The sequence below is a fragment of the Sus scrofa genome, chromosome 7 (assembly GCF_000003025.6).
Source record: "Sus scrofa isolate TJ Tabasco breed Duroc chromosome 7, Sscrofa11.1, whole genome shotgun sequence".
NCBI classification, from domain to species: domain Eukaryota; kingdom Metazoa; phylum Chordata; class Mammalia; order Artiodactyla; family Suidae; genus Sus; species Sus scrofa.
In genome coordinates, this window is record NC_010449.5 from 84,289,510 (window position 1) to 84,361,598 (window position 72,089).

The 72,089-nt window shown below is 35.8% G+C and overlaps 1 long non-coding RNA gene across 1 annotated transcript; it reads left to right on the plus strand.

Annotated features, from left to right (window-relative positions):
* On the plus strand, nucleotides 3,247–44,865 carry LOC110261725. The gene is made up of 3 exons (XR_002346191.1): nucleotides 3,247–3,442; nucleotides 23,837–24,062; nucleotides 44,053–44,865. It is a non-coding gene; the product is annotated as an uncharacterized LOC110261725 (long non-coding RNA).

Here is a 72,089-nt window from a genome sequence, read left to right on the forward strand (position 1 = left end):
TCAGGGAAAAACAATGAACCAAGACCAAATTGGATAAAAGAAAACAAAGAAAGAAAGCTCATAAAACCATATCAATTATTGCATTAAATGAAAATGGATTCATTCCTCCAATTAAAGGCAGGGATTTTCAGATTGGATTTTTTTTTTTTTAAGCAAGACCAACCTATTTGCTTTGTACAAGAAACATACTTTAAATATAAAAACATACAGGTTGAAAATAAAAGAGTACAGGTAAAAGATATACTATTCACTCAACAAGCAAAAGAAATCTAATGCAGCTGATATGTCTATATATATATATATATATATATAGCCAATATATCAGACAAAGTAGACTTCAAAACAGAGAGGAGGTATTTCATAGCAGTAAAAGAATCATTTTACTAAGGAAAACTAACAATCCCAAATGCATACGTAAAAACAAGAAAATATATGAGAGAGAGAGAAAGTGTGTATGTGTGTGTGTGTGTGTGTGTGTGTGTGTGTGTGTTTGTATAAAAGGCCTCCTTGTTTGAATTTTTTTGTTTTTAATGCAATCCCCTTTTTCATTCCATTTCATTTTCTTTTCTACTATGGCTCCTTTGATCCCATTCTTTGCCTTTCAAAATTATGGGATTTTCTTCCTTTTCTTACCTCAGGATATCCAGCTGTCAATCTGAAGAATGATAGATATGCAAAGAAAGCAGTTAGGTCCAGGAGAATTTATCTGCTGCAATTCCTCAGACCCATTTCCTGTTCTCTGTAGGTGATTGGTTCCAGTATCAGTGGTCCCTCTGCATCCCAATGGTTAATTCACTCAACTGTCTTACCACTGGCTTGAGACTTCATGCAGGAGGGCCTGTCACTGTGCCCTTCCCTACCCTGGGGTCTCTTCATGGCAAGATAGCAGTACACGTAAAGCAAGACTGTAGCTAAAATAAAGCCATCAATCCTGGGACAAACTGAAGTAAATCATTTGAGAATAGCCATGTAATGAACTTTACCAACCAACTTTAATACACATATATGCTCACTTTTCTTTCAGAATCCATGTCCCTGGAAATGTTCATTAACACAAGAAAAAAAGTAATAACAGATCTTTTGGGGCAGGTGAATTAATTTGTCATATAGCCTTTAATTTTAATATTAATTTAGGTTTCCACTAAGAATATCATACAGCATTTTCACAGGAATTTCTGCTTACAAGGTATTTTTGGGTTGTTAATGAATGAATCCCAATGCTCTTTCTAAAAAGAATGCCAGAACTGTACACTCTTTCAAAAAGAGAGGAAACTAAGCCATAGAGGCTTTGACTGGTCCAGGTTAGAATTTAGATTTCCTAGCTGCCTACCTTGTACTCAGGATGGAGCTGTCAGCATTCGTGAACTTCAGCCCAGAAATATCTGGAGCTATCTCACTGAGGACAGTGTCTAGGTATTGTGATGTATTAATTTAGGAATTTGCACTGAAGTCACCCATCTCATTAAATGCCCTTCGGTGCATTCACAGGGCAATTACGGTGCTTTTTTTGGTAGGGAAAAAATGGCTCTGTGTATGTGTGTGTGTGTGTGTGTGTGTGTGTCTGTGCATGCATGCATGCACTATTATGAATAGTTGGGGAAGGTGTACTGGGCAGAGACAAATATTCCAATTCATAGTATATTTTTTACCTTTATCTCAATAAAATGGAAGAAACCATAATCTAGTCGAATTGCGCCCTTGAGTTAGGGCTGAGTTCAAATTTGAGATAAATTACTTAAAAGCTATGTGACTTCAGACAATCTATGGAACCTCTTTGAACATCAATTTCTTCAGCAATAAAATGGAGATTTAAAAACATATCTCTATCTTGGTCTGCATGTTCTGTGGATTACAGATAATAAATGTGAAGTGTCTTGTACTTCATGGTTTGTGTGTTCAACAAATAGAGTCATTCAGTATTATTCACAGCTCAAATTATGGTGGAGCCGTTCATTGTAGAACATATAAGTTGACCGACCCTCCTTGCAAAACCAGAAGGCATAGGTATGTTTAACTCATTACTCCTGTGAAATGTCAGAATGATCTGCTTGAAATAAACAAATTCAATTATTCTGTAATGTAATGATCTGTAGTGATTCATTTGATGCCCAGAGGTGTCCAGAGAACACATTAGAATAGTTTGCACAGCCAAAGACACAGTTGGGGTGAGAGATGGAAAATGCACAACAAACTCCACAGATTTTATCAGTTTATCAGGTCTGAGAGCAAACCACAGAACTGGCCTGAAAGCACCAGGGTGGGGGTGGGGAAGGAAAGTCCTAAGATTCTCCTGCAGACTCCAGAGGTCACGTGGCCCTGACACATAACTTTTACTGAGTTGACTATATCTCACTTCCTGTAAGTGCCTGTCCCTCAAGCTCACTTTCAAGGACTTGGCCAATCTCCTTTTGTAAATAGAACAATGCTTTATATTTCTCTATTACTCTGGAGTGACTCTATCAATAATGCAGGAAACGCATCTGTCCAGAACAATGAGATTATTTTTCTGATTTCGGTTGACAGTTATGGTAATAGTTTGGCAAACAATCTACTCCACCATCAATGACCGCAGATTACAGCTGTTTTTAAAAATCTCAGCCTCTTCTGGAAACTTGGAAGATGGATTGCACAATGAGAGGGAGACGGAAAGACATGCCATGAGCCTTTATGCTAGAAAAAGTCTTAACTCTTTCCGTACTTAAAAAGCTAAAGGTATTAGAGAAAAGATGACACAATGTGTTATCTATGGATGCACTATAATGAGAGCAAGGTAAGAACTGATAATATTCTGAGATAGTGTTAGGGTCATCTAACATTGCCAGAGGGGCCACAAGGCAGTAGTAAGAGCTTGAAATATTTCAGGCACCTGCTTTTTCTATTGATAAATTTCCCAGATCCCCCAGGAGTTATTGCAAATATTTACAGGGAAGAAAATAGAGAAAGAATATGATCACCTCTATGATATTGGTCTTGATGAATAGAGCCACTACCTAGGCAAAAATGACCCAAGCCTAGGATTTTCTTGTTTGGTTAAAAAAAAAAAAAAAAAAAAGACAAAATCATGATTTAATTCTACTTCTGCAGAGGTGATAAAGAGAAGCTGATTTTGTTTTCACTGGAACTTCCAACTCACAAAAAACCATGTGCCTTTCCTTAAAGTTTATAACAGCTCTGAAGTAGGCTTCATTTTCTACATGAATTTTCCCCTTTGGGTTTTTTTTCTTTACTTCCATTTCATAGGAAACAGAGTGCTGATCTTGCTAGTGGCCTGTGACCCTGGCATTTGGCCAGCCATTGTTACCCAGGGGCCAGAGGACAGAATGCTGCCTTCACAAGTCTCCCAAGGTGCACGATTTCTTCCCCCTGCATTCCAACGTGAAGCTGTCAGGAAGAGTAGTTGTAAAGAGGAGGCCACTGGCCTGTGCATCATCCTCATGTCCAGGTGAGTTCATTTTTTTTGTGACCTTTTCACCTACGCCCCAATTAGTATCCTATTAACCTCCTTAAATACGGAATTGCTAAGATCTTAGAATACTACAAAATGGACTATTAGCCAGCCCATTTCCTGGCTCCATCAGATGAAAATGCCAAAGTAGGTCATACAACAGAATTACCTTGATTAATTTCAGCTCTCTCTCATGGGGCATGATGGCATGCAAGTTTAAGGAGATTCAAATTTGATCTACCATTTCGATGACTGATTAACCATGAGGGGTTTTTTTTTTTGTTTTGTTTTGTTTTTTCAACATTTACAATTCCAGGTATATAAGGATTTTCCTTTATAAAATGACAAACACTTGAAACGTGCTAAATTGACCAATTATAAATGGTGACTTCCCTTGAATATAATATTTAATGTGCATGTTCTCCAAGGCCTAGTATGAAAAACAGGTTTATTTTCCCCAGTAACTACTATGTTAAATCAGAAGCTCTCAGCATCATACCCTATTCTCATCCATAGAGGCAGGCTGATTTTTAAACATACTATGAAGAGGCCACTTCCACTCCAGAGCCAACTCAGAATGGCATTTATAAAAATAAATGGCTTTGCTAAGGCTAAAAAAAAGCAATTTCACATTCTTTGTCATATATTCCTAAAGGCCTGCCTTAAGAAAGTACTTAAAAAGAAACATTGTATGTGTTAACATCTTAGATATTGGTGCAATTTCTTTACATTAGACAATTTCCTTACTTTTCATGTATAAAGCATCTTTAATGACATTAGTAATTTCACATATTACAGTACAATATGTGGAACAAATATGAGTTTTGTTTCAAGGAGTAGACTTAGGTGACATTTGTTTCTTTTCTTTCTTTCTTTTTTTTTTTTTTTTTTTTTTTTGTCTTTTTGTCTTTTGGGGGCCGCACCCGTGGCACATGGAGGTTCCCAAGCTAGGAGTCTAATCGGAGCTGTTGCCGACAGCCTATGCCACAGCCATAGAAACGCCAGATCCGAGCTACATCTGTATCCTACAGCACGGCTCACAGCAACGCTAGATCCCTAACCCACTGAGCAAGGCCAGGGATCAAACCCGCAACCTCATGGTTCCTAGTTGGATCCATTTCTTCTGTGCCACCATGGGAACTCCACATTTGTTTCTTGAAACGTAAAATGCAACTAGTTCTTTAAAAGGCTACATTTTTCCTGTTTAATTATCTTTCTTAGAAATAAAAAAAAAAAAAAAAAACCTTTGGATGGGGCAGTTATTGTGAAATCAGGGTGGTATCTCTTGTGTTTGTAAGTAACGTGGGCCTATGCTTCTTCTATAAATGCTAGAACTGTGTCAATACTCTCCAGGCCTTTTAGGACTAAAATGCAACTTAGTTTCCTAATTTCAGCTATTATACTTCTAAGTTACACTGTGTTTCAATACTGAGGCACTCCTTCTTTCAGTAACCTGTGAAGCTTAGTTTTTGCAATTTGTCTAGGAAGTGTTGGAATGTCTGATGGTTCTATGAAGCACCTCTAAACTTCCAAAGGTCCATTTTTCTGACTCAGGGCTTTAGGGGACCCACTTGACCCAAGCTGGGCTGTGACTGTGCCTATAGCAAGTGCCTGCTTGGAGGATCGTGGCCATTTCTTTTCCTTTCCTTCCTGAGCAGTCCACTAATCACTAAGAAAGCAGCACTGAACATCTACCTTTTAGAAACACTATCAGTAAATAGTTTGCCATCATCAAAGAGATTGAAAGCTGTAGACAGTATTTATGTTATTGAGCCCAATGTAACATTCAGAAGGAACAGAGCTTCAGAATCCCACTCTCCTACTTTCGGAGATTCAACTTCTATCTGAGATCTCCAACTGAGCAATTTAGCTTTATGGGATCCTGATGTCAAAATGGACTTATTTTTCACAAAAGAAATTCTGCCATTATATTCTAACAGCAGGTCCTCCCAATCCTGCTCTATCATCTTTCTATTGGTTGGCCCAGAAAATTAAATAGAAGTCCAGGATATTACTCTATGATCAGAAAAACAGTGTGGTTCAGTGACAGCAGTTAGAAAATATCATACTCTAAGACTTACATCTTTTCTCTTCTTTCTCCATATAGGCATTTATACAAGTTCCTTTAACTCATTACGGTATTCACAACTGCTTAATCTATGCATGCATTTCCAAGCAGTACTTCTAAAATGGGTGTGAATCTCTTAAATTCCTCAGCACATCTTACCTAGAAGTTCAGGGGTTGACTAAACTTACAATAACCCAAGGAGACCTCACAAAGGGCTGAATTAAGATGGTAGTTGGGCTAAAGACATGGAGAAGTGGGTACAAATCCACTGACCCATGGACCATCAACCCACAGAATCCTTTTACACATTAAATAAGGCACCCCCTTCTGTTAATTAATTTATCCTGTTGGGAAATTATTATAGACAAACTGTTATTTAATAGAAGACACCTTAAAGGAATATTACCTTAGTATACTTAGTATACTTAGTAAGTATACAAAGTTGAGCCTTCTACAACATAATAACTGCCCCTTAAGTTGTGACTGTTAAATAACAGCTCAGTATGTATGTCTGCACAGCCTCTTCCCTGACTCCTTCCATCCAGTCCAGGACAGAAGAATGCTTAAGTGTATAATTGAATATTCTTGTTTCCATTTGTACCCACTTCACCATGTCTTTGGCTCAAATACCATCTTACTTCAGTCCTTTGTGAGGTCTCCCCTGGATTATCATAAAAGGTAGCAAACCTACACCTCTGTCCTCCAACTCCTCCCTTGTTCCCATTTGCTACCACCCTGCACCCCTAAGGATGTACCTAAAATGCCAGCCCACCCATATCATTATGGCCCCACCTCGTGTGTGGTTCACAAAACTCTTTCTCAGCCCAAGTATCCACACCCATCACCACCCCGCCCCCCCCCCCACTATACCAAATACCATATGGTTTCCAGGAAGCACCCTATCTGCTCAGCCTGTTCCCTTTGTCTGATTAATGATCCACTGAAACCCCACTCCAGAATCCTGTTATCACAGAAAAATTTACCTGAACTCTCCCCCTGTTCTAGGAGGTCAGATGTCCTTTTCCCCTTTATCTTTCCTTACTCTGTACAAAGTCTGACATGACAATACACTCAATTACAATTTTTGGATATTTGAGTTAATTTCATTTCCTACCAGTCAATGAACCAAAGCATAGTGTCTACAATGCATTCCTTGATTGAGTAATAGTAGTAATTGCTACACAGTAGAACTGAAATGAATGGTTGCCGAATCAAACAGTTCTGAGACAAAGAATGTCCCATGTTCCCTGTTGACCAGGCCCAGAGGTGAGCCTATGGACTGTCTATACACCCTACACTACACACTGTCAAAAAATTTTCCCCAATCATCACTCCCCACCCACCGCCCACCCCTCCCCATCCACTATGAGTTTCTTACTTGTTTTCAGTGAGTATGACCCAACTGTAAAACATGACTCTTCTGGGCCTAGTGGGGAAATCTTAGATTATTTTACTCAGTTGCATCTCCAAGCTTGTTCATGCATATTTTCTGGGTTACTCTAAGCCCCTCCCCTGCAGGGTATCAGAGCTCACTTCTCATAGGTTAAGGCTGCCTCACCTTACTGTAACAACATTAAGAGAGATGAATTTTCCAAAATGAGACCAGCCAGCGAACTGTGTTGCCAGAGTAATCCCATTACTTTCAGAAGTGTCGAGTCTGTTATAATCACTCAAGTGTAGCAGTGCTGTACTTTTAAAGGGAAAGGAAATGGTATTTGCTGGTGAGAGGTTGTTTTCTTCATGAGAGAACTCCCAATCTTGGAAAGCTTGTGTGTCAACAGAGGCAAAGCCTTTAGGGAGCTCATTAAGATCATTACAACAATCTCAAAGTGTTTATTAAAATGGGTCAAAGAAGTTGATACCAGTTCCTTACTGCCTGGAATCAGGTTAAAATTAGTGTGGGCCTCTGTTTCTAGGCAAATGATTTCTCCAACTAAGATCCTTTCTATGCTAGCTCTGATCTGATGATGTTCATTCTTTTAAGAGTTAGGATTCTTAGGGAAGAGTGAAGGTGAAATTTTGCAAAAGCAAGGAAGATTAACCAATTGAAAGACTCTTTCAGAGAGGAGCCATAAAAACCCTTAAATTCTGCATATGCCTCACTCAATTCCATGTAACTCTATATTTTAGTACATTAAAAAGTAGGTGTGAGCTAAACAGATAAACAGAATGACACCGATTTTGTTGCATTTTTTGTACTCTAAAGAAGTTGTTCTCAAAACAAACTCTGGTCCACGGGTAGGCTATAAATGAACTCTGGAAAGCCCAAGAACTTACCCCCAAATTTGGGATTTATTCTGCACTGTTTATTTGCAAATGACATGAAATTCCACTGGATGTTGGTAGCTATTAAATGAGTTATGAAGAGTTTCTAACATGTGATATCGATGAACTAAAATTAGCATGCTATGGGAGTTCACTCTGGACCTTAATCTAGTATGGTGCCAGGAAGTCTGGCCACTCCAAAAAGCTTAGCAATGCTGCAAAGCTCCTATGCGTAGGTACACAGGCAGAGGGTTGGGATTCCTATGGTTTCCGGGAAGTAAGCTTTGTTGTCAGTGCACCATTACTGTCTTATTGACTTGTCCTTGGTTTTTAATTGCTACTAAGTTTGTATTAATATTTTACTTTTGTTGATTGTTAAGTTCTTGTGTAATTGTTCTACTTTACTTATTTTGATTGCTATTACTTGGGCCCTATTTGCCCAAGTATCTGGGGAATCTCTTACAGGCCTGACAAATTAGGGCCCATAGGTGTAGTATGGAGACACAAGCCAGCAGTTATTGACATGCCCTAGTGCTTGGGAATTTTCTCAGCACTTTAAGTGTTTGATTGCCAACACAACCTAAAGTTTAGGCAATTTTAGCTTCTAAAATTTTTATATTTTAATGTTTTTTAAATGTTTTTTATATTTCATTTCATTTCATTTCTACACTTGAAATGATTTGGTTTTTCTCTTAGCATTTATTTTGAAAAGGTTAACATAAGCAAATGAAATAGCAGTGTAATACTCACTTAGATAAACAGTCGTGAACATTTTGCCACGTTTAATTTTTTTTAATTTTTTAATGGATCATTTAAAAGTAAGTTTCAGACAAAGCAACACTTCACTTAAATATTTTGTTATGTTATCTCCTGGGAATAAGATCACACATAGCCATAACGCTTATGACATCTGATAATACTAAAAATAATTGTATTGTAGTACCGATTATTTCATATGTAGTACACATTCAAATTTCTCAGTTGCCTCCACAGTATATTTTATAGTTAGTTTTTTTGAATCAGGATCCAATTCAGGGTCACAAGTTGCCTGTGATCTGTGCCGCTTTGGTCTCTTTTAAACTAGGAGAATTCTATCCTACCTTTAATTTTTTTTTTTTTTTTTAATGATACTGATTTTTAAGGCTCCAGGCCAGTTATGCTTCATTTTAGATTTGTCTGATTGCTTTTTCAAGATAATATTTAACCTTTTCTCATATCCCTTTATTTCTTTTAAACTAGAAATTAGATATACAAGGTTGATTAGATACATCTTAAGCATTTTTTGGCAAGATTACTCTATGTGTGATGTGTATTTCCTTATGCATCACATCAGGCATCACACAATGTCAAGTGGTCTATTTATTGGTGAAGTTGATTTGTCAGTTTTGTTAATGTGATAACTGTTTGGATCTATCCATTGTAATGCCACATTTGTTTTTCCTTTTGTCATTAATAAGCACTCTTTAGGGTGCTTGAATGTGTTTTCTACTGTGGCTATAACAATTTACAAACATAGAACCATTAAAAAAAAACATAAATCCTTATCTTCAGTTCTATAGGTTAGAAGTTCAATTTATCTGGGACTTACAGGGCTAGAAAGCAATTCGTTACTAGAGTTTCCTTTACTGGAGGATCCAGAGGAGATCCGGGCATTTTGCAGCCTCTAGAAGCCATTTGCATTCTTTGGCTCATGGCTCTATCCCCCTACCTTCTTAGCCAGAAATGGCTGGGTAAGTCCTTTTTAAATCCTATCTTTCTTACCTTCTCTCTGCCTCCCTCTTTCATGTTTAAGAATCCTTGTGATCAAACTGGGCCAATTCAGATAATCCAGGATAATCCCTATAGTTTAAAGTCAGATGACCAGAAATTTTAATTCTGTCTGCAACCTTAATTCCTTTGGCTTTATAATCTAACATTTCACAAGTTCCAAGGATTAAGACATGGGCATCATTTGGGAGGGCAGTATTCTGCCTATAACAGTGACATTTTGGCATTGTGTAATTAACTATCTCCCCAACAGTCTTTCCACTTCAAGGCTTTAAGCTTCATTGATAATCCTTGGTCATATCAGCAGAGTATCATTATTCTAGGCAATGATAGATAGATAGATAGATAGATAGATAGATAGATAGATAGATAGACAGATAGATAGATATAAAAACAGAATCAAATATAATCTGTGAGTTCCTATTGAAATTATTAAAGCCCCTATGTCTTGTCTTTGAAGTAAAAGCCTTTTCCTTTCGTCTCCCATGCCTTTCGTCTCCCATGCCTCCTCTCAAGAGTTAATGATTAGAAAATGTGAAGACAGAGGAACAAAGAATAGCTGTTAGGCTGGAAAACTGATAACAGTTTAGACTATAAATCTGCCACATAGCAGAATCACTAAATTCAGTTCCCTGAAAGATATAGATAAAGGCCGGACACATATTCCTAAATTGTTTTTATAGGATGTAGACCCCCACCCAGGTAAAGCATGGCAATTTCAGGCTGAGCACAAGATTCCCGGAGCACCGCCCAGTTACCTCACCACCAACCAATCAAAAGAAAGCCACATACCCTATTCCTTGAGCTGTTACTATAAAACTCCACAGTACCCCCTCCAGGATTGGATACTTAGTCTTGAGAGCATTAACCTGCTGTGACCCCCTTTACCTGCAAAGCAATAAAGCTTTCTTCTCTTATTCACCCAAAACTCTCTCCAAGATTCAATTCAGCCCCTGGGTGCAGAGGCTGGGATTCAGCAACAATATCGATATTGCCAAAACAAATGTGATGTTACAAACTCTTACTATTTAAAAACAAATTCTAATATTTCCCTTGCAATGAAATTCTTGGTTCCTAATCCTATGATATGGGAAAAAAAAAAAAAGAGAGAGAGAGAGAGAAATTCGAAATGATAATAAATATTACTACCAAAAATAATCCTCCTGTGTAAATTTTAAATTCGTTTGCAGTTTTTTCCTTTCCCAAAACATATCCCATTAAAAATATATACTTAGAGTAGTATTCAAAGGCTATTTGAAATAATTATTTCCTCTGTGTTATGGTATCAACACTAAAAAATTAGGTTTATTTCCTTTAGTTTTATTCCATGTTAGGGTGAATATTTTTCTTTTTGACTTAATGTCATTATTTGAATATGTAAAAATATTCACATTATTCAGAAGTCAAATCTACAAAAAGACGTTCTTCTCATCAAGCCTCTCCCTCACCCCTATCATCTCCACCTTCTTCCCCACACATCCATATTGAGACCCTTCCTAATTTGTTTCTGATTATCCTTCCAATGATTCTTTTCAGAAAAATAACTACACACCTGTATGGCTTGTTATTTCTTATGATAAAAGAATACTTTGATTTTTTTCACCCCCAAAATATATTTTGAAATCATAAAATGGATTCTTTGTTCGAACATATCTATATTGCCTGTTCAAACACAGATGATGTAAAACCTTATGCAGTATTTGCTATTTCTCTAAGCATTTTATAGATGAGGAAACTGAAGGTACATATGAAAATGAGCAATCTGGTTAAAGTCACTCAGTTGGTAAGCAGCTGAGATTCAATATGGACCTAAGCATTCAGATTTCTGAATCCATCCTTTTAACTCCACTCTACAAGCATCCTGGCATACACATCCTTTTATCCTCATCTGAAGTCATGTCAATGATGCTGCCAGAGTTTCTTCTTTTTTCCTTTCCTTTCCTTTTCTTTTCTCCTCTCTTGCTTCTTTCTCATTTCTTTCCTCATTTATTTTTTGTGTTGTTCTAGCATTGTATTATAAGGAAAATTTATCTATAATACCTAATTATTATTATAAGTTCATGAATGTAATTCAATTATTTTATTTCATTAGCATATGTATTAAAAGGATAATCATTTATTGTCAGAGTTAGAAAGGGCCTTTGAAATGATCTAGGCTAACATTTCCATTTCACAGGTTAAAACTGTTAAATATAGGTGGAAAATATTGATCTATATCAAATAGTGACAAAGAGACACCTAGAGCTCTGGTTTCCTGAGTACCAATATAAAGATATTTTTTCACTATAATATAAGTGTTCACTGGCAAAAACATGGGAGGCACATAAAACTAAAGTTTACTATAATGCAGAACTCGAGAAAAAGAGTACCATTGCTTTCTGTTTAAAGCTGTGAATAATGAACCAATAATCCAACATACTATTGAAGTCTTCCTCCCATTCTTAATTCGGCATTGTAAACATTTGACAGTTTTCCATTGAGTGCAGTGAAATCCTGAAACCTCCTGATGGAATATATGCTCATCACCTGTAAAAAACTTAAGAACATTTAGTTGTCAGAAAGCATAGCACCAACCTGAATGAAGGCTAGCAGCTACATTTCAAAAATAGAGTCAAGCAAGGGATACACTCTGAAGGGCTAGCCTGAAATTATTGGGAATACTTTTACATGACTGTGGAGTGTGTGCATTATGTTGGCTGAGAGTGCATTAGTAGGTCTGTTTCTTAACTATTCAAGGGGAAGTTTTGACCACTCAGCCTCTCTTACCAATGTCCCAAGAGCAAGTGTTAACAGTGCAAGAACAGCATGTGGCTCTCTGGTAAGGTGTTTTACATCCCCAGGATGGAACCAAAGCAATTCCTGGGAGGGACAAATCAAGAATTTGACAGCTGTTGTGAGACTGCACTTTACTGTTACCACTGTGAGGTGAGAATAAATATCAGGTCAAGCATAATTGTGAGATGAAACTTCTGGCTCAGTTCTGGATTATTCACCCAGCGAGTGATTCTCCTTTGGAAGGGCTTTCCTGCCCTGATGGAAACTCTGGGTTTTGATCGGACTTTCTTTGTTTGTGTTCTTCTTATAATCAATTGTCTCCCTTTTCCCTCAATTTTTCATCTAACAAAAACAAAAACAAAACAAACAAACAAAACAATGAAGTGGATAGGTTCACAATGGTTGTTGTTTGAATGTACCTTTTGTTTATTTTGATGGTAGTATCTATTGATGCACTTTTCAACTGTTTATAATAGCATGACATTGTTCTGGATGTAGGAATATATGCTTGTTACAAAATGTAGATTAAGAAGATATTCTGATAAACTACACAAAAATCTCAAGGATGGCAATACTGAATGTGTTCTTTGCTTCTCTGCCTCTGTTCCTTTTTTTTTTTCTCTCTCTCTCTCTCTCCTGGTTTTTTTCCTGACTTTAAATAACCAAAGTGGGTCCCTAGTGGCTAGTGGTTCAAATCAGTGACCTGTGAGTTTCTACTTTTTTTTTTTTTTTCCTGGCACTCATGTAGATGTAGTCCTAGAATATAATAGGATTAGAAAGCCTGAGAAATAGCTCTTCAGGTCCAAGGTGAAATTTCTAAGAAATAGGAGCCAAGGAAAGATGAGAATGGTCTTGATTCCTTCATTGACTGATTGATTTGTAATGATTAATTTCTTTTTTTCCTTTAGAGCCATACATACACCATAAGGAAGTTCCTGGGCTAGGAGGTGAATCAGAGCTGCAGCTGCTGACCTACACAACAGCCACAGCAACACAGGATCCAGGTTGTGTCTATGAGCTACACCACAGCTCACAGCAATGCCAGATACTTAACCCACTAAGAAAGGCCAGGGATTAAACCCGCATCCTCATGGATACCAGTCGGTTCATAATCCACTGAGCTATAACTGGAACTTCTAAATGATTAATTTCTTTAAAAGGGATGCATAAAAAAAATGACAAAATAATGCCTTTGCAGCAACATGGATGGAACTAGAGATTCTCATACTAAGTGAAGTAAGTCAGAAAGAGAAAGAGAAATACCATATAATATCATTTTTATGTGGAATCTGATATATGGCTCAGATAATCCTACCTACAAAACAGAAAGAGACCAGGGACATGGAGGGAAGACTTGTGGTTACCAGGAGGAAAGGGGGAGAGAATGGTGGATACAAGCTGTACATTTGGGAGTTTGGGATTGGTGGCTGCAAGTTGTAACATTTGGAATGGATGGGCAATAGGCTCCTACAATACAACACAGGGAACTGTATGTGATCACATCACTTTGCTGTACAACAGAAATTGAAGAAACACTGTAAATCAACTACACTTTAATTTTAAAAAAAAAACTAATATTACTCCCGAAAAAAAAAATTTAAATCTAGATAAAAACCAAACTCAACTAGATTATAGTTTAGATTTCTGACAAAATTCAATTTACTACTTCTTTAACAGATATTTACTGGACATTCTCTAATATATACCTAAGTATATACATGTACGTATTTTTGTAAGAAAAAATGCAGTAATATACAAGAAAATTCTATTATCCTGCTTTATTCATTAATGTATTATTTAGCTTTTACTTTGTATCAGACACTGTACTGTTTTTTACAGAAATGGGCCCAAAGAATTCTTACAATTTGATGAATTAGATACAATTATTATCCCTACTTTAGACATGGGGAAGGCTTTGTCAAGTTCAGAGAGCTTCTAACATTTTTTTCCAAGAGTTTTGTCAAAATTTTATACAGAGAAAAAAAATACCTCAGTTCCTTCTATTTACCTAATTATACATACCCACATGATTTCTTCTGTCAACTCCCTCCCTCTAGATCTAGAGATGAGTATAGCACTTTCTATCAAGCTACCTTTATCTGGCTAGATGGACAGTGTTTATGTTCAATGTGTAGACTTGATTCCTCACTGTAAATATTCTCCCGAGTTTTCCAGGTATTTTAATAAACAAACAAGCAAACAATTAAGGCAGGAGGTGCAAAGTAGCAAAAAAAAAAAAAAAAAAAAAAAGGAACACAACTTGTTTATGGCAGGAAGGGAAAAGTAAAACAGGAATTTTTTGTAAGCAATTATCTCAGGGAGTAGACGTTCAAACAACTACCCATTCCCTTCATTCCCTTCTCTTTTTGACTCATAAGTTTTAGGAAATCATTGGGTACAATAACTCATTGGCTTTTTATTCTGGGGATCTCAACTCTCTTATCATCAAGTTAACCAATGTGTGGAGAGTGCTGAACTCTGGTCTCAGATTTGGAGCACACATGTATATACACACACACACCTATTCACACACACACACACACACACACGTCTTTAAATGTAGCATTAAATCAACTTGGTTATTTCAACACACAAAAAAAGCCTCCAGGTCATTCCATATGGAAGAATTATTGAAGAACTGGAGTTTTCATTCAATGATAGTGATCAGAATGGTAATACAACTGCCAGTTTATCAAATGCTTACTATGTTCCAGGCACTGTTTTTCAGTTATATTGATGACCTCATTTAATTACTACTGTAATTATATATCAAGTATTTTGATTGTATTTGACTAATGAGGAAACTGAAGATCAAAGAATTAAATGAGGTTTCCCAAGTACTACTAAGTGGTAGAGTTGTGTGCAGTTCCCCTGGTTACCAGGCTCTTATGTGTTTTACCAGAGTCCTCAGACATCATCAGCAAACCTTGATATAGTGTGTACCTCAAAGGGAGTGTAAGTGAGGGAGTGTAAGCGTGTTATCTGAGCACCTCAACTTAAGTCACTGGATCATCACATGCTTGTGCTCTTGTGGATATGTATTAAGGAAGAACAAATCTGACTCCAAATTAAATCTGTCCCTTTTCCTTTTTCCTGTGCTTAGTTTCATGCTGACTCTGCTTTTTTTTAAAAAAAAAAAAAAAAACTTTTTTAGGGCTGCACCTGTGGCATATGGAAGTCCCCAGGCCAGGGGTTGAATGGGAGCTCCAGCTGCCGGACTCCACCACAGCCACAGCCACATGGGATCCAAGCTGCATCTAGGACCTACACCATGGCTCATGGCAATGCCAGATCCTTAACCCACTGAGCAAGGCTAAGGATCAAACCTGCATCCTCATGGATACTAGTCAACTTTGTAACCTACTGAGCCACAATGGGAGCTCACTGTACCTGTTAAAGAATGTTGCCTATGGCCTGAAATATACAGGATAGCCTATTCTCAGGTCTCTGACTTAAGAGTCCATTCACATAGAGATAAAAATTACAGAACCAAGAATAACCTTTGTCTCGTTGGAGGTTTACAGGAATATTGGGATCTGACCCACATGGACAGCTACAAAAACAAAATATTCCATCACCAAGAAGTTTGCATCTACCAACTATACCCCTCCCTCATCTTGCCTTTAAAAGTACTTTGCTGAAACCCTTCAAGAAATTCAGGGCTTTGGGGGCATGAGCCACCAGCCATGCAATAAACCTTTCTCTGCTCCAAACCCTGATGGGTCAGTTTGTTTGGCTGCACAATAAATTGGGCACATGGACTTGTGTTCAGTAACAGAGAGTCTCTGATTTTTAACCTCGTCAATAAAAACTATAACTCATCAGAATCTACAAATCTAAGAACAAAGAACTACATTCTCATATTCTCAGGTTTCCCCTGATTCAGTATGTATATTTACCTCATTCCAGTCAGGAGCCAGATTTAAACATTGTGGTAAACCCAGTTGAATGTTCAGTTAGGGAGAAAATGTCAAGTCTTTTCTCTCTGAAATATTTTCTGCTTGACACCCTGATTTGCGCAAGTTATTTGTTGTTCTGAACCAATAGTAAGACAATGCAAAGAAAGAATGCGGTTATTATACAATAACTACTCTCCTGGGGATTAGAGACACTTGGCGATCTGCTATTCCTTCTGCTCTCCCAGAGGGATGATTATGTGTTTCTGATGATGTTGGAAACATACTGAGAGAACTCACACACCCCTTACCAAACTGGAACCACATGCTAATCGAGGAGGTTAATCTATGTGGCTTTCTAGCTAATCACTCTGGCATCTGCCTCCTTGCATGGTGCCTGGCACTTCTGGTAGAGTAGGTGAAGCTGTGAAAATAGACACTCACTCAGAGGTAAACAGATATGCAAAGAACTGACTCTAGAATGACCACCAAGAGCTCTTTGAAGGATCAAAATATGTCTTTTGTTTTATTTACTTGGAGCTGATTTCAAGAGGCAAGAGGAAAACAACATGGTACTGTCTCTAGTACACTTGGCAAGATTTATTGACAATTCAAACTAATGAAACATTCTGATATCCTGTGATTCACACCAACACCAGAATCAGTAACATTTACAAAGCACAAATCTTACCTGGCACATGGCTGATGTTACTACATAGAAATGAGCCATTATGTTCTGAGAGTTCTTTTTTTTTCTTTTCTTATCTAAGATTCAACACAATAATGCTAGATTCTTTAAAATGTGGAAACAACATATTATTTATGTTTGCAGATGAGCTTGTTCCATCTAAGAAGCATAAGAACTGCAAAGACACTGATGTACAGCAGTTTTGTTTTTTGTTTTTTTTAAGAAACTTTCCTTTGGAAAATTAAGCAAGGTGACTCTGTCCAGAGGTCTGAACCAATGCTAGTTCAGCATTTCACTTGATGGCCTATATATGAAATTCAGAAAGTATTCACTCCAGGAGACTGAGAAAATTCACCTTCAAAGAACATAGTTTAAACTATGTATCATTGAGTAAAATATATACAGACTCAATACTAACTCATAACTTCAGTATATAACACTAGATACTGATTTGGCTGAGGGAAGTCAAAAAGTACAAGCAGAGGATCAATAAAGTAAAATCAAAAACAGTGACAGAAGCATCTGCAACTTTTATCTGCATGGGGATTAAGTAACTACACTCTGCCAAACTTATCTTTCCTTCATGGCAAATGTCAGCATTGATTTATCACCATAAAATGTGCAAGTATGTCAGCTCCGGTATGTTTGCTGTGATCAGTTTCCCATCATCAATGTGAGACAATGGCCATAAAATTACAAACTACTTCCTAATTATGAGGCAAATTCCTGGCCCTAACGCCCAGGCATCAATGTCATCTGCAACCTATTACCTGGAACATTGGTCTCTTGATTCCATATCTACCACCATACTATAGAGGTCGCTCTCAATTTTGGAAATAATTAAAGAGGGATGATTGTTTCCAAGTTACTCTAAGCCAAACAAAACAAAACAAAACAAAACAAAAAACAATCAGGCTCCAGTGACATTTGTTAGGGAGGGGGGCAGATATGTATGTGAACAGGTTAATAGAGCAGTGTCAGTGGGACATTGGTTTTGCAGTGTTTTGGTAAAAAGTTACAAGATACTGAATTAAAAGTATGTAACACTCTCTAGTAGGCAAACTTTGAGAGAATACACTGGAATAGATGGAAATTTTCTTTAATTATGCCTGGCTATTCATGCTTTTAGTCCCAACAATTCTTTTTTCTCATCTAAATTGCTAAGAAGATTCTGTCTCCAGAACTGCAAATTTTCATACATCTAGGCATTAACAATATTTCCCTTCTAGGATAATATCTTCCTCTGATGCCCAGAGCTTAAGCCTTGAGCTTAAAAAGAAACATGTTAAGGTTTCAAGAGTGATGTAGCTAAAATGAATAGATCTGGACCTTGATCATGTTCTCTGGCTCAAGCTGTGGAAAGATGCCACCTTAATACTTACCTGGGCACAGTGCTTTCATCAGGACACAGACCCTGTCACTGAAGTTTATAAGCCGCAAAGAGAGACTGAATGTCCTTACGTTCCTCCAATACAACATCCAAATAAAGATGACTTTAATTTGGGACCGAACTGTAAGAATATCCAGAACTGCTCAGAGCCATCACTAATTGTTCCTATTTTTCATCTGGAGAGCTTGGCAAGTCCATGACATTATAGCAAAAGTCTTCCCACTAGGACCTTGCCAATTTCAGCTTTAATTCCATCAGTAAACAACTTTGACTGTGTTGGGAAAATTCCATTAATCATTCATGTTCTGTGAAGATGATACACAAAGGAGCTGTCAGCACCAGGCAGCAACTTTCCATTTGTTTGGTAATTAAGAACTCTAGGCCATCTAATGGTGCAGAGATGCAAATTCATTGCCCGGTTGGAGCCACCTGAATAAGCTGAAAAGAATTCACTTGCACTTAAACCCCTAATGTCTGATGATTTGATGGATCTTTCCCGCTCCTGTTAGGTGAACAGCAAGCCTATTGCTTCAAGCTGAAATTAAACGCTTTGAAAAAGCCTTGTGCTTCTTTCAAGAATATACCAGCTCTTTAGGATACTTACTTTTTAAACCTGTTTCTGAAATATGCTTTGATTATACAAATAGATAAATGCACATTTTCCCTGAATCAAACTTTTACATCACCAAATACAATGAATGGCAATTTGCTTAAAATTTGATTGGGATTTTATTTTACTCTACAAAACCCTATTATTTTGCAGAAAAGAGGTCCAGAAAAAAAAAATTAGCTTCCGAGAATCTTCTGTGTAACTTTTGTTGTTGTTGTTCTTTGTCATTCCAACCTAAGCTGTGCATTACTACATCTATTCTGAAATACCAGGGGGAATTGCATACTTAAAATTTACAGATATGGAGCCAGAGCCTTAGGAAGGGCTGTGAAACTGATCCTCTGATGGACAGATATTGCTAGGAAGTCCCTACTGTCTTACATAATCAGAAAAGTTTAACCACAGGTTGCACTTAGGAATCCAGATAGCATCAAAATGGCACAGCAAGTGTCACTATTTCTTACTCTCCTTGTCCTCCTCTCTGTCATCCATATGTTCACTAGAAATGTCTAACTATGCTTCACATGAATTTGACGGTAGAGAGTGCAGGGACAACCCATACGTTTACAGCAATAAAAGAGACATTCTTGTGGACCCTTTCTGTGCTCTTCCCCATTGGATACTTGGTCTTCCCATGGTGCATCTTAACCTCCTACCACTGAGAAAAAAATACTTCTTATAGAGATGGAGTCATTGTATAAGTTCCAATAAGGGACCATAGATAGCGAGGGAAACCTAAGAATCTTTGGGAGATCACTATAAGTTAATAATTACTCAAGAGAGCCATCAGAATGAGGCAGGCTTGCTTGACTAGTGCTGGCCCAAGATATGCCTCAGGTCATTGGGTGGGGGATAGGGTGAGGCCTGAATTCAAGTTCAGACCAAGGGCAGGAGTTAAAGGACCAACATTCTGCTCTTTTGAATAAGCACCAATGATAGTCCAAGTTTGATCTTATAGGGGTAAATACTCTCTTACTGGATACTGAGGAGGAGTTACTACTCTAAGAAAGAGGAAGAGGTAGTCTTTTCCTATCCCTACTCCCTATGGATTATAAAACCCATAGCCCACTTAATCCTCAGGGCAGAGCCTCCTTGCCTGCCTGCTTGCATCTCTCACAAGCATCCTATCTTAATAAATCTATTTCTTGCCTATCACTTTGTCTCTCACCGAATTCCTTCTTTGCTGAGGCATAAAGAACCTGAATCTCAGTAAGTCCAGACACTGGGTTAGTGATTCTAATTTAAAAACTGTGGGTTCGAGTCCCAATCTGGCTTTTCACTGAGTTTGAATCCCAGCACGTGATTCAAGTCCCATTCTGGGTTTAGGCTGGGTTTGAGTCCTGGCATGTGGGTTCAAGTCATAAACGCTGTCAGTTTCACTACCACTGAACCCCAATAATTGTTTTTAACAGATTTGTTTCAACTCTAAGCTTCTATGTATTTAGAGGTCTATGTATTTAGAGTTCAATTGGACTTCCCTTTAAGTAAAATGTTTTCATCTATAGATAAAATGTACTATAAAATGTAAACTCTAATTGAGACTTGATAGAGGGCATTGGTTTTAAAAAATGTAAAAAGATAAGGAAATCATAATTCCTTAATATCCATTTCTTTCCTATAGTTTTGTAGTAGTTTGCTTGGCACTTAGTACTTTGTCTCAGATACTTCTTACCAGCATTTTGCTAACTTTATGAACCTTGAAAATAAGAAAACATCCTGATAGAATCATTAGAAACTGTTTCTCAGTGGCCTCCTGTCAAGTGAGAGAAATTCGTACTATGTGGTGTTATCAATTATGCCTAAAACAAATTTAATACGAAACATAACAGGAGAAAATAATTTTGCCCTATGTTCTGGTCTCCCTTTCCACACAAAAGGTGTTTATATGAATGCATTATATTTTCCATTGTATGTGTTAAATATTTTAAAATATTTTTCTGTTTTCCTAAAATCACAGGTTACATTAGCTATGCATGTTTAAATTTCCATTTTGCCTTTAGAGACACCAAAAAAAATGTCACTCGAATAACACATAGTTGTGTTTATGTGTCTCCAATATCACATTTGCAATTTCTTTTTGGAGTAAAATAAAGCAGTTCTGTGATATTTTAACACAAGGGAAGTTTTCACGTGTTCAATTCACACACATTGATGGTTTGTGTATGTACATTTTGGGAGCCATAGGAGACAGTAGGAAATTAGTAATGCTATTAAGTTAAAACATTGTGATTTGGTTTTTCCCCTGACTTTCTCTAGAGGTCTCGGTAAATAAAAGAAGGATGGGTGTTGGTAGGGGAACAAGGAAAGGAAGAAGATGACAAGACTCCATTGACACACCTCCTTGTGGCTCCTTCCTTTCCACCAACAGAACTCTTCCTTTCCACCAACAGAACTCTTTGCTATTTTAGCCTCCTGCACCATGGCTAACAAAATGTCAGACTCTCACATTTCAATCTGAGATCACAATTTCCTATCTGAATTCACTGAAGTCCTAGTGCCTCATTTCTGTACTCCGTCTCTCAGAATATTTCTGGTACCCTTCCTCCCCCTCTCAGCATAGAACCCCATAGACAACTTCCCCTGGACACCAGACTCACATCTTCCACTGCCTCCCATCACTCCACCTGATGTATCAGCTTCAGCTGGCTTCCTGGGTATGGGATCAGTGCAGTCATATAAGGCTACACACTCAGAAGCCAGCCCCTGATGTGGGGTTTATTGTTTTTCACTCATCTTCTTGAAATTATTAGTAGTTTTACCTTCGCACTTGTATCTTGAAATTTGTCCAATGAGACAACAGAGCATATATATCAAGGACTTGGAGCCTCTGTTCCATCATGGACCTTCCTCAGCTCCATGGGATAGGTTCCTACCTGCCTCTTCTCCAATCCATGCCTAGCAACACTGCCACCCTTTACCCCAGGTGGGTCCTGAAAAAGAGATGGGGAAGGTCATGGCTGAAGTGCATGCTTCCTGTACCCCAAGTATGGATTGGGGCCTGAGGGCTTGTGGGTCCCACAGGTATCCTGGAGCCAGAGGGAGCAACGTGACATCAAATAGTCAATTAAAAAAAAAAAAAATACCATGGCAGGAGACGAGAGAGAAGAAAAGCAAAGGCTTTTTGCTGCTTTTTTGAACAAGGGACTCCATATCTTCTTTTTGCATGATGTCCTGCAAATTAGGCAGCCAGTTTTGATTCCAGGGGAAGGCCAGCATTTGCTTCAGTCTTACAGTCTTTCTGCTGAGTATCCCCAGCTGCTGATATTCTCAGGAAATACTATACACATAGCAGTCTCCAACTTTAACTGAGCCTCAGCATCATTCGTTAAATCTTTTTCATGTTGCCCTGAGCAAAAATTTTAAAATTCCATCTTCAAGAGGCCAACCTCTCACCACTGGTCTCTTTCTCAGTTCATATCCTAATTCTTTAAGAATATTGAAACTATGAATAGCAAGTAATTCTATTTACCAGACATTCCCCAAGGAATGGTCACTTCTCTACCCATCATTATCTGTTTTCATTTTACCTAAAAATTGTCAAAACTTCCTTGATCCCAGACATAGATTCCTCCAACTTTGCATTCACTCTCCTTACTTCCCAGTATGTATTTCTGCATCACACGTTTTGCAATCACCCGCTGCAATCTGGTTTCTGTTCCCTCTCCTCAGGTAGATCTCACCCTTAAGTTCCCAGAGTAAAGCCAGAAACCACATTTAAGTGTTTTATCTTCCCTGAATTCTCTATTCCGCTTGATGACTGTTATCAGTATTTTTTGACTTATTCCTCCATTCCCATAAAATAAGCTGGAGTTTTCAATCCCTAGAACCTGATTTTGTTTAGAAATAGGGTTTTTGGAGATATGATCAAGTTAAGACAAGAACATATTGGACTCAAGGGGATACTAATCAAATAACCTGTGTCATTAGAAGAGGGAATTTTGGACTCAGAGACACAGAGAGGAAGACCATGTAAAAACAGAGTCAGAGAATGGAGTGATGCACCAATAAGTCAAGGAAAGCCAAGATTTAGGCAAGTACCGAAAACTAGAAGAGAAAAGGAAAATTCCTCCCCTGGAGTCTTCAAAAAGAGCATGGTTGTGTCAACACCTTGATTTCAAATTCTCCACTACTCTGAAGGATTACATTTCTGTTGTTGTAAGCCACCCATTTAGGGGTACTTTACACAGCTTTAAGATACTAATATTAAACACTCATTCCTTCTTATTGTTTTTAACCTCTTTGGCTTCTGTGTTTTCCTCTGTTCTCTTCATGCCTCTCTAATCACTATTCTTATCCTCCTCCTTCCTTGCCCCCCTGGAGGAGTGTTTACTGAAGATTCTCACCATGGTCCACTGTTGCCCTCTCTGTCTCCAAACTCTTCTCTCTCCAGTCCCTTCTGAACTCATCCATGCCCACCCCAACCTATTTTTCCCACCTTAATCTTGCATATCTTCCAAGAGTCAAGTGACCTTATGTTCCCCAAGATTTCTTCTATCCTCAGACTCAGCAAAGGGGCCCTCCTCTGATCTCATGGCATCCTGAGTAGATAACTTCCCACACATACCATTTTAAAATGGTGCATTATCTAGTTATACACCTCTCTCTCTGGTATGAAGACAGAATTCTAAGATGACGCCCAGGATTCTTGATCCATCATTTACCCACTCAGCATTATTGCTTCCCTTTAAGTGTGGGTGAAGCCTTTGAATATGATGCATTTTCATTCCTGTGATTGTGTCACTTTACATAACAAGGGATATGGTGGATTTAATTTAGGTCAGTAATTAGTTTGCTTTGAGTTAATCCATAAGGAGATCACACACTGGGCTTATCTGAGTCCCTTGAACACCTAAAAGGGATAGGACCTTTCTGGGAGTGAGAGACTTGACAGGAGTATTGGAGATTCCACTCCATTTCTGATTTTGAAAACAGAGGTATCATCATGGCAAATTTTGAGAGTCTTCAGGGAGCTGAGAGGAACCCAGTCAACAGCCAGAAAGAAGCAGGACCTCAGTCCTACAGCCACAAGGAGATGAATTCTGCCAGCAGCAGTGAGATTGGAGGAGGCTCGAGGCCCTGGATGAGAACGACAGCCCCCTAGAGCCTCTGAGCAGAGAATCCACTTGATCACTAAACATCCAACCCAGAGAACTGTAAGGTAAGACCTTTATGTTGTTTTAAGCTGCTCCATTTGTGGTAATTTATTACACAGCAAGAGAAAACTAATACACAAGAAACTCATCAAAGTCAGGAACTAAGTGTGTCTCATTGTCATACCCTAGTTTCCTTCACAATCTCCAGTACCTTAGAGTTCAGTGCTTCCTTGTTTGTCCACTCTTTGACTCATTAATTTATTTAGGGAAGATAATATAGATTTATCATTTTTAAATGCCATTGTAAGTAGTCTAGTTGTTATATTGTTTTTATAAAATTTACCTCAAGAGACCAAAGGTAGGCATTCTCCTCCTCCTGTTCCCTCACATCTCACTCTCCAAACCTGCTCTTGCACATGGATAGGGTCCGTTTTCCATATTCTCCAACTACACCTTTCAAGATAATTCTCATGCTCTATTCTCAGGAGGAAAGAAAAAAAAAACAAAACTGATTGTGGTTTCCAGAAGCTTACATCTCAGGATATTATTGAAATCTTCAGCACAACAGTATACAAAAAGTAGAGTGTCAGCTGACGTACACATATTGAAAACATATGGCTATGATATAAACCTAAATATCTCAGACTTGCAAATTTTGCGCAAGTCAGCATTTAATTTCCTGGTGGAAAGGCTTTCCATTATTTTCTTCCTTGAATTTCCAGTTCCATCAAAGAAAGAAATAAACAGTTTTCTTAGACATGCAAAGTATAGAGAGCCAAAGACATTATTTTAGACCATTTGGGACCTCAGTGTATATAAATGTAAAAATGTACAGGACCTTATAATAATGGCCAACTATGGTTAATTAATGTTTCTGACCATTGGAAATGTATTTGGTGAAGGATTCAGCTCTTAGCAGATTCCCACAGTAAAGCTGGTGAAAACTTTTCACTTAATTTTTTTTTTAATTTTACTAAAATACACATAGCATAAAATTTTCATTTTAACTATTTGTAAAAGTATAGTTCATTAGTGTTAAGCATATTCATACTGCTGTGCAATCTCCAGCACTTTTTCATTCTGCAAAATGGAAACTACCATTAATCAGCAATTCCCCATTCCCACCCTCCTCTCAGCCCCTGGTACCCACCATTCTACTTCCTGTTTCTATGAATTTGACTATTCTAGATACTTCATGTAAGCAGAACTACACAGGATTCGTTTTTTTGCGACTGGCTGATTTCATCTAACATAAGGCCCCAAGTCTCATCTACATTATAACATATATAAGCACCACCTTTATCTTTAAGATTGAATAATAACACATATATGTTCACACCATATTTTTCTTATCCTTTCATCTGTTGATGGACATTTCAGTTGCTGTCATTTCTTGACTATTGTAAATAGTGCTGTTATGAACATGGTTCTACAAATATCTATCTGAGACCCTGTTTTCAATTAATTTGGGTATATCCCACAGTCGAACTACTGAATCATATGATAATTCTATTTCAAAATTTTTACATTTGAAGGGACTTCCATACTGTTTTTCACAGCAGCAGCACCATTTTATATTCCAACTGTATTAGTTAGCTTGGGCTGCTATAACAAATGCCATAGATAGGGTGGCTTAAAAAATAGAAATTTATTTTCTTACATTTCCAGGAGGTGGAAAGTCTAAAATCAAGGTATCAACCCATTTGGTTCCGGTGAAAGCTCTGTTCCTGGTTTGGACAGGTACTTTCTCTCTGTATCCTCATGTGATGGAGGTGGGGGAGAGAGAGAAGTGGAGGGAGAGATAAAAAGAGAGAAAGACAGATTTCCCTCATCTTAAAAAGTCACCAAGTCTATCAGATTAAGGCCCTACCTTTAATATCTCATTTAATCTAATTACCTCCTAAAAGTCTTGTCTCCAAACACAGTCTTACTGGGGGTTAGAACTTCAAACATATAAATGTGAGAGGAACATAGTTCAGTCCATAGCACCTAATATTTGTTCATTCTCTTCTTGATTTGACACACGTTTTGTAACAATCCCATGTTACATAGAGCACTAAGTCCCATCTGTACAAAGAGGGAAAAGTGTTGTTGGTATACGAGATGTTCATGTTATAAATGGCTATTTAGTGCTGATCACCAACTCTAGGTAAATACATAAAATAAAATGTATGTAAATCTATTTAGTAAGAATAATATGTAAAATATTACTCTCTCATGGGACCAAGAAAGAGAAGGAGAAAGAATTGTCCCTACGGAACTATGGAAAATATTTTAAAAACTATGGCTGGGAGTTCCCGTCGTGGCGCAGTGGTTAACGAATCCGACTAGGAACCATGAGGTTGTGGGTTTGGTCCCTGCCCTTGCTCAGTGGGTTAAGGATCCGGCGTTGCCGTGAGCTGTGGTGGAGGTTGCAGACGCGGCTCGGATCCCGCGTTGCTGTGGCTCTGGCGTAGGCCAGTGGCTACAGCTCCGATTCGACCGACCCCTAGCCTGGGAACCTCCATATGCCGCGGGAGCGACCCAAAGAAATAGCAAAAAGACAAAAAAAAAAAAAAAAAAAAAAAAACTATGGCTGGTTAAACTGTCATATTTGCTTATTGTTTTGTTTTTTCTCTTTTTATTAAATTATAAAATATTATTCACAAGTATAGATTCTCAGTAATGACAGCAAATGTTTGGTTGCATCTGTCAAATAATTCCGGATATTTATATTTAAAATGTTCCCCAAATTGTGAAGATATTCCTCACTGTGGGTTTCTTTTCATACACCATCAGATGCAATGTCCAACCTCACCTGACATTCAAAAGCTGAAATAATTGAAGGTGGAATTGAATTTTTAATCTTCTCTTAGTCACACTCAGCTCTGGAAATATTTCTTCATGTGTGACATAGAATTTGAAAACTTTTTCTTTGAATGTCCCCACTAACAGGCCTTCAGCTTATTTTTCTCAAAAGTGAAGAATATCGTTTCCTTAAGAAATTCTAATTTTTTATTTTTATTTTTAAATGAATAATCATGATATTAATACCCTATAATTAGATTCAGGCTATTCAACATAGTGAATAACTAAAATGTGTCATTTAAACAGAGTCTTTTTCTGGTTTTCTCAGTTTCATGAAAAAGTATTTTTACATAATTTCTCAATTAATGAAACCAAGTGAAAATTTTTCATTTGCACAGATAGAATATTTTTTCTTTGGAAAAATCAGTTTTGTGACCTCACTAAAAAGTACTTCTTTTAGCCTTTAGGGTATGTAAGAGGGCTTAAGTAGCTTCAATATTATTGTAGTAAGAGTTTTCTATAGGGTCTTTAACATTGAATTAGGGTAAAATTGTTGTTGGCTAGCTCTTTTCTCATAGAAAGGACGTTTATTGATGCATATGTAGCAGATGGGCTTTGTTCTGGCTCCAATGTGACTTTTCTAATCTTACTTTACTTCTTGCAAAATGATCAATAATTAATTAAATACTCATGTCTTCAGGAGCACAGATTTTCAATGATAAACAATTTTACCAAACCCTCCTCTTTCATATATGTACTGCGGGTAATGGGGTATTAAAATGGGGTTCCTTTCATCTCCATTTTTGCTATAACTCTCCCCAAAACTAACACAATAGCATCGACCAAACGTACATTAAAAAAATAAGATCTTTTCAGGATTTGCCAAGGATTTGTATAAAAACAGTTTTTCAACCTTCTCCCATCACTCCACCTCCAGATTTTAAAACCCTGGTCTAGGAAATCAAGTAAGTATTGGAAATTAGAAAAATATTTGGAGAAATTCTTAAAATTCTATAGACTTTTTTCCCTCATCTGTCTTCCTAAAGGATAAGAGGATCTCAAGCCAGGTGAGATCACCTGGACGTTTTAAGACGTGAGTCTCAGAGTTTAGGAGAAGAAGTAGGGTATAGTGAACTAGATGAGAAAATATGAGGTTGTGTAGTATATTAATCAAACAGGAAATCTAGGGAGGAAAATCTGTGATTACTGAGCAAAGGAGAAAGAATGAAGACCTATATTAGGAGCTGGCTGTGCTTATCCTCATGAAGGGGTAAGGATGAGTGAGGGAGTCTCATAGATTAGAAAGGGGCCAGACGAGGGAAAGAACCAGCCAGGAGACATTTCAATTCTTTCCAGAACTGCCTGGAGGAAGAAGTAAGTCAAACTAGGATGAAAGTCAGGACACCCACCAGGCACCTACATGACTATTTGAGTGAAAATAAATTGGAGCCATTGTGAGAAGTAGAGTCTAATGTGTCAGGTGGAGCTGGGGATGGGGGGTATGGAGGATAATAGCAGAATTTATCCTAGGCCCCGAAACAAAGCTTTGCCCACTCTCAGAAACCAGAGGGTGTTAGCCCTAGATACCCACCACACCAAGAGAAAACCAAAACGAAATCACTCTGACACCTGCCTCTAGAAAAGCACAAATTTAGCCAGCAGTTGTAGGGAGAAGAGGAAAAAAAATCAAGGCAAAGGAAAAAAGAAGGAATATATCCCCATATCTATCTCAGACCACCAAAGCTGTTTCACACTAAGGGAAGAGAAGCATCTGATATTTGAGATGTGTGTTTGCTCATTGCCTATACTAGGTGCATGAATTCTTGAACAAAGACTATTTTGAATATTAAACATTAGAGGATTTTATTTTAAGTCAGAAATGATAGGAGTCCAAATACCTTTCCATTCAGGGGGTAGGAAGTAACAAGCCCCACTGAGTGTGTTCGAAGATGATGAGGGATTGGGGGAAGGTGCTAGAGAATAAAGTTATTTTTTTATTGGCCCCTATAAGCTGTGTGGACATATTAGAGCTACAAACACATGGATGGGATAACACTGCAGGTCCCACATACAATCAGAGTGTCCTAACACACAACTATAATTCATTTGATGAATGAATTCAGCTGATTGTTAGCATTACATTTTTTCTCTCGGAATTTTTTTACTTGTGTTTAATTTCACAAGTCTCTTTTGTGACTAGTAGCCACTTAATGTAAAAGTTGTACAGCTCAATCTTTCCAGCCTGTTTTCCAGTTCTACTAGAAAACATTATTTTGTGCTTATTTGTAGAATTAACAAAACAAACATATCTAAATTGTTATCAGAAATGTGACTAGGTTGTTTTTAACAAGAGCACACAAACTTTTATATTTCCCATTACTCTTAGAGTAAATGGCATACTAGTTCGCACTAAGGACTAATAATGGTTAATTTGTGTAAAAAAAATCCAATTTTCAGATACTCGTCACACTTTGAATTACATTTTTCCTTTTTGGCTGCCAGACCAAATTCTTGCCTCAGTTCTTATAAGTTCACAACTTTTATTTATGCTGGATACCTAAGCACTGTTTCCATTTGTGATGCTATTCTAAGTTGTAATCTTTCACTGCATGGACATCTCAATGTACTAGCCATTTATGTATTTTGGTGATTTGAATATATAAGTCAATGTAGTAGTGATAACAAAAATTACCATCTATCCAATGTAAAAAAACAAAACCTCAAATGATCTGAAAAATGTGAGCAGAGATGGCCTATACCCTGTGATACTAATATTAGAAAAAATATCTGATCAATTCAGTCCATATATGAAATAGGACATCTTTAAAAAACTAATCATTATTAGTAATGCAATATAATTTCTATAAAAAATCACATTTGTAAAGCATACACTTCCAGTATACAACATCTATGAATAAAATTATTTCATTACTTTTTTTTTCTGAAATCTTCAACTGCTCATGGATCTCCTCTCAACCTCTGGCATCACTCCAGCACAGCATCCTTTTTACGGTGGCACAGAGTGATAAAATACACAAAGATGCCTTATCGTTGGTTGCCTTTTCAGTGACAGGTGTTGACTTAGGCACTTGGATACAGTGGTGGAGAAGGAAAACATAGAATCTACTCTCCAGAGCTTTTAATTTAGCAAAGGATACAGAAATTAAACCAATAATTAAAATAGTATCAGAAACACTTGGTCCAGTAGAGAGGGCCATATTTTGGAGACAGATAACCTGAGCCATGTGATAAAAGTGAGGGTTAGTCATTTAAAGAATGGTTAGTAGTCCTGGGCATATATCTGGACAAAACTATATTTCAAAAAGATACATGGATCCGTATGTTCATAGCAGCCCTATTCACAGTAGCCAAGACATGGAAGCAACCCAAATGGCCATCAACAGATGAATGGATTAAGATGTGGTACATATACACAATGGAAAAAAATGAAATAATGCCATTTGCAGCAATATGGATGCAGCTAGAGATTATCATACCAAGGGGAGTAAGTCAGAAAGAAAAAGGCAAATACCATATGATATCATATGTGGAATCTATAATACGGAACAAATGAACTTATCTACAAAAGAGGACCAGACTCACAGATATAGAGAACAGACTTGTGGTTGCTGAGGGGGAGGAAGGAGGGAATGGGATGGACAGGTATTTTGGGGTTTGGAGATGCAAATTATTATGCTTAGAATGGATTAAGCAATGATGTACTACTGTGTAGCACAGAGACCTATATCCAGTCTCTTGGAATAGACCATTATGGAAGGAAATATAAGAAAGAGAAAGTATATGTATGTTATGGGTCACGTTGCTGTACAGCAGAAACTGGCATAACATTGTAAATCAACTATACTTCAATTTAAAAAATTCATAACTAAAAACAAATTTTCTAATGTGAAAAAAAAGAATGGCAGTGGGGAGTGGGGATGTTGGTTGGGAGCATGAGATGGAATTCTAAGCAGAATAAATTAAGCAAGAGAGGACAATATCATAGAGAACCAAAAGGAGTTCCCCAAAGATGAGAATTCAAAAGAGCATCTAAAACTTGAAAGATCTGCCAGAGATATGAGAAATGACTCTACCAAAGACAGATGGGCGGACGCAGAGCAGCATGTGTGAAGCTAATTGTTGATTATGCATATATAGAGGAATCCCCAAGGAAGATTATGGGATTTACAAGCATATTTGTATTTTTTGCTTCCTTAAAGAAATGAAAGAAAATTAAATAATAATAGTATTACTAATAATACATCCATATTTTGAAATTTGCTCTGGATCACACATAATGAGGCTTTACATAAATAGAAGATCATCTACTAGAATCTGAAATCTAAGTGCTATTTAAAACAAGACCTACTGCAGAGCAAGGATATCTGATGCCATCTCTGACGATCCCACATAAGCAACAATTTTATTTGGAGCCTTTGTGCCCTCTGGCTTATAGCAAGTGTATTTGTGCTTAGATTTGAAGCACTCTATCAGCATAATTAAGCTTATCATGTGTGATAGGTGCAGAAACCTGAGAGTAATGAAATGCAGGTTAAGGTAAGAAAAAGCAAATTTGTGATGTAAGCAAAAGTAGGACTTAATTATTTTAATTTTTTTAATTAAACTTTTTAAAATTTTGAGTTACATGTAGATTCACATGCAGTTATAAAAAATAATACAGAGTGATTCCTCATACCTTTACTCAGTTTCCCTCAATGGTGATATTGTAAAACTTGAGTACAACATCACAACAGTATATTGTCATTGAGACGGTAAAGATAGAGAGAAATTCCTTCACCACCCGCAAATATCTCTATATTTGTATAGATGTATATAATGTATAATAACCCACTTAATTACCTCCTTCCACCTCCTCCTTAATCCCTGGAAATCACTAATCTAGTCTCCATTTCTATAATTTTGTCATTTCAAAAATGTTATATAAGTAGAATCATGCACTATATAATCTTTTGACTAAGGATTATGTTTATCTTAGTGTATGTCATGTGGACACCTGAAAATAATATATTATGCTGTTGCATGAAGTATTCTATAAATGGCAGTTGAATCCTACTGGTTCACAGTGTTGTTGAGTTCTTCCATACCTTTACAAATTTTCTTTATGGATATCTTATTGGTTGTTGAAAGAGGGACAATGAATTTTCTAACTATAACTATAAATTTGTCTTTTTGTCTTTTTCAGTTCTATCAGTTTTTACTTCAGATATTTTGCAGCTTTGCCATTTGTTGCACATACATTTAGAATAGTTATGTCCTATTTTTATTGATCTTTTTATCATTATATAATGTCCCTCTCTGTATCTGAAAATTTTCTTTGTTCTGAAATCTACATTATCTTATACTAATATATAACCATTATGGCTTTACCTTAAGTAATGTTTTCACATGATATGCTTTTTCTTTCTTTTCCTTTAAATGTGGCAATATTGTTATACATAATGTGAACTGCTGCAGACAGCATACAATTGGATCATTGTTTTTAATCCATTTTTCCAATCTCTGTCTTTTTTTTTTTTTTTCTTTTCTATCTTTTTGCTATTTCCTGGGCCGCTCCCGCGGCATATGGAGGTTCCCAGGCTAGGGGTCTAATCAAAGCTGTAGCCACCAGCCTACACCAGAGCCACAGCAAAGCGGGATCCAAGCCGCGTCTGCGACCTCCACCACAGCTCACGGCAACGCCGGATCGTCAACCCACTGAGCAAGGGCAGGGACCGAACCCGCAACCTCATGGTTCCTAGTCGGATTCATTAACCACTGCGCCACAATGAGAACTCCGAATCTCTGTCTTTTAACTGTTGCATTTAGACTATTTGCATTTGATGTCATTATTGATATGTTAAGTTTACATATGATATTTCATTTTTGTTTTATATTCATTTTTTGTTTTTGTCTCTCCCTTTTTTGTTTTGCTTGATTATTAATATATTTTAAAATTCCATTTTGATTTATTTATCATGTTTTGAGTGTGTCTATTTTATAGCTATTTTAGTGTTTGCTCTAGCTATTATGTTATATATAGATAGTGTATCATAGTCTAATAGCATAGTCATTGTACCAGCTTGAGTGAGGTGTAAAAATCTTACCTATTTTTATATCCTTTACTCTCTCTCAGTTACAATTTTTAAAAACATTTCCTCCATACACATTTAGAATTACATTGAGTTAAAAATAATTTGGAAAACTCAGATGGAAAAGAAAAGCCTATTGAATTTACCCATATTTTTCCTTATCATAGTCTTTCTTCTTTCCTGATATCATGAAGTTCCTTCTTTCTTTGTTTCCTTTATGTTTAGAGGAATTCTTTGTTATTCTTTTAGAATAGGTATACCAACAACAAATTCTCTTATTTTTCCTTTATCTGAGAATGTTTTAATTTCCTCTTCATTATTGAAGGACACTTTTGCTTGGTGTATGAGTCTAGGTTGCTGTTCTCTTAGTACGTGGTAAATATTATACTATTACCCTCTGGCTTCCATGGTTTCTGATAGTAAATATACTTAAGTTTGAATTTTTTCTCCTAAAAGATGTAGTGTTTTTCTCAATACTGTCAATATTTTGTTCTTTATTTTCAGAAGTTTAATTGTCACCAGTCTTGGCATAGATCTGGGAGTGAGTAGGTATCTTGTTTATGTTTTTCTCAGTATTTTGAATCTGTTGATTTATGTCTCTTGCCAAATTGGAAATTCTTTTTATTTTATTTTTATTTTTTATTTTTTTTAGGGCCACATCTGTGGCATATGGAAGTTCCCAGGCTAGGGATCAAATTAGACATGCAGCTGCCAGCCACAGCCACAGCATCATGGGATCTGAGCCACATCTGTGACCTACACCACAGCTCATGGCAATGCCAGATCCCTGACCCACTGAGCAAGGCCAGAGATCAAACCTGCATCTTCATGGACACTAGTTGGATTCATTTCCACTGCGCCATGACGGGAATTCCCCAAATCAGAAATTCTTTTACCATTTTATCTTTGAGTATATTTTTTTCTTTTTAGCTTTGCCTTTTTTTTGTTCTCCTTCTGGAACCTCAAAGACATAACTACTAGATCTTTTGTTATGAATGCAAGGGTCCCAGAGATTCTGGTTTCTTTATTGTGTTTTGTCTTTTTGTCTATTCCTGTCTTTGGTTTAGATTGGGTGATTTCTTTGTAAGTCTTCCAAGTTACTTATTCTTTCCTCTGTCCCCGCTAGTCTTCAGTTGAGCCCATCCACTAAGGTTTTTATTTTGGTTACTATACTTCCAAGTTCTAAAATTTTTGAAATATAAAATTTTAAAAGTTGGTTCTAGGAGTTCCCATCATGGCTCAGTGGAAACAAATCTGACTAGTATCCATGAGGGTGAAAGTTCAATCCCTGGCCCTGCTCAGTGGGTTAATGATCAGTGGTGTTGTGAGCTGTGGTGTAGGTCACAAATGTTGCTTGGATCTGGAGTTGATGTGTCTATGGTGTAGGCCAATGGCTACAGCTCTGATTTGACCCCTTGCCTGGGATCCTCTATATACTGTGAATGCCGCCCCCAACAAAAAGACAAAAAAAATTGGGTTCTATATATTTTCTATTTGTTTTATGAGACTTCCTATTTCTTTGCTGAAAACACCTATATTTGTTGTTTGTAAGCATATTTGTACACCTGGTCATTGGGACATTTTTTTTATTATAGCTACTTTAAAATCCTTGTTAGATAGTTCTAACATCTCTGTGATTTCAGTGTTGGCATCTATCGATTGCCTTTTTTATTCAGTATGAGATTTCCTAGTTTTTTAAATTAGAGATTATCAAATATGTGAATTTAGAAGTTCCCTCAAACCATCCTCAGGTTCAATGATTCATGAGGAGTATTTTCAGGACTCAGCAAAACTATTTTCATTATCTTACAACAGATCACTGTTATGATTTATTACAGAGAAAGGATATAGATTAAAGTAAGCAATATGAAAAGATGTATAGGACTGGGTCCAGGAGAGACAATTCATGGAGCTTCCAGTTGTCTTCTCCCAGTGGAGTTATGCAGACCGTGCTTTTTCCCAGAAGCTCTGTTGCAACGCATGGATCTTTGGCAAAATGACTTAAACCTTGGTGTCCAGCTTTTCACCAGCCTTTGGTAACATAGTTATAGCTAGCTGCTCATGTGGCTAGTCTTATTCTTTAGCTCCTTCAGAGATTACAATGATACCATCTTCTCTAAGGCCTCACCATAAATCACATTGTTAGCATAGACTATCTTGCACAATCCAAGTTTCCCTTCTTACAAGGCACTCTAACCAGGCAGAAAAATCAAATGCCTTATAGGTTAGATCCCAAGATCTAGGGACAAAGGCCAAATATTTCTTGGAGTAAGTTAATCCTTTACTTTTTAGTAGGAAACTTTGGCATGTTCACTATGTTATGATAGTGTGGATCTTACTTAAATCTCTGCTTTAGGTGGCTTTCTCTGATGTTCCTCTAGCAGGGGAAAGGGAGTCTGCCTTATTACTGACAGGTGAATAGAGAAGTCTCAGTTCACCTCTCAGCTTCCACTGACCTATTGAAGAGGTCGTTTGATGGGGATGTGAGTTCTGATTCCCAATGTGGTCTCCACTAACACAGAGTGATGGTGACCTCATTTTTGCTGGGCCATTGTGAAAACTCTGGATCTCCAGTAGGCCATCTCTGACACCATCCAGCAGGGAGGGGATGGGTACTCCACTATTGCTTGATGGGAATGGAATTCCAGGCTCCCTAAGTGTTCTCACTAATACAATGGGAGGGAACATCATTGCCAGGTGATAAGAATGCATTTCCAGCTCCTTACTTAGCCTTCTCTGACATCACCTCAACAAGAGCATTGGCCAACTCACTAGAGCCACTAGGGTACATTTGCTGACATGGATGAGTTATGAAACCACAAGTTTTCTGTAATGTTTGGATGAAGTAGAGTGGTTATTGTTTATAATTTTTCCATCTTCTTAGACTGGTCCTTTTTAGGTCCTTTGAATAGAGAGAGATAAAGCTTTTGTTGGAGAAAACTTTTTTTCTGTATCTTTTCCGCTTCTGGGTTGCTGGCTTCTTTAGCTTCAAGGCCAGAAGGAAACTCAGGCAACTTGTGCTATTCTTTAAGTCTCAAGATTTCTAGTCTACTTTTTCTCTTATCTTTTACAGTCTCCTTAAATGCATTTTGTCTATAATGTCCAGGGCTTTTATTTGTACTTAGAGAAATAGGAAAAAGTACACTTACTCCATCTTCTGTAAGTGGAAATCCTCTAACACTAAATTTGAAACTAAAGGGTGGTGATAGAAATATTGAAGGACACAGAACAAACTGTAAAATATATAAATAGTGTCTATTTGTGCAAGTGATGGAAACAAAGATACACAAGGGATTCTCAAAATGGAAAAACAAAATTTTCTAAGTGTATAACTAGAAGATTAGCTCAACCACTGGATGTCTGCTAGTCCAATGATAATTTTGGAGAAAGCTGAGAATTTATTTGCAAACTTAAAGATTAACATAGTGAAAGGCTTACAGGTTCAAAATCCTCTTAATATAAAAATACTTTGATAAAAGCACCCACGGGGGAAACTGCAGCTACTAAAGCATTCTTGATACTGTTTGTAGGATTCTCACAAGACAAGGGATGTGTGCTTCAATGGATTTCTCATGTTTATGAAATCAGTCTGTTTTGTAACATGTAAGTTCATAGAAATATACCAGCAGAACAGCACATCCTGTGAATCAGTCTGAGTTCTATCAGAAAGAGAGAATATCCTAGGTGTTCAAGCAGAAAAGGATTAAATAGAAGTAGTTACAAGAAATATTTAGAGGCTCTGAGGAATAAATCTCAGGGAAAACTCTGCTTAATTGTAGAGCCTACTGGTAGGGTGAATTATAGAAGACAGTTATCAATGATTTTAGCATTCTGCTGCACTAAACTGAGTGATTAGCAGGGGAATATCTATAAACCACCAACACCTAACATTTGCTGCTTCCTTCTAACTACAATTGAAGATTTCCATAGATTTCTGCTTTATTTCCTTCTTCTAAATCTATTGAGGCTCCCATTACCCCTTTTTGACAGAATATAAAACCAGACATGCTTTCAGAGATTCTGGGAAATGTAGTTCTATTTTCAGCCTCAATAATGCAAGGGAGGATATAGAAGAGAGAGAATGGTGTAAACTTGCCAATAGATAATATGACACAGCTAGTTTTAAAGCAATGGACTTAAGAATAGCAAGATGCAGACATGAAGAAATTCTGTTTTATCACATTAAATATCTATAGAGGCTTTGTTTATGAGGAATTATTACTGTCATTTTATAAATTAAGCAGAAATTAATAAAGTTTAAGCAACTAGCCCAAGACTACCAGAAATAATTATCACAGCATAGAATTTGAAGTAGATTCCAATTCTTCTATTACCTGTCAATTTTTACTTCTCTTTTAAACAGTATTGAGGTAAAAAGTATTGAGGTATAAAGTATTAAACTTAAGGTTATAGCTCAAGGCATTCATCTGTAATTAAAGAGCATGTTATACCCTGAGAATGACAAATTTGAAAGAAATGTGATATGTATACAAGAAAATAAGAGAAATAGACTGAGAAGGTAGAGTTGAGAATATGTAGAAAATGCATATATTGAACATGTATAATGTTTAATATATGTTGATTAGCATCAACATCTAAGATGAAAAAAGTCAGTGAAAATGTTTGAAGAGTGAATGGCTGCAGTAAGAAAAACTTGAAAAGATGCCATTAAATTCTAAGGATAAAGAGAATTTAAATTCTCTTCAGAGATATAGATTTTGAGCTCCCCAAATTCCTTTATAAAAAGAGAACCACTAAAGAGCAAAATAAAACATATGAAGAACTTTTACCAGAAAACTAATGAGTCGTCACAAAACTTATCTGAAGAGCTGGACCATTTTCCATTCCTACCAGCAATATATGAGGGTTCCAATTGCTCCACATCCTGGCCAATATTTGTTATTTTCTATCATTATTATTATTATTACTACTGCTATCCTAGTGGGTGTGAAGTGGTATCTCATTGCAGTTTCGATTTCCATTTTGTCGATAACTAAAAATGTGAACATCCTTTCATGTGCTTTTTGGCCATTTTCTTTGGAAATGTGCTTTTTCCAATTCCTTTGTCTTTTCTTTTTTCTTTTCCTTTGTTTTTTTTTTTTTTTTTTTTTTTTTTTTTGCATCTTAGGGCTATACTCGTGGCATATGGAAGCTATGCCAGACCCAAGCCACATCTGCAACCTACACCACAGCTCACAGCAATGCTGGATCCTTAACCCACTGAGTGAGGTCTGGGATCAAACCTGCATCCTCACGGATACTAGTCATATTTCATAACCCACTGAGCCAAAGGGGAACTCCCCTTTTGTCCATTTTTTAATTGGATTTTTTGTTTTTGAGTTGTAAAGTTTCTTTGTATATATTGGATACTAGACTTCTAACAGACTTGTGGTTCCATGCTTCCTTTTGAATGTTAGGAAAACAAAATTTACATAAATATGAATAACACAAAAGTGTCTAGTTCAAATACCATACAAAGCATAGGAAAAAAAATGAACAAGAAACAGAATAGCGTTCTTACTGACAGCCACAGCAACTAGAAAGATATTATCACAAAGAGATTCAGTTTATATCCCATTATTTTAAAAGAAAAAAATATTTTTAATGTAAATTAGATATATAAAAAGAAAAACAGAAAATTAAAAAATTACAAGGACAGAATTCAGGAAAAAAATTTAGCATAAATGAGAAAAAATCATTTTAGACCTGAAGACTAAACCAGACATAAACTAGAAAACACACAAGAGCAAATAAATACAACATTAATGTTTTCATAGAAATGTAATGCGAATCAGAATTTTTTTAGAAAAGTGAAAAAAAATTAAAAATATTCAAAGGAAAATGACAGATGTTGCACATAGTCAAAGAAGATAAAACATATGAGCAATAGGAGTTTCTGAAAAAGAAAGCTAAAAAATAGAATAGAATAAATGCTATAATATAATTCAAGGAAAAATCCCTGAAATATTAAAAAAAAAAACCTGAATGTATATATTGAAAAAATATTTCATATAGTTGAGAATATTTATTTAGAATGACCAACACCAAGATATAGTTTGTGACTTCATTTTACCTTAATTGCGTCCCTAAATGCATTATTTTGAAATATAGACACACAGGGGTTAGGACTTGCACATGAATTTAAGGGAGACACAATTCATTCCAGAACATCCACTATTGAAGAGATGGTTGATTCCTGATTGAGTACAGGAAATAGAGAAGATTAATTTTTTTAACTAAACAACAAGGAAGCTGTCAAAGATTGCTAAATATTGCTAGGATTATCCCAAAGAGACTCAGGGACCAATTTTAAAAGGCTTCCACTACCAAAGATATGACCATTTGAGCTTCAGAAAATACATTAACAACAATGGATTGAAACTGACTTGATATTTTAAATCAATTTGCTCATATACATATTTAAAAAATAATCTGTCACCTCTAGAGAGTGGTAGAAGAATATTCATCATCATACAAACGGATAATTAATGACAAATAAATAAACATTTATCCTACCTTTCTATTTGAACAGTTCCACTGTAGGACCAAAAGGAAAAACATCTCTTTATAAAAGTTTTCTAGATGATTCATGAAAAACAGATGAAAAAATTAGAATAGCTCCCATATTGTAACCCTCTCCAAAGAATCAGAGGATCAAGTTATTAAGCATCTGATTGGTAACATCACAAAAGGACAAGACAGACACTGTGTACCTTTGTCAAAAGAACAGAGTTCTACTTTTACTATTGCTAAAGAGATAGAACCTGAGTTTCATCAAGGCTTTGTGTCCAGCTGCCAATTTTCAGAAAATGCAGAGGAAGTGGAAACATGAAAAACTGCTCTGTTGAGTATGCAATCTACAAAATCCAGCCAGGGAGACTCTATTAGTCTTTGATAATTGTGGTGTGTAGAAGAGGGCTCTGATTAGGAATGGACACACACAATGGGGTTCTCGTGTGGCTAAAAGGGTGATAATGACAAGGCTGCTGATCTTATCATTTATTAAGCTGTAAGTTTGTTTTGTGTGGTTTAGCATATTTGATGTTGTGGTTGTTATTATTTTGCAATAGAAAAGGAAATGACGTCATGACCCCAGACATTATATAGTAGAGTAGAACTCCCCAAGTGTGTGTGTTTATGGTCACATGGTCATGGGTGCAGCCCAGGTTGTTTGGGAACCTAGAAGACTCATTTAACTCCTCTAAAGTCTCCATTTTCTCATAGGCATAATGAAGATAACTTGCAGGACTGCAAAGATGATCAAATGAGATGAATTACATCAAATACCTAGCATGGTATTTGGCAGTGAAAAAGTACTTGTTGAACAATAATTATTACTATCAACTCAATAATACAATTTGAAACATCAGCATCAAGACTCTGGATTCTTAAATAATGTGAGAGAAAAAAAGAGAATTGAGGGTAAAAGGAAAATTGATCAAGGGGTGAAGGATCAATGAGAAAAAGGAACAGAAAATAAATCCTAAGAACAGAAGGAGGGAGAAAACACAGGTACCTGGAGTCTTGGGATATTGTGTTGTGCATGATGATGAATTACAGGATTTTCTTTGGAATACTTAGGGGAGCATTACAAAAGGATGAATTTGACTGTGCCCAAGAGAGATTTTGTCTGCATAACCATGTCCCCTGCAGCTGACCCTCATCCATATTCTTCCCATCCCCAAGGCTGCACAGGTGGCAGTGACAGAGTAAAGCCACAAGATCTGATATTTGCCAAGTGAGGAGATGTTGCATGCCACAAGCTTTTAGCCAAATTAATCTCTACACTTCCCCAGACATATGTCGTGGCTCTTTTCAGCACTATTATTTTATTATTTTCTGTTTAAGATAACTACTCTTTGATTACTTAGTTTATTTATGCATTTATGTATAAAAAGTATGCATTTAAAGGGAGGTAAACAGATTCCCCACTTCCCTCACTCTTATTAATATTAGTTAGCTTGTCATAAAATAATAATCCATTATTCTGGGCCATTTTTCAGTCCTGCTATTCTGAAAAACCGATGTTTAATAACTTGGGGTTATCACAGGATCACATATGTCTGAACGCTTCTGGGAAGTAAAAACTAGGCAAAGTTTAGCCTTTCTTTAAACACCTTTTAGCTTGTGGAGTTCTCTAGAAAGATAGTTGAATTGTGTGCTTCAAATACCATCTCTCAGAAGCATGGTGCTCAAGGTCAAAGAAGCCATTTGCTCTAGTTTAACATGGGTGACGGTGGAGATGAACAGATTTGACATATTTAAATAAAACATTCTAATAGCATGTTCTGGCCTTGGAGGCCTCAGGCAGCATACGTTGTATTTGTTAGACACCATGGCTTAATTACTCTCATAAATGAATTATACCAATTTCAATTTAAAACCATAAGTGTTACAGTTGAACTAGGGTCAAATTAAACTTTCTGCCAATTATGCAGATTACTTAAGCAATTATGTAAATTGTTAATAAATTCTTAAGTGATGTGGATTTTTTTCTTGGAAAAAATATCTGTTTTATGCTATCAGCTCCAGTATTCAGAAAGCATGGGAAATCAGGAATAATGAAATCTTAGCTCTAAACATCTGCCTTTGGAGTTTTCTATAGTGCTTAGGACTCATTGTGACAAAATCAGGATTTCTGGTCCTTTAAGTCTGGAAAGTAGCATGCATTTTCTACTCAAGATCTTCTTAATTTCATATTTTATTTATTTATTTTTTATTTTTTTGTTCTTTGTTTTTTTGCCATTTCTTGCACTGCTCCTGCGGCATATGGAGGTTCCCAGGCTAGGGGTCGAATCGGAGCTGTAGCTGCCAGCCTACACCAGAGCCACAGCAACGCGGGATCCGAGCCGCATCTGCAACCTACACCACAGCTCACGGCAAAGCCAGATCGTCAACCCACTGAGCAAGGGCAGGGATCGAACCCACAACCTCATGGTTCCTAATCAGATACGTTAACCACTGCACCACGACGGGAACTCCTTAATTTCATATTTTAAAGATACACATTCTTTTTAAAAATTTTTTATTGAAGTGTAGTTGATTTACAATGTTGTGTTATTTTGAGGTGCATATTTTTCAGATTCTTTTCCATTATAGGCTATTACAAGATATTGAGTATAGTTCTCTGTGCTGTGCAGTAGGTTCTTGTTGGTATCTATTTTGTATATAGTAGTGTGTATATGTTAATCTCAAATTTTTAAGTTATTTTCTTCCTTTCCCCTTTAGTAAGCATTAATTTGTTTTCAAAGTCTGTGCGTATATTTCTTTTTTGTAAATAATTTCGTTTTTATCATTGTTATAGATTCCACATGTAAGCAGTATCATATGATATTTGTGTTCCTCTGACTTGCTTCACTTATAATAATCTCTAGGTTCATCCATGTTGTTGTAAGTGGAATTATTTCATTCTTTTTTTGTGACTGAGTAGTATTCCATTTTATATATATACCTCATCTTCTTTATCCATTTATCTGTCAATGGTCATTTAGGTTGCTTCTATGTATTTAGTTATGGTAAATAATGCTGCAATGAACATTGGGTGCCTGTATCTTTTTTCAAATTAGAGTACTCTCTAAATATATGACCAGGAATGGGATTGCTGGATCATATGGTAGTTCTATATTTAGTTTTTACTGTTCTCCATAGCGGTGGCACCAATTTACATTCCCACCAACAGTGTAGGAGGGTTCCCTTTTCTCCATACCCTCTTTAGCATTTATTGTTTTTAGACTTTTTGATGATTCTGACGGGTGTGAGGTGATACCTCATTGTAATATTGATTTGCATTTCTTTTATAATTAGCAATATCGAGCACCTTTTCATGTTCCTCTTGGCCATCTGTCTGTCTTTGGAGAAATGTCTACTTAGATGTCACGCATTCTTTAGAATACAAGATAATATTGAAGTTCCAAAGGTTGAAGTAGGGAGAGAATGGTGATGTTAATAAAAAACAGGTAAACTTTTCATCAGTTTTATTATCGTTATAAAATTATGTGCAGACTATACAGCCCTTTTAACTATTCCTAGAGGAAAGCTTGCCCACTACCTACTCACCTTTCATTTGCAAATAAAAGATGGGAATATGATGAACCCTCAGGAGAGTAGGGGTAACACATTACTGATTCTCCCTCTTACCCTTGGTGTTTTTTCCAATTTTCATGACTCAGCTTCTATTTCTTTTTAAGTCAAGGACTTCCTATCTTATCTTGCAGGGCTAGCTTAAACCAAACCTATCCAAATACACAAAGGTATGATATTTTTATTGAAGGAAAACCAATAAACAAACAAAACCCAAAAACTTAGGCAGAAAAGCCAATTCCATTAAATTATTTTTGAATTCTATAAATTCAATTTCTATAAAATTAAATAACCCTCTTGAAGCATCCAATAAGCATATATTCACTGTTCTCTTTAAAATGCTTTAAAGATAAGCAGTTGAAAATTCTTCTTTTATTTCTCAGTTGCTTTTTATGTAAAGTTTAAAAGCACTCTAGAGTAAGAAGAGGCGTCTTTTTGAAATAGGAATAGATGGATGCTATTGTGTTATGTTGTCTTGCTCAGGAGGCAAAGAGAAAAGAGCTTTGGACTTTACAGGTAATGGGATTTTCTAATGCTGAGGGAATTTGGGACACACAGTCAATTAGCCAGGCCTTGTGGAGTCCTGAATGAGCTCTCATACTGTTGCTTTTTTGGTGCAGAGCAATCGTCTCAGTAGACCGTGTTCTCCCTCTGATTCTGTACCTTTCTATCCCTCTTTTTCCCTCTGCCCACCTCTGCTGATGGCTAACTTTTTATGTGTCTAACATTCAGACTCCTTCAAGAGCACAGACTTGGTTGACTTATTCAGTGGCTCTACAAAATAATCTACACCCTGAGGAGCATTCTCAGGTCAAGACATTCTGGGGACTTTTGGTTAGTTGTGGCCATAATGGTAGAAAGGCATAGTGACCATGCATAGAGAATCAACTACAGTCAACTTTTCTTAGAGTGGGACTAAGAAGCTAGGCTGATGTGTAGAGTCCTCATCAGGAAGAGAGTGGTGAGAAATGCTAAACTCATGCTCTATGGGTGGAGAAACTTAGTTTCCTACCCCCCTTCAGAACCATCCACAAGCCTGCCATTTGCTATAACTGAAGTATTAAGCTCATCACTTCTCACCTATTTTTTCCCGTTACAGGTGTGTTGATGGAGGATGTTTACAGGTCCCAGAAAAGAAATGACAAATCTAGGCTTGGATAGGGGCCTTTCACTGTTGTACAACTCAACCCCAACAAAGCCAGTGTCTGAATCCAGCTGAAACCTTCCAAAGTTCACCTGTGATTAATTGAAGCCTTAATAAAGACAAAAGCTCTGACCTTGGTCCTCTGGGTTCCCTACCTTGTGTAAATTAGCATTTGAACATGGGTTATGAAATGTGTGACATATCAAATAGGAAAGCACCTGATACCATGGAATCTGCATACTGATGAGAAGAATAAGAGAATTCAATGAATGCTAAATTATGGATCTACGGAGGACTGCCTTTGTTAAAATCTACATGTTACTATCTGTAAACTCCAGAGTATTCAACAGAAAGAAGAGGGGCCAGTGTACCTGGCAAACCTTCCTTTAAAAAAAAAAAATCTTTATGATACAGAGAAAAGACTTTATAAAATATTAGATAAAAAGACTCCTTTCAAAATGTGTTTGCTTTGTAGTGATTCCCTTTCTGGCTCTTCTGCATAGTTAAAAGTCATCACCACCTTGAGTACATTGCTGGCTTTTAAAAAGACATTGCACCTTCCCCAGTTCTGACACAGCTACCGGACCTGCCTTTGGAAATGTCTCATTGTCCTCACCATAAGCATTTCAGTGAAGGCAAGCAAAGTCAAACAAAGCCAAAATTTTTTTTTTCTAATCCGCCCAACAACAATGCTTCATGGACAGTCTCCTCTGGCCCAGTTTCAGGGCTATGTATGACTATAGACAGAAAGCTATTTCGAGCATTGAAAACAGCCTTATTACCCTGCCATTTTTGCACAGGGTTTTTTTTTTTTTTTTTTTTTTTTTTTTTTTTTCCTTCCTGGTGACATTAGAGAGTCCGAAGTGACATACATTTTTTATAGCTTCATAAAGTCGTCTCCTGACCGGGTCACCCTTCTCATAACTAGGGAGCAGAACGCTTGAAAAAACCCATTCATCACTGTGAAAGGAGCCTCTGTCTGCGGCTTCCAATATGCACAGCCTGGCAAGATCCAGCTCAGTGCAAATGCTAACTTACTCCTTTGCTAATGCCAAATGACCCACTCACTTCTATCAGCTCACCAAGGAGGACAAGGAGGGCACGGTGGCTGTCCGCATCTGCAGAAGTGCTTCTCAAGATGGAGCCTGGCACCAGTCCTTCTTGCTAAATGTCCTGAACACATTGAAAAATTAGTTTTAGATGTATACTAATTAAATATTCAATTAAACAAAGATAAAATTACGGGGGGAAATTTGTTCTTGCCTAATGAACTATAGCCCATTTATTACTTTTCCACAGATATACATTAAAATTCAGTGAAAAACTGCAAGAATGGTTACCCTTATTTTCATTTCTTCGAATGGTCTTCCTCAGTGCTTTATGCAGACATTGACTTGAAACAGCCTATCCTGGGAATACAGGTGGGTGAAAGAAGGTAGGGAAAGTGGGAAATAAGGAGAAAATTGTTTCCCCTTAGACTTCTTATGATTGGCAGAAATTTCCTTCGTAAAAGCTGAAGTCCATCCAATGGGATCTTTTCCATGGAATTTAATGACATGATTTAGGGACATGCAAGCTTTGGGATTTGAAGGATACATGCTTGTGATAGATTTCAGCTCCATTAAAATTGAGGCCTCTGACAGATGCAACCCTCCTCTAGGTCAGAATAATCAGAACATCCCCCACCTCCAGCCTGCACTTGACATACTGGGTTTATGTACAGAGTCTTTTGATTTCAGAAACCTGGGTTCAAATTTGAGTTAAGATCACAAATAAAGAAAACATGACCCATCATGCGTTTTTATTTGGGATTCTTGCTCTCATATTATTGAAAAGATTACATATGAATGATATTGAATAGATTGTATGCAAGATTGTTTGCATATGCATATGTGTAATATACATATATATATATATAAATATGACTTTTTCTGAGACGTAACCACAAAAATACTTATATGCACACAGGTGTGTCTAATTCAATATAAAACTCTAGAAATAACCAGGATACTATGCATAGTATACTAAAATGATTGCTATAAAATTAAAGAAAATCACACCAAAGCTGAAAACATCCTTGTCTCTATCTTCCTATATTTTAGGGAAATGTCAGATTGGCAGATCAGAAAATGCAACTGTATACATTTTACTAGCCATCCTTCCCATCACACATTGCATATCTGATATGAAACTCTCACCCCTTCTCCCTACCAGATCTGTCAGGGCTAACACCTAAAGGGTCACCTCTGGGAGCAAAACAGTCACCCCTCTCTCTGCCGTGATGTCCTGTCCAGACCAAGTCTGACTCCAGAAGACTGAACCTCTTCCTGCTTCTAAAACAGCAATCTACATGGCTATCAGCATTGGGGGCCATGAGGGAATGAGGAGAGCTGTAAATAATAAAACACACATTCTCATTTATTTATTCTGATCAGTAAATATAAGGCTGTTGGGAACTTTTCTATCTCCATCCCTAATTTGTCTTTCTACTGAAATGGAAAATAATCTGGAAGTGATGCAAAAACAGCTTTCGAACACTCTAAGGATTCATCTTTTTCAAGTGGCCATAGACAACATCCAAGCATGCCTCTTGTTTTCGAAACAACAGATGGTGATGCAATGACATCTCATTTGATTTTAAGACCCAATTATAAATTCAAGTATAAAATAAAATATTGGGATTAATAAAGATCACATCTGCAAGCCTCCTCAGAACCTTCCAGGATAAATATGAACCTCACAGTCCCCAAGGCCCAGCCTCCTCCTAGTGCCCCTCTCCCAAAACCGATTATTTGCATATTGTCTTCCAGAAAATCGACTTCACCTATCAAGTCACCTAATGCTTTACTGCTAACAGACGTAACCCTTTTAATTTGTTTTCAAGGAAATTTAAAAGTCTTTTTTTTTTTTCTTAAATCATACTAAAAAAAAAAAAAAAAAAAAAGAATGATGGAGTCCTTGGGGGAAAAAAATCATGATTTAGAATCATTCTTATTCAGCCTAACACAATGAAATGCAGGGTCAATAATACCCTGATAATATTATAAACTTTTTAATATAAAAAAATAGCACTGTAACACCTCTATTTGCAGTACCCATGGTATATTTGACATGAGAAATTAGGTAGTAACAAAATCTTCCAGAATCTACTTAAATACAACCATGTTCAGAAGAGTAAGTAAAGAATAGGCAGAATAAATTTGCTTTTGACATTTTATTAATATTTATTCAATTTCAAAATTTGTTCGAAGCATCTGGAATATCACATTAGTTTTGAACTAGCATCTTATTCTAAATAAAATCCTTTATTTAATGATCTCCTTATAAAATAAAAACTCTCAGAAATGTTACACCTAGAAATACCATACTACTTTACATGTTTTCTCGACTTAATTTTTAATCTTATAAGGCCAATTCTTAATTTTGTCTGTAATTCTGTTATAAGTACTTTAATTAACAACAGTGAATAAATGCCTGCAAGGTATGCTATGACTTTAAAATAATGTTCTCTGCTAAATCTAATCCCAAATATAATGTGAGATTATGTTTGATTTCTCTAAAATCCCCCTGCAGTTTTTGGGACAGATGATACATGTAGCTTTTCTTCCCTTTCCTGGCTATTGATCACTCAGCCATGCCAATTACTTGCCCTGTGGACACTTTGGGAGGCTTCAACTGTTCGTTTCATGGCAGTGGAGAATGGGGTCATGTTAATCTCTATTGTCATTACACCCTCAGCACAAGAACAACAGGTTGGCACTTAGTAGGTACACAATAAATATTTATTGAATAAATTATTTAATAAGACTATATAAAGAGATGAAAATTTTGGTTCTAATGTAAGCTTAATGAAACGCTGGAGAAATTTTAAAAGTATTAGAATGGGGAGAGGGTGACAATTTTCCCATGACTTTGCAAGTGGGCAGGATACGAAGAAAAAAAAAAATAGAACAGGTTATAGAAGAGATTAAGAGAAGTGAATAAATAGCCAAGGGACCCTAGAGACTACTGCTCTAGTACTTGATGTAAATGACTAACTGATGAATTCAATGTTCCGCTTTGACCTCCAAATTGAAGAGAGCTCTTGGAAACCGTACTCCAGAATATGGTTCTAGATCTCATTTCTTTGAATGACTGCTCTTCGACTCTTACAGAATAGAATATACTGTGGATATCTTTGTAACACTCAAGAAAATTAAGGCAGAGAGTTTCCTTGAGGCTCAGCTGGTTAAGAATCCAGGGTTGTCACTGCAGGGGCTCTGGTCACTGCTGTGGCATTGGGGTTGGATCCCCGGCCTGGAAATCTCCACATAACATGGGGGCAGCCAAAAATAAGAAAAAGAAAAGAAAATTAAAGGCAAATTCAGATGGAGTAAACAAACTCTAGCCACCTGGAATTCCAAGACCATTAGCATCAATAGTAAAATATATAAAATATATTTCATGTTATAAATAATGATATTGATGTTTCCTTTAACTTTAGATTACTTATGCAGATGATAAAACTGCAAACATTCTGCTAACCCTAAATCCAAGCTCAGCTGGTAGGTTAAGAATTTAAGCAAATTTGTGATTTAGGTTTTGTTCTAAATAAGAAAGATTAGCTCTAGAAAGATCCTGGATAGTCTTTCGTACATTTCATCAATGCAAAATCTGAACCCCTGATAAATTTATTTCCTCCAGATCACTCAACCCTTAGTCAAAGGTTTGTTTGAATTCTACCCTGCTACGCCAGACTCTGCTTATCCTACCAAAACAGACTGTTGAAAGGTTAAGAATTGTTAGCCTAAGAGTTGTCTATGAGTCTCTAACCTGCCTCTGGATTCCTAAGGAAGCAATCCTGCATAATCAAAGAAGGGAAATAAAATTAACAGAAATGTCCAGTATGTATTCATACTTAATTACCTTTTCCTCTAGGAAAGACCACACTTTTGTGCTCCCAGAGTCCCAATCAAATTCTTCACAGATAATGCTTCTTTTGATATTTTTACTTGATATGTGTCTCCAACTTAAAATAACCCAAATTGGTTTCATTACCTTCTCAACTTAACATTTTCATTCTTTTTTTTTTTCATTTTTTAAAGTTTAATAGAAGACTAGTTAATTCACAATGTTGTGATAATTTCTGCTGTACAACAAGGTGGTTCAGTTATACATGTAGACATATGCATTCTTTTTCAGATTAACATTTTCATTTCCAATCTGCATTAATCACAAACATTCAGGACAGAATCCCTCTCTTTCCCACTCCGTTTGATGCCAGCTCTAGAGAGTTCCAACATCTAAAAGTGATGTGAATTGTTCCCTCCTCCGGATCCTCTTTTCATAATAGCAAGTTCCACACCTTCATCACATCATCCGCATTGATGCAAGAGTGAACCTTGATCACCTAGACTTCCCTCCTTTACATGTTTTCCTTTCCTAGAAAGAAGCATCTTTAAAAAACGAATTCATTTGCATCAGTTAAAATCATTCTTCCAGAAGGTTGCTCACGACTTTCAGTGTGAATTTCAAATAGTTCAGTCTTGCAGAAATACCAAGGCTCAGAATTTGTAAGCTTTCTCACTTGTCTAATCACCTGATACTCTCCAGTACACACACCCTCCTTTCAGCTGCTCAGTTTTCTGGACATGTTTTTTGGTTCTTTAGTTTCCCCCTAAGGAATCCTTTTTCCTGGAAATGAATCTGATGCCATCCCTGGGCGATCACTTCCTAAATGTTCCTATTCTGTTCCTCACAACACTCTGAGGAAACTTCTGTCCTAGCCCTGCATTTTAGTGACTTCTTTTCTTATGTGACCCTCCCACTCCTACAACTTAGACTAGAAGTTCCTTCCGTGCAAAGACTGTCTTTATGTCAAAACACAGGTTTGTTCCTTCAGCAGGGAGAATGCAGCAAAAAACATAGTAAGTAACATGTAGTTGATACTTGGCAAATATTTGCTAGGTTATTTAGTGAATGGATCTAACATGGTCCTTGACACTTCGTGATCACTCTGTAAATGTCAAGCAATAAATTTCTCTCATTGATATCTTAATATTAGATGAAAATATTGAAAAAAAATGATAGTGCCCAATCCCAAATAGCTTCTGAGAATAATTTAATTAAAATAACAAAAAAAAATGTTCTCCGGTTTTTATTCTCCATATGAGTTGAATTAATCTCTCCAAATATAAAATCTATTAAAAATTGTCAAATCTGTATTTTTCTGAAAACACTACCATTTCATTTGTAAGTAATTTTTAATGTAAAACTCATTTTTTTTCTCTTTCTCAAGTTGATTATCCATTGTGTTTGCTAATAGTACCATAAGCTCAAGCTTAGTAACTGAGTCAAGCTTTGGTCATGCATTCCATTTTTTTTTTTTTCCAAGAGGATTGATGAGCACAAAAAGAGGTCAAATGATTCACATAAGGTTCACACAGGGTATCAACAGCTCCATCAAGATTAGCCTTTCTGCCTGGGGACAAGCTGTTCTGCTACAACAGGTCCCCATGGCCACCACATGAGTATTTATTTATAAACTGTCCCTGGTGGAAGCAGCAGGGAATTCAGCTGAATCTGGTTAATGAAAGGAACTTATATTTGATGATTAAAGAAAAACAGTATCTGTGACTCTGATAATTATTGAGCAGAGAAAAGGGAAAATATGTCATGCATATGATCAGGGTAAAGGATTATTCTTACTACTCCTTTTGCAAGGGCTTATAGTGTAAATAAAAGTCATGAACCAGATGCACTAATGAATGACCAAAATAGGCTGCTTTTACTATGATCTGCTCTGCAAAACTTGTCTAATAGGTATATTTGGTGTATTTGTTTAGAAATGTTTTTATTATTATAAAAGTATGTTCAATATAGAAAAGATTCATGAAATAATACATGCAAGCATAAAAAGAAAGAAATAAATCACAATTTTGCCTGTCCGATGACAGCTATTTTAAACACTTCCAAATTCTCTTACATACACATAAAAAAAAGGATCATGTTGATTGTACATTATTTTTCTAAAAGGTTCTTCAATGGAACAATGTATCATGAATACCTCTCCTTGTCAATTAGTAGGCATATCTGCCAAACTAAGCTAGATTATGTTATGTCAGCAACCAGAATCAAAATATCAAAAACATATAATAATAATACTTGATTTCTGGTTCATGCTACAAGTTCACATTGAGAGGAAAAGCTCATTTTAACCATTCAAAGACTCAAGATTGTACCAGATGGAAAATAGAGCACTGCAGGGTCTCACATTTGCAATTAAATTTCTATTTCAGAAATGAAATATTTCATGGGGGCCTTCACAATGAATTAGACTAGAACTAATCACACAGGTCCATCCAAATATTAAGAAACCAAGAAATGTAATTTTTACATGTGCCTGAAATTTGAGAGCTGGAAATATTTGAATCTATACTACCATTTTCACAACTGTATAATATTCCATTTATAATACTTTTTTGGCCTCTACATTTCACTATGAAAATGCTTTTTACATGTAGCCTGCAATTAAATATTTATGCATATCCAGGAGTTTCTGTTGTAGCTCAGCAGTAGCAAACCCAACTAGTATCTATGAGGACACATGTTCGATCCCTGGCCTCACTCAGTCAGTTAAGGATCCAGTGTTGCCATGAGCTGCAGTGTAGGTTGCAGACATGGCTTGGATCATGCCTTGCTGTGGTTTTGGCATAGGCCTGCAGCTGCAGCTCTAATTTGACTCCTAACCTGGGAACTTCCATATGCTGCAAGTGTGGTCCTAAAATAAAGAAAAAAAAATTATGCATATCAATAATTATTTTCTTAGAATAATTGTCCATGCATAAAAAATAATGCCTTATTTATATGTTTTTAAAGCTTTAGACATATAATATCTAAGTAAATTTCAGAAAGCTATCCTCTCATGAGTCTTTATACAATATTTTTAATTCCTTAACCTCAGCTCCACTGAATCTTTTTTAACTTTTATAAATTTAAAAAGTAAAAAAATGTCAGGTAAAGTTTACAATTTTAAAGCCACTAGTTGCATTATCATTATATATTTCCAAGTACTTTCACTTTCATTATTTGAATCCTTTTAAATATCCTGTGGATATAGCAGTACCACTGGACACATTGCAAATGTGCTGAATCCAAAGACCCTGCAGTTTCTAATTCAAGCTTTCCATTGCCATTCTCATCTTCTTGTTGGATATCAAATAGGCATTTCACACTTAAAAGTCAAAAACAAAAGTCATACAATCTACCACCCTGAAAATGCTCTGTGCCTTCAGGAAATGGTCCAGCTATTTTAAAAAAGGAGAGAGAGAGAGAAACCAAAAACATTACTCAGGCCAAAAACCCAGAAGTCATCACTGGTCCTTTCTTTCCCTCACACCCATTTCTAATTAATAAATAAATCCTGGAAACTCTAGTTTCAAAACATCCCAAATTCTACCACTACTTCCTACATCCACCACACTGTCTCGGTTCAAGCCATCATTACATTTTGTCTGAATTATTTCAGAAGCCACCTAACTAGTTCCAAACTAACCTCAGTTTAGCAGCTGGAATGATTTTTTTTTTTTATGAGATAAAATTCACATATTGTCATTGATTTGCACAAAACACCAGGCATGATCAAAACAAGAGTCTAACTCCTGACCGTGGTCAAGGAAACCCTCATTTGCTATCATCATCACTCTTGTTCTCTCTGCTCTAACCACACTGGGATTATATCTGTCCCTTGAACTTTCCAATTACATTCCTCCACAGGATCTCCAAGCCTTTTTACTCACTGTTTCATATTTTTTAAAAGAATGTTTCACGGATTTTTCACATGATTCTTTCCTCATTTTATCCAGGTCTTTAATTAAATGTTGTCTTCTCCAAGAAGACGTTTTTGACTATTATCTCTAAACGTTCCCCTCCCCACCACACACACACACACACACACACACACACACACACACACACTATCACTATCACTATCATCATCATAGCATCTTAAGTCCATTTCTTAACCCCATTCGTCTTCATAATATTAAACGCTACCTAAAACACACACACATAATAAGGTTTGTCTCCTTTGCTCTACTAGAATACAAGCTTCGTAAGAGTAGGGACATAGACTACCTTTGTGCCCAGTATATTTCTAGCCTTCAGTCAAGTACAGACAACTAGCAGGTGTGAGTTCATGAAAAATATTTTTGAGTGAATAAAAGAGTTATAGGATCTTTATCTCCTGCAACATGGTAAGATGGACATGATGATTAATCCTCCACCCCTGCAAAATACAAAGATAGAAAATGGATTTTAAAAGACATATTTTAAAATGTATTTCTGCATTGACAAGAAAAGTTGAAGAACTAGAGAGTAAGCTGAAAATACAGACATTGGGAAATGTACCACAGAAAATGATATTCTGTGGGAAGAGCAATACCTGAAAAACAAAGTTTCCTACTCGAAAAGAAAAGAAAAGTCCATGCCTTGAGCCCACACAAAGTGAAGGATGTGAATCAGAGACTTATACCTAAAGAAAGGACACTTAAAAGGGATAAAACATTGGTCAAAATTAGGCAGGGGAAATTTTGTCTGAGATTTTGCTTCAGATAAAAATTAAATTGTCTTTGAGAATGTGTAACCACAAGCCTGATATGGTAAGCCTCGAAAAGATAAGATGCTACATTTTACTACTGCCAAGCTTCAGAAAACCCCAAGGCCAAGTAATTAAAGTGGCTCCTGTTTAATGATAACATTGTACCTAACAGAGGTAAACTTACCATTCTTTATAGAGAAAAAAGAAAATATCTTCAATCTAATACCCCGAAAATACCTATTGATTAAATTCAGTGAAATATGAGGAAATAATAAAAATAGTAAAATTGCCACATACACAAAGAAATAAGCTACCATTTGTACCAATTAGCAAATATATTTTTTTAAAATTACAGATTTAGAAAAACAACAGATTTAAGGGTTTCTAAAAAACTTCAGATTTTTAAAAAATTACCAGATAAATGCAGATTTGTAAATGTGTAAAACAATTTTAAAATAACAGAATTTTATTGGAAAAATAACAAATACCTTAAAAATCCAAACAATCAGGAAGAATTAAATAAAAATCAAATAGAACTTCTAAAAATAAAAGTGTAATTGTTGAAATAAAAATACAGATAAAATAAACAGAATACTTGACACAACTAGTGAGCAGAAAGATGGAGATGAAAAATAAACTCAAAAGGTAGTTCAGAATATAAGTATATGGAAATTATTAAAGGTAGGTTAAACACAAAGAATAGAAAGAGAACATTTATCATATGTTTGACTGCAGTTTCTAAAGGAAAAGATAGGGGAGAGAAAATTCAGTGAATATAATGGCTAAGAAATCTCCAAAACATTAAAATAAAATGTAGAACAATTACATGAAAATATCTTAAAGGTAATGAGAGAAAAGACAAACTAAGTGGCAATATTTGCAACTACATATTTAGACTGAAAACAAAAATTTCTCAACAGTAATCAAAGAAAGAAAATATTTAAAAAGTACTTAAAACTGCTAAGAGACAGCAATGGCCACCTTAGACTTCTGGACTCAGCAAAAGTGTTTTCCAAAAGCAAAGTTAAAGTTATGTCATTGTGAGCTATAGGAAAAGCTTGCCAACAGCAGACTATTGCTAAAAATATTCTAAAAGATGTACTTCCGGAAGAATAAAAATTATTCCATGACCTTGTGAAAACTGCAGGTACACATTAAACTTGGCCACAAAACCGCTTAGTAATTTTCAAAAACAGAGTAATAACAATAACCACAATCATAGCTATACATTTAAATACATTTCCTTGACATCACTATGAGTTTCAAAGCTGGGTTAAATGCACCAATCTTCTATTTCCTAATCTATATAATAAGGAGGAGTGTGGCAAGGGAGGAACTCCCTTTCCCCAGATAAGATAAAGTTTTGGCAACATCTTGACTCTTCCCTTCTCCATGCAAGGGTTACAAGAGGATCTTTTTTGGGACTTCATCTTGAAAAATGTGTTGGTGTCCTTGGAGGTGAAGCTCAGCAAAGAGTGAGGGCACCACTCCTCCCCCCTCAGGCTCTTATCTTCAGGAGTTTCTTATTCTCATGCTAGTTCACACTAAGCCTCAAGCAATTCATCAACATTACTATTTAAGTATTCCTACCTATTTATGGCTCTAGTAATTTCTACTACAGATAAGAAGACCTTGGCTGCATTTGTGTGTGTGTGTGTCTGTGTACCTGTCTCTCCAGATTTCAGCATAATGTTTTCTGCTGTGATGTCAGTTCTTTCTTGAGTCAGAGAAAAATCACTGGTTTTTGGTTTGTTCTGCTTTATATATGTTGGAACCAAACTTGAAATTGGATATAATTTTGAAAGATGCAAATTAGAGGATAATAAAGTGAAACTTTTAAAGTATTGAAAGAAAAATTGTGACAACTTAGAGTTAATACGAAAGTGAAAAAAAAAACTTTTTTATGGAATAAAAACGTTTTAAAAATTTGTCATTGGAGTTCTCTTGTGGCATAGCAGGTTAGGGATCCCGTGTAGTCACTGCACACTTGGGTTGCTACTGAGAAGCAGGTTTGATTCCTGGCCCAAGAACTTCCACATGCCAAGAACTTTTGAGTAGCCCTCCAAAAAAGAATTTATCACCATTTGTTACCCATAAGAAATGTTAAAGGGAATTCCTCAGGCAGAAGGAATAAGGTAAGATTCTCAGAGTTCCCATCATGGCACAGTGGTTAACAAATCCGACTAGGAGCCATGAGGTTGCGGGTTCGATCCTTGGCCTTGCTCAGTGGGTTAAGGATCCGGCTTTGCTATGAGCTGTGGTGTAGGTTGCAGACACGGCTCGGATCCCACATTGCTGTGGCTCTGGTGTAGGCCAGCAGCTACATCTCCAATTAGACCCCTAGCCTGGGAACCTCCATATGCCACAGGAGCAGCCCTGGAAAAGGCAAAAAGACAAAAAATAATAATAATAGTAAGATTCTCACATCAAGAAATGAGTTCTAGAAAAGGTAAGCATCAAATCAAATAACGTGTTAAATCAAAGCAAATCAAATAGTATGTTAAATCACTCTACAAGCTCATTGCTATTTAAAGAAAAAATAGTAACAAAATGTTTATTGAAAACCACAGAGCCACCACTTTAAAAAAAACTGTTATAATGGGCACAACTAATAAGCCAATAGGGAAGACACGATGTACTACTACTACTACTACTAATAATAATCAATCCCAAAGGAAGCTCAAAAAAGAAGGAACAAAAAACAAACGGTACAATGAGAAAATAACTAGCAAGATGGTAAATTTAAATCATGCCATATCAATGTAAATTGGTGTAGCCATTGTGGAAAACAGCATAGTTGTTTCTCAAAAAACTAAAAATAGAACTATCATATGACCCAGTAATTCACTCCTGGGTATATATCAGAAAGAAAGAAATACACTAATTCAAAAGATACATGCACCCCAATGTTCATAGTAGAATTATTTACAATTGCTAAGATATGGAAGTAAATGCGTCCATTAAGAGATGAATGGAGAGTATATGTGATATTCAGACAGAGAAAGAAAAATACTGTATGATGTCACTAATATGTGGAATTTAAAAAATACAACAAACCAGTGAATATAACAAAAAGGAAACAGACTCACAGATATAGAGAACAAACTGGCAATTGCCAGTGGGGAGAAGGAAGGAGGGGGGGGCAAGACAAGGCAAAAATATTTATTTATGTATAAAATAAATAATCTAAATGATATATTGTAAGCAGCAAGAAATACAGCCAATATTTTGTAATAACTGTAAATGGAGTATAACCTTTAAAAATTGTGAGTGACTATGTTGTACACCTTATTTTGTATTATACATCAACCATATTTTAATAAAAATAGATAAATAAACAAAACATGTCATGTCAATAATTCCATTAAGTATAAATAGTCTAAACATCTCAATGAAATAGCAGAGATTGTCATAATGAATGTGAAGGCAATATCAAAATATATGCAGTCTATAAATATCCACTTTGCTAATTAAAGTATATATAAGTTAAAAGTGAAATGGTGGAAAAAGATACGTCATGCAAACACTAATCCAAATAAAAAATACTAAAATATTTATGTTAATAGCAGACAATGTGGACTTTGGAGGAAAGAATATTACAAGTGTTAAAGATTTCACATAATGATTAAATGGTCTACTCATGAAAAAGTTGTCAACTCAGTGGTCAACTCACAAAAAAAATTATAAATGCTTGGGCACTTGAAAAAAGAACTTCAAAATACATAAAGTAGAAATGAATGCTATAAAAAGAATAATAGGAAAATCTACAAGTATAGTTAGATGCATAGATATTTATCTCACAACATTTGATAAAACAAGTAGAAAGAAAATCATTAAGTGCATAGAAGACCTGATAAAAACTATTCCCCATCTTAACCTAACTGACATTTATAGAACACTCTACTCACCGATAGTAGAATAAAGATTAGTTTTAAGTGCACATGCAATATTCAGCAGGATGGAAGGATAGACCATATTCCTTGTCAAAAAATAAATCTCTCAATCAAAAATAATATAATACCTAGGAAATAATTTAACCAAGGAGGTGAGAAATCCATACACTGAAAATTATAAGATGTTGATGAAATAAATTAAAGACATAAATTAATAGAAAAATGCTCTGTGCTCATACACTAGAAGAATTAATATTGTTAAAATGTCTATACTACTCAAACAATATACTGATTCAATGCAATCCCTATCAAAATTCTAATGGCATTTTTAACAGAAATAAAACAAATAATCCTAAAAAATACAAAACCACAAAAGATCCTGAATAGCCAAAGCAATCTTAAGAAAGAACAAAACTGATGGCATCATTCTCCCTGATTTTAAATTATATTACAAAGCTACAGTAATTAAAACATCATATTGTCATAAAAACACATTTAAATCAATGGAAAAGAATAGAGAGCCCAGAAAGAAGCACATGCAAAAAAAAAAAAAAAAAAAGTCAATTAATTTATGACAAAGGATTCAAGAATATACAATAGATAAACAACGATCTTTTTGATAAGTGGTTTCAGAAAAACTGATAGCCACATGCCAAAAAATTAAATCAGACCACTATCTCATGCCATATCAAAAATTAACTCAAAATGTATTAAAGATTTGAATGCAAGACTTGAAACCATGAATACCTTAGATGAAAACATAGTCAGTAAGCTACTTGACATCAATCTTGGTGATGACATTTTGAATTTGACACCAAAAGCAAAGGTAATAAAGTAAAAATAAACAAATATGATTCATAAAACTTAAAAGTTCCGGTACACCAAAGTAAACCATCAACAAAATGAAAAGACACCCACTTAATGGGAGAAAATACCTGCAAATCATGTATCTGATGAGAAGTTAATAACCAAAATATATAAAGAACTCATACAACTCAATAGGAAAAAAAAAACCTGATTAAAAAATGGCAGAGGATCTGAATAGACATTTTTCCAAAGAAGACATACAGATGAGCAACAGGTACATGAGGAAATGTTCAACAGCAATAATTATCAGGAAAATGCAAACCAAAACCACGATGAGATATCACTTCACCTGTTAGAATGGCTATTATAAAAAAGACAAGAGATAGTAAGTGTCAGTGAGGATGTGGAAAAAAGAGAATCCATATACACAAGAGTTGGTCAGAATATGAATTGGTGTAGTCACTATGGAAAAAAGTGTGAAGGTTCCTCAAAAAATAAAAAATAGATCTACCATAGAATCCAGCAAAATCACTTCTAGGTATTTAGCTGAAGAAAGCAAAAATACTAACTCAAAAATATATATGTTATGCAGAATAATACTGCAGAATTATTTACAACAGCCAAGATATGGAAACAACCTAAGTGTCCAGTAACAGATGATATATAGTAATATTCATATATACAATATTAATATGTATGAATATTATTCAACCATAAAAAAGAATGAAATCTTGCCATTTGTGACAATACGAATTAATCTTCAGGGCAGTTTTCTAAGTGAAATATGTCACATAGTAAGACAAATAACATAACAATCTCACTTATATATGGAATCTTAAAAAGCAAAACAAACAAACAAAAAAGCAAGTTCATATATACAAAGAACAAACAGACTGGTGGTTGCCAGAGGTAGGGGCTGGAGGGTAGATAAAATGAGTGAAAGTCAAAAGGTGCAAACTTCCAGTTATAAAATAAAAAAGTCATGGTGATGTAATGTAGAGCATGGCAAGTGTAGTTAATAATACTGTATCTTATTTTTGAAAGTTGCTAAATAAGAAAGTAAATCTTAAAAATTAACATCACAAGGAAAAAAAATGTCTTTAACTATGTAAGGTGACAGATGTTGCCTGGACTTTCATGGTGATCATTTTGCAGTACATATAAATAGTGAATCACTGTGTTGTATACCTAAACCTATTATAATGTTGTACATCAATTATATTTCAATAAATATACTACAATCCAATAAAATAAATAAAAATAAGATTTTAACACAAACCTGCCTACAATATTTGCAGAGCTCAGGACAAGAATGCAAATGAAAGCCCATATACCATATGTCTAAATAGTTCAAGGTTATAAATCAAGCTAAGTAACTATAACAAAAGACACAAAACAGCAATATTATAAATAAAACAGAAGACATCTTCAGAGATCCTACAGAAATTTAAATGATAGTAAGGGAATATTATAAGTAAATTTATGCTGTTAATTTAATATCATACGAAATGTGCAAATTACTTGAAATACAGAAACTATCAAAGGTCATTCAAAAAGAGAGAGATAGCCTTATTAGTGCTGTACTTAATAAGAAATTGAATTCATAATTAAAAACGCTCAAACAAAACATTATTTATCTGGCAAACATTTAAGGAAGAAGTAGAACCAATTCTGCATAAACCGTTCCAGAAAACATTTCCTAACTCGTTGTATGAGACCAATATCACTCTGAAAACAAAACCACATCAACATTACTAGAACACTACAAATCAATATCCTTCTAACATATACAGAAAATTGGAAACAAAATGTTTACAAATCAAATCCTTTAATATGTAAAAATGATGATGTATCAAGGCCAAATGGATTTTTTTTCCACAGGAATGCAAAGCAGTTCAACATTTAAAATCAATCATCATAAATCACCAAATAAGCAGACTAAAAAAGAAAAGAAATAATTCTATCTTTTCATTACATTTAGAAAAAGCATTTGACAAAATTCAACACCCATTTATTGCAAAAATTTCTAGCAAACTGACAGAAGGATTTTTTTTTCAATTTGATATCATCTGTGAAAAATTTAAGTCTATTTTTATACTGTATGGGGAAGGACTGAATGTGTTCCCCCTATGACAAGGAGATTCAATATTACCACTTCTATTCTACTTTGTATTGGAGGTCCTAACCAGTGCAACAACAGAAGAAAAAGAAATAAAGACATTCAGATTAAAAAGGAAGCAGCAAAATAATTTTTTTGCAGACTGTATTGCTACATATAAAATATTAAGAGCTACAAGAAAGCTACTAGAAATTATATGTGAGGATTAATAAAACCACAGCACACAGAGTCTACACACACATACACACACAAAAAAAATATTAAATTTCTAGCACAAAAAAACTGGAAATTTGATTTTTCAAAAGTATAAGTTAAAATAATACTAAAAAACTTGACCTATTCATGGATAAACATAAAAGACATCCGAGATTGATTTTGGTAAAAACTATAGCAGACTAGATAGATGGAGAAATAAACGTGGAAAATAATTGTGGATATTAAGATGTCAATTCTTGCCAAATGTAAGTGTAAAATGTAAAATCTTAAAACTTTCAGAATATGCATAAAAAATCTTTGCGACATTTGGTTAATTAAAGGTTTCTTAGGACACAAAAAACATGAACCATAAAAGTAAAAATTGATAAAAATGTACCTTACCAAAATTAAAAACTTCCTTTTTAAAGACATTATTAAGAAAATGAAAGATTAGCCAGAAATATATTAGCAAACACAAAGCAATATTTTCTGTTTATATCCCTTATGTGTATATACATATGTATTCATGTGCATATATATATATATATACACCTGTATGACTATTTCACAACTCATTAATAAGAAAAATTTAAATGGAGAAAAGATTATATCAGAGTCCACCAAATGGGCAACAAACATTTGGATAGATTCTCAACATTATTGTTTATTAGGAAAATATAATCAAATCATATGTGATACTTCTAAACCCTTATTATAATGGCTTTAAAATAAATCAGACAATAACAAGTGCTGATCAGAATGCAGAATACCTGGAACTCTCATGCATTACTAGGTAGGATACAAAGTAATATATTCACTTTGAAAAGCAGTTTGATAGATCTGTATGAAGTTAAATGTGCACCTATCAGAAGTTCTATCAATCCCACTTTTAGGTAGGAAAAAAAAACATGCACTTAGAAATTTTTACACAGATATTCATAATAGTTTATCCATAATACCTTCAAACTGGACACATTCTAAAAATTCATAAACTTTGGAATGGATTATCAGATTAAGGCACATCTATGTGATAAACTCAACAATGATAAGGAACGAAAAAACGTATCTTTCAGAAGCATTATAGTAGGGCTACCTGACTGTAATCCTCCATCTATATGACATTTTAATTAAAGAAAAATCTCTAAGAACAGAAACCAGATTAGTAGCTTCCAGGAGCTAGGGGTAGAAGGAAGAAGTTGACTACAAGAGACATGAAGGAAGTTTTGGGAATGACAGAGTCTGTATCTTAATTGTGTCGGTAGTTACATGACTATATATTTTTCAAAGTTTATAGAAATATAGACCTCAAAAAACATTACTTTTGCTGAGTACAGATTACACTTCGTTAAATCTTTCTTTAGAAAAATTTTTTAAAAAGCAGAAACTGAAACCAAATAAACTGTTACTCATGTTGAAAATACTTAAATGTAATTAGATTGTCCCAGAAGGTAAATTGAGAACCTAAGAAGCAAATTGCCCTTTGTGTTTGGGAGAGGACCATGGTGAGATTATAAGAGAAGGATAATAGTAATACAACAGTAGAAAAAGAAAGCAATATTAGATTGATAAAATCCTGTGATGTATAAAAATGTCCATATCACTAAGCATCAATGCTTCTATACTTAAAGAACAATTACAATCTATGAGATTGACTGACAGGATTTTTGCATAGATCTTTTGCTTCAGGTTCACAATTTACTGATGCTTGACCACAAAACACATTAACTATGCAAAAGTATACTGTAATAATCAAGTTTTCATAAAAAAAGAAAAAATCAGTAATGCCTTTATAAAGAGTAAACACGCTGTAGAATTTATACAATTCATTAACATATGTGTCAAAAGTTAAAGACTGTTGTCTATTAAGAAAAAAGGAAAAATGTGTGTTGTGAATGTTTATTGGTTTAGAAGAAAGATGGTTTAGTCTTATATACTCTAAGTTCCCAATTAAGCTCAATGTAAGAATCTTAAGTAAATGCTCCTTAAAATGTAGTTGATTTATTATATTCTATATGCCAGGGTTCCCATAAATTGGAAATATTAGACTTTAATAGAAAAATCTGCTTTGATATTTTTTCCTCAGAATAAGGAAGTATAGAAAACCCATACAAAATTCCCACACCAAACCCTTAATTGAAGCAATTTAGATAAGAATTTGAACTTGGAAGGAATTATCTAAACTAAACCTGTGAACTACAGAAGTTCACCTGCTACTACAATGTTTCTATTTCCTGCTATACAGAAAGATTTTCTCTTCAGCAATTTCATTTACCCAACCATTGCTGACTCAGGATTGTACTTCTTTCTACCCAGAAAAGTATATTAGATGCCTATACATTTTGATATTTAATCAAACAAATGCTTCTTATTCAGTGTACTTTCTTCTGCCCCAAGAAATCTGATGAGTTCCTGAATAGCTATAGACAATCAGCACAGCAAAATTTCCATGTCACAGAATATATGATTTCTCATAAGCTGAAGATTTTTCTTTTCATTTATTCCAGCTTTTCCTGGAAGTTTTATCTTGTAGGTGAAGTGTCAGTTATCATAAAATTGGAAGAAAAATAATCTTCTAAACCCAACAAGAAAAACTACCCTCATTGAGAAGAAATTTAACTTGTCCTATATCCATCTGAGATACTCTTTTAAAAAAAAAATGCTGTTGTGCAAATATTTTCCCTTAATTCTTAGCAAGAGCCAGAATATCAGGACCTCAAAATGAATGCTTGGGTTACTAAGTCACTGCCACAACTCTCTCTAATATATACGTAAATTATATATATATACATATATATATAATTTAACTATCCCAAACCTGCCCTTGCTTAAAAAATAATGATATAACTATTAAGGTCAAAGTTTATCTTTTACATTCTTATATACTAATTAGAATTAATAACTAGTGGACATTGCTATTCGATGCTATATATTTGACAATGCTATTATTATATACTGCAAATGAGGTTATCAATTCACTTCATTTATTGGTTCAGAGAGACAGGGGCTAAGTTGCAATCAGTCACAGTATTTTAAAAAGGCTATTTATCCAGCTCCATACCAAAAAAACAAACAACCCCATCCAAAAAATGGGCAGAAGATCTAAACAGACAATTCTCCAAAGAAGACATACAAATGGCCGAGAAACACATGAAAGGATGTTCAGCATCACTCATTATTAGAGAAATGAAAATCAAAACCACGATGAGGTATCACCTTACACCTGCCAGAATGGCCATCATCAAAAAGTCTATAAACAAGAAGTGCTGGAGAGGGTGTGGAGAAAAAGGAACCCTAGTACACTGTTGGTGGGATTGTAAATTGGTGCAACCACTGTGGAAAGCAGTAATGGAGATTCCTCAGAAAACTAAACATAGAACTCCTATTTGATCCAGCAATCCCACTCCTGGTCATCTATCCAGAGAAAACTATGACTCGCAAAGACACATGTACTCCAATGTTCATTGCAGCACTATTTTCAATAGCCAAGACATGGAAACAACCTAAATGTCCATCGACAGAGGAGTGGATCCAGAAGATGTGGTACATATACACAATGGAATATTACTCAGCCATTAAAAAGAATGAAATACCAGCATTTTTAGCAACATGGATAGACCTAGAAACTATCATGCTAAGTGAAGTCAGCCATACAATGAGACACCAACATCAAATGCTTTCACTGACATGTGGAATCTGAAAAAAGGACAGACGGAACTTCTTGGCAGAACAGATGCTGACTCACAGACATTGAAAAACTTATGGTCTCTGGAGGAGACAGTTTGGGGAGTGGGGGGATGTGCTCGGGCTGTGGGATGGAAATCCTGTGAAATCAGATTGTTATGATCATTATACAACTACAGATGTGATAAATTCATTTGAGTAATAAAAATGAAAAAAAATAAAATAAATAAATAAAAATTAAAAAAAATAAAAAGGCTATTTATCAACCTTACAGTCATGACAATTTGAGTTTCTTTAGCATACTCACAGGTGACTAGACTCTGAAGTACTAAGTTATAGTAAACAAATGCATAAAAGACAGATGGATAAAACCAAAAAGCTAATTTGTAAGTTCCCAGAAAGACTTATAACTTTCAAAGAGAGTTAGAATATTGTCTCTTAGTGGACAATTTTACACAGGAAACTATAATTAGAGGGTTATTGCCTGGAGATAATGAGATTAGAACAAGGGGAGTTAACTATTTGATCATAATGGCTGATGTCACACAATTTGATACACTGGTGCCTCTGTTTGGACACTTATTTTCAAGAACCTGGGTACCCTCTCTTCTCTCATGCCTAGAAACCACAGATAGACAAAGGTTGCTTCTCTAACTTGCTTTTTCCCTTGGCTTCCAGGGCTACCGACATCCTCAATGACAGATTTTCTTTGGATATGTTAACAACAACAGTCAACAGTTCCCATCAAGTTTTAACCTGAGAAACATCCTCACTCTTTAAAAGTAACTAAGTTAGAGGTAGCAGTTTTCACAACCTATTCTTATAGGATACCTCATTTAATGAGCCCTCAAGAACGTTTGATAACCAACTAATGGGAGAGCATTCAGTATTTTATATGTTTTTGACAAGATACCAGTAGGCTCTGGAAGATCCATGACCACTTCCTCACTTCTCTTACTTCTCTTCCATTTTAAATCTAAGTAGAGAAATGAAAATATTCTCGGAGTTCCCATCACGGCTTAGTGGTTAATGAACCCGACTAGTATCCATGAGGACATGGGTTCGATCCCTGGCCGTGCTCAGGGGGTTAAGGATCTAGCATTGCTATGAACCGTGGTGTAGGTTACAGATGCAGCTCAGATCCTGCATTGCTGTGGCTCTGTCTTAGGCCAGTGGCTACAGCTCCAATTTGACCCCTATCCTGGGAACCTCCTTATACCACACCGGCCCTAAAAGATAAAAAACAAAAAGAAAGAAAGAAGTGAAAATATTCCATAAAGCCATTTGGAAAAGAATTGCTAGATGAATTACTACGAAATCAAATAGATACTTAAAAATCTCCATGCTTTCTGACAACTAAGATAAGTTAATGGTAAATGTACCTAATATGTGCTAAACTGATCTATACATGTAACAAAGCCTCCTTATGGGGCAATGACCAGTCTGAATTATTGAAGAGTAAACATGAGATGTCTTTTTTTTTTTTTATCTTTTTGTCTTATTTTTTTAGGGACGCACCTGCGGCATATGGAGGTTCCCAGGCTAGGGGTCCAATCAGAGCTATAGCCACCAGCCTACACTACAGCCACAGCAACGCCAGATCCTTAACCCTCTGAGTGAGGCTAGGGATCAAACCTGTGTCCTCATGGATGTTAGGTTTGTTAACGGTTGAGCCAGGATGGGAACTCCCGAGATGTCATTTAAAGGAAATCCCACAAATGACTCTCGGGTACATATGATAAAACACAAAATAGAAATCTTTCTGGTCTTCAATAATACATTGTTCAATATGTACTCATTGAAATGATTTTTAATTAACACAATTATTTGGCTAGATATAAGTAAATAAATGGGTTTCTCTTAAAAGAACATGGAAGCAGACAGCTTTATGTTAAAGTCATTCTTAAAGTAGCAAATTATGGATTCTGTACCATGATAATAGTTTTAGAGTTTCCTAAAGATTCTTAAAACCATAACATATTTGGTAAATTACTTCAGAATGGAGTTTTTAGAGAATTTTCTCAAAAGTTAGGTAAAAGGTGCTGCTTGCTTGACTATTGTAAGACTGGTCATCTGTATTCCTTTTTCGCTTGTGCAATTATCTCAAAGATAAAACTCCTCTTAATCATAAAACTCGATGAGAGGTTCACATCAGGATTATTATCTCAGTCTTGGCTACTAACCTCTTAGGCAATGTGTCACATCAAAAATATTAACTACAATGCCTTGTAAATTCACTGGCTTTTTCCATGATGCATCTGAAGTCATCGTGAATGGATTACTTATGTCTGAAGACTTCCCATAAATTAATTTTCTCCCATGAAAATCATTGCTTCAGGACTGCAGAAATTTAGTTGAGGTCTTTACTTGGAATTTTAAATAGAACTTCCCCCAAATGCAAAATTTAACTTATGACATTTTGCCTTCGGATATTATAAAATGAACTCTAACAGTTAACATGCATTAAGTGGCTTACTATATACCCACTACTGTGCTAAATATTTTATATTCATCTCATTTAATTCTCACAATAAACCAATGAGGTAAGTGCTGTTGCTACTGTTTTACAGAACATAAGACTGAGAAATCCACCATCTTGCTCAGTGTCCCACAATTAAAAATAGATGAGCTGTGAAATAAATCCAGACCTTCTGAGGACAGAGATTACCCTTCTAAACATGAAAATACTTCATCTTTTTGTGTAAAACATGCATGGGTAAAGTCTCATTTTCCAACAAAAATGGAAAAGCAACTCAAGATCGTAGCCTTGGGGGATGCCAATGGTTGGTTTTAGACATTTAAAATGATGTTGTTTCACCAATATATGGTAGAAATTTGATTCTAAAATGAAGACCTACTATTTCACACAACAGTTTCAATAAAGCAATTTATTTGTCCTTATAGGTTAGATGGACAGTCCTGAAAGTATAAAGCGGAGTTAGAAGACCAAATGTTGGGTGGCACAAATCCTGTAGGAGAAATGAGGAAATTCTAGGTTCAATAAGAACATTAGGCCAAAGATAAGTGAATAGAACCCCTTACACTTGGGGAAACCCCTGTCATAGTGAAATCCATGTTTCTCTATTTTTCAGGACATATCCAATATAGTCATCTTAAAATGCAAAGACACGTATCAGAAAATAAACAATAAAGGAAATATATATATATATATATTGTTTAACATAACACTCATTACAAAAAAATAGCTGACTAAATCCAGCAAAATTACTGATCTCATAAGACCAGTCATTTCTTACAAGGTGCCATCTGTGTAGAAGAGATCCAGAGAGTTTAATTTTAATTTCCCTCTGCCACAAATCCATAAGTTATCTAAAATTTAAATATTAAGAAACATGGTAAAGACCTTTGGAAAAAAACTGTTAAGGAAAATAATAGCGTCCTCTCCCAAACTTTAATGTTCTCCACACATCACTAAATGAACTTTCTTTGGTGATCTCATACTTCTAACACCCGACTATGTTATTAAAATTTTGGATATATTTCATAAGGGCAGTTTCAGCCCTAAGATGATAATCGAGGATTCTTACCCTTTCATCTGACCGGGCACCTGGGCAGATCTTGGGGGGTGAACTTGGGGGATGAAGGAAACAAGTTTCCAAAGTAAAGATCCTCACCATATACCCCTTTCCTGAATCTCTGGCTGGTGCCACCTCTTTCTCTCTTCTACCGTTTCTCCTGCCACCTCTCAGTATAGCTGAACTTGAAGAGACCCAGGAGAAAGAAGAAATAAGACTTTAAATAATTTATTTGGAGAAACAGTCAGTGAAGAGGAACAAATCATGTTTCGCTAAAAGAACCGGGACCTTTGACACTCCCCTTTTCGCTCCAGTACCTGGAGCTCTAGCCGGATTGCATTAGTGAAATTTTCATTTGATGGCATTTTAATATTCTGCCTTGATGACTTTTTAGCAACATTTACTTTCAGAGGTCTCGAGTGTTCCCTCGGAGGAAATGAAACATGTCAGAGCCCATTACAAAAATCAAAATTTAAATACCTCGACCACGTTAGGGCTTACACACAATCCCATCAGCGCTTAAGCTGAAATTCACAACTATTCATTCTCTTGCTCAATCAGTAATGAGTACATTTGATGAAGCATTCCAGGGTCAGGGAACACACGTTAGTGATCTAACTTAACCCGTTGACTGCTGGGCCACAAAGGACCAAGGCAGGACTTGATTAAATTGTAAAAATAATTTCCGATAGCACCAAAGGAACTGATTTTTTTTTTTTTTTAACAGTTGCAATCCCCAAAAGTAATGGGAAAGGGCTGACAATAAGACAATTCTAAATTAGGTTTGATCTTCTTTGGGATTTTTCATCCAACCCTGGCCATAGTTATTCTGTTATGAAGAGCTGTTGTACTCTGTAATTGGAGGGTCACTGAATGCCTTGTTTTTGTTTGAGAAACTACCTTAACTCTCCTGGACTTCCCTGACTTCCTTGAGAATTTCAACATCTTCCTGGCAAAGAAGCATTCCCCAGGCTGTGATTTGTCTGACTACAGCGTATGATATTCTAGTTGGCAAGATGGGGCTGACCCCAGAGTCTGTTGGATATTGACCTTATATGCAAAAGCAAGGCAAGTCACACTTGTTGCTGTTTGACATACCAGTAAAGCTTCAAAAATCCAATTCAGTCCACAGATGATTGCAATTTTTTTAATATAGGAGAGATTCACTCTCTCTCTTCCTCTCTCTCTCTCCCCAGTTCCTCCTCTTTCACCCACCCAAACCGAATGACCTATATAATCAGGTAGGGAAATACACTACTTGGTGACATCACTATGGTGAACTTTGAGAACCTTGTTCCTGATGCTATAGTTCAACCTAGTCAGTAGGTTAATGTTGATGTTACAGCTCTTCCTCACGTGTTCAGACAGTGTCCTACACAGTGACCTCACCAGGGAACAGATGTCCCCTGCCTTGGCTTTCTCCTTCAAGGGAATTAAGGAAACTCCTTTTCAAAAGATAATCAAAATGGCCAGGGACCTGACGGAAAACTGTAGTGTGATCTTGCCTGGATAGAATTCGTTGGAGACATTTTAGATCATGCTGTTATTTTACTCTTCATAAAACACCTGTACTCTGCTTGTGAATGGCCTGGAACAAGGATGCCAAAGCTTAAGCCTGGGGAGTTCCTATGCTTTCCTTAAGGGATGCCACAAGCCTCCTGCATGGTCCAGAGCAGCTTGATGACTCTCACCAATGCTTATCGTTGTCAGACTTAGAGGGGGACCACTGTCAGGTTCTCAATGACTTCTAAGATTTACATAATTTTTGTTTATCTTGAGGAGATCAAGGCAATGTTTATTGCTTCTCCCTGTCCTGTTGCTTACCGGTTGCCAGAGATGTTCAGTATAACTATTAATTGGAAATGAAAACTAATGTGGAACAGTTGAAACACATTAAGAAAATCCAGGATGCCTGGCAGAAAGCTAGAAAAGTGAAAGAAAGTGAATTTTGACAATAATCGGGAAGGAGGTAGCCAAGGTGATTCCTCTCTCATTGTCAAGCAGCAAAATCCCTGAAAACCTACTTTTGATGAACACTTTCCTTATTACCTTACCTTGAACCTGGTGCAGCACCATGAAGCCAATGGTTCTCAGCCACAGTTTCTAGTTCTGCCCATCACTGAATCTATTTGCACACTTTAAATTAAAAATTCTTGATGAAGAATGACATAACACCATTTGTAGAAACAGGGATGGACCTAGAGATTGTCATACCAAGTGAAGTAAGTCAGACAGAGAAAGACAAATATCATGCAGTATCACTTCTGTGTGGAATCTTTTAAAAATGATACAAATGAACTTATATATGAAATAGAAATAGACCTATGGACATAGAAAACAAACTTATGGTTATCAAATGGGAAGGGGAGGTATGGGATAAATTAGGAGTTTGGAATTAACATGTACATACTACTATATATATATATGGAGTAGATAACCAACAAGAACCTACTATAAGTACAAGGAACTATACTCAATATTTTGTAATAACCTATAAGGGAAAATAATCTGAAAAAAAAATATATGTATGCATATCTGAATCACATTTCTGTACCCATGAAACACAACATTATGAATCAACCATACTTCAATAAATAAATAAATAATAACCTTTTAAATGCTTGATGAATAAAGTCATGAAATGTTCTTAATACACACTAGTCAAATTCCTTTTTTTTAACTTTTTAGGTTTTTATTTTTTTCTATTATAGGTGATATACATTGTTCTGTCAGTTTCTGCTGTACAGCAAAGTGAACCCGACATACATATATATATATATATATATATACATATAACATTCTTTTTCTTACATTATCTTTGATCATGTTCCATCACAAGTGACTAGACATAGTTCCCTGTGCTATACAGAAGGATCTCATTGCTTATCCACTCTAAATGCAATAGTTTTCATCTACTAACCCTAAACTCCCAGTCCATCCCACTCCTTCCCTCTACCAGCAATTTAAATTTCTTACAGATATTTAGAAATAAAAAAAAAAAAAAACAGCCATTCTCTCTTCTCAGATACGGAAGGAAAAAAAAAAAAAACCTGCAAAAACAACCAAGATTCTGGGGAAAAATCTTGAAATTAATAAATTAATTCCATTTGAAATTTTTTAAAAGTATGCATGAGCAGTCTTATTACATTTATTTGAGTCTTACTAAATTCACTCTTGCCTTTAATTAACCACTGACATGCACACATACTGCAATTCCAATTGAAAAACCATATTATACACAGCTTAAATCCCTGCTACTTATTTTCCACTTGGTTCAAATCACATAATGATTTTTCATACTCTCCAGGTCTTTAGGCAAAGACTGTTGCATTTATAAGTTTTTTTTGCCAAAAAATCAATAAAAATTCAAATTTAATTTTTGATTAAATTAAATTTAAATAATATTCAAATTTTAAAACTCTCCACAGATGGATGAAGTTCAACCTTTACCCTAAATTTAAGCCCACCTTCTCTCTGTCCAGCCGCCTTTACATTAGAAGCTTATCTTCACCTTCATCAACATTCTGGACACCTCATCCTCCTTTTGTTCTATTTTCCTTCTCTGCTTGGAACCAGCGAGGTAAAGATTTAAATATAGTCCAGAATTGTCATTTGTGCTGCCTATTCACTCTTAGGAAAAAGTGGAAATAAGGAAAAGGTATAAGGTATTAGTGAATACTGTTTCTTAAACTGTTTTATGTTTTTATCACTCATAAATTTGAAATAATGACTATGTGCCATAGCATACACATAACATACTGCAAAGTGCTTGGCTCTCCTATGGGCATCAGGAATATTAGCATCATACTTATTATTTGCCCCTGTTGAAATCCCTGAAATCCCTTTCTTTCTTTCTTTTTTTTTTAGCCTTTTTCTAAGGCTGCACCCATGGCATATGGAAGTTCCCATGCTAGGGTGCAAATCAGAGCTGCAACCACTAGCCTACACCACAGCCACAAAATGCCATATCTGAGCCACATCTATGACTTGTGCCAGATCCTTAACCCACTGAGCAAGGCCAGGGATTGAACCTCTGTCTTCATGATACCCGTCGGGTTCATTACCACTGAGCCATGATGGAAACTCCTGAAATCTGTTTCTTAGTCACACCTGGTGTTCAATGGATATGATTCTTTCCTCTCCTTGCTCCATGGATCCTCTTTGACTCTTTTCTTTTCTTTCGT